The sequence below is a fragment of the Triplophysa dalaica genome, chromosome 4 (genome assembly GCF_015846415.1).
Source record: "Triplophysa dalaica isolate WHDGS20190420 chromosome 4, ASM1584641v1, whole genome shotgun sequence".
Lineage (NCBI taxonomy): Eukaryota > Metazoa > Chordata > Actinopteri > Cypriniformes > Nemacheilidae > Triplophysa > Triplophysa dalaica.
In genome coordinates, this window is record NC_079545.1 from 21052601 (window position 1) to 21124689 (window position 72089).

The window sequence follows — 72089 nt, forward strand, 5'->3', positions numbered from 1 at the left end:
ATAATAAATATAGTGAATCTTGTTTAAAATGTAAATAGGGATTGAGAAAACTTGTCTGGAGGAAGATATTGGAATTTATGGACTACTTGTTTTTGCCATCATTTATTTGCAGTTTATTACATTGGATATGTTTTTATTTTTCTATTTTGAGGAAGATACAAATACAAAACAAAATACAACAGACTTAAATTATGTATGATGTTCTTTGCCTGCAGATGATTAGGGATGTGCACAACATGCCTGCATGTATACAGTCATTTGTTGCTTATTTGGGAATCAAGTACACTGTGGTTTATTCAGCATGGGAAAGATTTTGTGTAACTTTAGGTACATTTCATGGATTGAACTAACTTTGTCAGCACATGCAAAATTACAAAGTTCAAACTAAGTACTCTAATATAAATTCTTTGACAAAGATGTAATTCAGTCATGCAGAGTTTTCAATGTCACATTACTGCCCCAAATGCGCACTTTTCTCAGATATCAAATATCCCTATTATATAGCATACAACTCATAATCATTGTGAACGTATTACACAATTCTTAAATGAAATGCACATTAAATGCAAAACGAAGACAAGCACAAGTATTTTTCTCAGCATGACATGACTCTACGCAGTCTCCACCATTAGGTCCCAAGGCAGGCGATAGGCCAAGGAGGGGTGTGACCTGCGCATCCCTCTCTCTCTTTCTCTTCCACAATGTGCCTGACACTGACACACAGGCACACTGCTTCCTGCATGTGTTTGTGTGTCTGGCATCGACGTTTTACCACTAATAAGGAACCTTTGCTAAGCTTTGGTGACCCTACTTTCATAACATGTCACTTTAACGAACATAAAAAGACCACATACTGTAGAAACCCCTGAGAATAGCCTTCTCCTATATTGTAGATATAAGAACAACGGGTCGATAGGTGTGCGAGATGCTGCAAACCCGTTTCTTCACTGTGTGTTTCTTTGAGAAAGTGCTGCGCATCCATAAGCCTTTTTTTATAAACTATCATCAAAGATGCAGCCCTCTGTGTGCATCTCCTTTTCATACAGAATACCAGGAGCCCCCTCTTGACTGATCATGGGGAATACCGATGGTAAAGTGGGTTAGTGCCGTTAGGAGGCTGATGGCTTTGCGCTTAATGGACCATGACGAGCGTTTGCGCTCTCACAAGGCACAAACCCCTCCGAAATATCCCCAGCGACAGCCTTAAGACCCACAATATGCCGCTGGTCCACATCAAATCCTTTTCAGTCTCATCCAAAAACAATCTGAGTAAAATGCACCGAAATCTTAGAAGCCAATGCTGTCATAATTTGCAACCCGACCATCCGGTAACCGGATGATGCGGTGTTCTCCAAATCCCCACTCCTCACATAAAACCCCTTCCCCCTTATTTCAACTCACCTCGTTATTTCGAAACTGCAGCCTTTCCTGAGTAAAAGGGCTCTTTTTCGCATGATCCCCGCGTTCTCTCGTCCCAAGTACATGTTAATATCCGAATTCATTGTGGTTGATAGCAGGGCGCACTTAAATCATCGGGTCCTGACTGCACGGGTAGACAGACTGAAGCAGCGCCACCGCTGACGAAGATGATGCGGCTCCGGACCGCGTTTGGCGAATGGAGAAACGGTAGAGAGCGCACAAAGAGAAATCAACAGCGGGTCCTCCTCCACGAGAAACGAAAAGTAAGCCTGCACACACTTTCTATGGCCAAAGACAAAAAAATGATTTCAGTTGATAAAACGTGCACAATGCTGGGGAAAGACTTCTCCAACTCCATCCAAACCGGCTGCGTTGGATTGAAAGTGCAACGACACGCCAAAAATAGTCGATATAATCTCCGGGTCGATCCCCCCGTTCTCAGTTCTTATGGGATGTGTATCGGATCTGTAAAGATCAGTAATAGGCTACACCACTCCAGCCGGAGAGTCTGCGCGGTCCTAATGTCTACCCAGAAGAATGGAAGAAAACACTTTTTACAGGGCGGCGACTAATGAACGAACCTTATGCACTGACATTTTTCTATGCAAGAACATTATTGAGGAGACGCTGTTATCTGTTCCTTTACTCATCTATGATAGACAAAGTTAAAGAAATAGTACATCCAAAACAAAAACTCATGTCATTCCAAACCTGGATGACATCCTTTCAGTGCATGAACACAAAATAAGTTATTTTGAAACATAACCATTATGGAGAACCACTTGAGACATTTCTCAAAATATCTTGTTTGTGTTACACGGAAGAAAGAGTCATATCATTTTTTTGGATGAACTATCCATTTTGTTGTAAGCATCCAAATCTAATAAAAACTGCACTGAAGTGATTAGGACATGTCTTAGTCTGTTTTAGTTGTGTCAGAGCAGATCTACAGAACAGTGCTTAATGTCACAATGGAAAGTACAAAACTCCATAAAATGTTTAGATGAAGAGCGAGAATAACCTTGAGAGAAGCCAGATGGGGGAGCCCAACCTCTTCTGGCAAAACAAAGTACAATAAATACCACACTGCCAAATAGTTACATAACGTGATAATAGTAAACCTAAATGTTCTTTGAATTAATCATTGAAATGAACTTCATTTATGTTTGCAACCAGGTATAAAGAGACAGGATAGATTCTACCCCTCTCTTTGCAATAATATGCCGGTGTGGAAATGTGTTTGTTGGTAAGCTACAGTATGATGAGATGGTATTTTAACTAATATTTTTCTCATATTTGTCTAGTGCTAATTAATAGGCATTGGTCCATTTTGACCATACACATCATTTTCTGAATAGATTAACAGCTATTGTCTGACATTGTTACACAGTAATTCTTCTAGCGTTACTGGAAGAATTGCATGAGCATGACTCATGTTTGTGTATGAGCAACAAGACTCATTTTTAAATTTTCAGATGATTTTAAATTGCTCTGTAGGTGTTTTTGTGTTCAGATGTCACTTTCTGAAGAGCGAATTACATAGATCTGCATGCCAGTACATAATATACAGTATTACCATCCCCGCATACTGTACTGTACAGTGCACTATATGCTTATATAAAGGGTATTTGTTCAGTTTTTGTAAACATGTATCCTTTCTTGTTCTTTGTTTACTTTTACATTGACCTGTTTTATTTTTTGCTAGAATAAAAGCACTTGAATGCCTCAGCTGTTTTGGAATGATTACAGTCATGTCAACAAAGCTCAACTGATTTTGACTCACACTGAACATGGATATAGACAGATAAACAAGAAACACAGTGAGAGAGAGAGAAAAGAGAGGAAGAGATTTTAAAGTGGCAAGCTGTAATTAACTTGGCATAGTGGTCTCAATACAGTAATGGAAAGGCATTTGAACAAATAGAAACGATACAAACACATGCAAAAGAACCTGGTGACAGTAACACCCAACAAACTATATAATACTTTGCATGTTTTTTATAATAAAGAGAGAAATGCGGTGACCAGTTTAGCCATGTATGGACACGTAGCTGTCCAGATGGTAATACTGTGTCGCTCACTGAAGGAGAACGTGTGGAGGAGAATGCGTCTGTTTGTAGGACTTGGCTGGGTAAAGGCATGTTGATTTCTCTGTTTCTCAATGTCAACAGGACTCATTTAGGTGCGCGTTGTGTGCTATAATGACAAAGAAGATATACTTTTAGTATTTTGTGAGCCAATATCATTGGTTCTTTATCTCAAAAAGGATGTCATAGAAATTCCATAATGTTTCTTTATCTGGTATAAAAATGACATTACTGCTTGGTGATCAATTTTAGTTTCACATGCTGTTTTCTGCTCCCAATCAGGGGTTTTCTTCTATAAGGGGCTGTCTAAATAGCACAAAGAGATGGGGGGGTTGCTAGCAAACAAAAATAATCACCATTCATGAATTTGACAGAGCGTTGCCCTGGATACATCAATGTGTAGGTCTTATCAGCAGATAATAAATGTGACTCTGATGAATCTTTGTATACACAAAGATTTTGCTCTGAGATCTTAATTAGCTGTAATGGGACCACCAGAACGCAGACGCTGAAAAAACTAGAGAACAGACCTAAAGAAAACATTTAATTCATAAAGCAGAACAAATGTCTGTGTAAATAAATTGTTACTGTGTCTGTGAATTGTTTTGATAATTATAATTTTTAAGGCATAGCTGAATGAGTCATGTAGATCCAGCTGGAATGCGGAATTGTGCTAAGCTCTCCGTATCCAACTATAAAAGAAGAAACTCACACACAGTCTTACATCTGCACACATACACTTAAAACGCGTATTCCAAATTACAATTTCCACTGGTATGTGGTGCGCATGTTTTGATGTTCTACCCAGGTTGCATTTTTTGCTCAGTCTTAAATTTAATCCTTGGACCATAACACACACACGCATGCATGTACAAGCACACACACACACACACACACACACACGCACGCACGCACACACACAGACACACACACACACACACACACACAGACACACACAGGGTACATTGTGTCCCTGGGGCATCTGGAGGAAAGATGAGAGCTACTAAGAGATTAATTAGACTCACTTCAATAAGTAATTTAGATTCGCGCACACACTCTCATCCCCTCTTTTCTCCCTCCCACTCTCCTCTTCACCTCCTACCCACTCCTGGCAATACCATTTACATTAGTTTCATCTTACCAGAACTTTCCTGTCTGTTATGCTTCCACTCCTTCCTTCACATCTAAAGTGATCACTGTAAGCATATCGCCATGGCAACCGTGTACACATTTGCCATCATTGACCCATGCAGCTGGTCACCTTGAGCAAACAAGAGTTTTACTTCATTGTGTGATTAGCCTTTGCTGGAGGGGCGTACGTAAAAATATTAATGAAACAGTCCCATTAAAATGAGAATATGTTTAATGAATTTTGGCAGTGGAGATGAAGCAGACACGCTCATGAATAAAGTGGGCCAGTGAACTATGGAAAAACCTACCGTCAACCCAGGGAATATCAGTGATGCATTTTAAATTTTTGTGACAATTAAACTGCAAACACCACAATAGATTATACAAGAGTGAAAAGAAATTGATATATATATAAACTAAAGAAGAAACATACAGGTGCACGTTTTTCTGTATCCATAAATTAATGGATGGATGGATGTTGCAGTTCCTTCAAATTTTATAGCATACAAAGATGAAAAGGCTAATATAGGAAAATTATTATTATTGATAATAATAATTAATAGTATTTGATCAATTATTAATGTTATTAGTAGGATTATTTCAGTAAATGAAATGGCTTAATGGCTTTTTCTCTTTCTCTTTTACACATGCATACACACACTCACACACACGCGAATACACTCGTACGCACACGCGCACACACAAAAACTGAGCCATGTTGAATACTGACGCCTTAATTTACTGATGCCTTAATTGCTTGGAGGCTTTGGTCAAAGTGCTGATAAATCAATCTCTTTAGCGTCTTTTAAGATGCAAGAAAACTGAATGAAGATTTTCTGTACAGTACTTCTTCAGGGAGCTATTTTTACTAGTGTGTCATGTGTTTAAGACCATGAGAATAACATGTCCTCAGGGTGAGATTTTATTCATGGAAAAAAATTAAGTTTAAAAATATAATTAATTTTATCTTATTAATCTATCTTTGCGATTACAAACACTTTACAATATGGTTTCATTTGTAAAAAACTTAAGAAGCTAATGTGAACTTAAACTGAACAATACTTGTGCGGCATTTATTAATGTTAATGATTAATTGGAAACTTTTGAAAATGTCTTCATCATTCAGTTTCTTTTGATACAAATGTTGTTTATCTCTAAATGTTTCTCTTTGGCCCTTTAGTCTTGATATGAAAGTTCATAACCAACTTTATAGTATCATGCAATGTAAGTCGCTTTGGATAAAATGTAAAAGCATTTTTAAGATTACACTCTAAAAACACACTAAAAAAGGATACGTTAAAGTGATACTTCACCCAAAACGGAAAATTCTATCATTATTTTCACACCTTCGAGTTTTCCAAATCTGTATAAATTTCTTTGTTCTGGTGGACACAGAGAAATATATTTGGAAGAATTCTTACAACCTGACAGATTTTGTACAGATACAATTGTACAGATTTGGAACAACTCGAAGGTGAGTAAATTATGACAGAAGGTTCATTTTTGGTCGAAGTATCTCTTTAATATTAACACACTGTTTGCATTATGCTATTTAACGCAATATATGTTGTTTTAACATATGTGTAAAAAAAATGTAAGGACAATGCTAGTCAGAGTACACTCTAAAAACCCAGCATTTGGACAACAAAGAACGAAGGCAACTGTTGGGTTGTAAGTTAACCCATGCTGCGTTGTTTCAACCCAAAATGTTATATAAACCATTTGCTGGGTTAATTCTAGCCCTTTTTGACCCAACACTTGGTTAATAATAACCCAGCAATTTTTAGATTGTAAAATTATAAAAACCCTTTTCAAGAAGTTCTCTTGTCAAGATTCTACAATTTTATTTCAAACAGAGTAAATGAACAATCTTGGTGGCATTTGTTCATGCTGGTTTCAGAAACATTTGCTTTATGCATAGGAAAAGTTGACCATGTTAAGCTTGAGAAGCCAGCACGTTTAATGCATGAAATAGCATGTTTCCTCCGCTTGAAGGTAAAAAGATGACAGTTAAAATACAGCTTTATCACATTTTATGTCTTTGTTTAAGATGATAACCAGATCTTAAAAGAAAGAGGGAGAGAGAAAGAGAAAACAAGAAGAGAAAGAGTGAAAGACATGATGCATTCAGTTATGCACCATCTGCTTCATTCAGACAGTCATGCTATGAGGTTAAATTAAGGTCACATCATACTCTGGCTGGCATTTTTGATCCCATACACACACATGAATGCAGGCCCTCATACATCTCATGCATTGTGTCATTTTGAAGTGTGCGTTATGAGTGTGTGCCGGAGGTTGAACTGTTGTCCTATGTGTATTAGTCTTCTAAGAAGCTACAATTTTCCCCATGGGGAGGTCACCATAGCAACATGAACACTGATAATGAAATATATGTGTGATTTTGACTTTTCATTTTGACTTCTCATATAGAGCAATACATTATGTGACGTGAATACTAGGAAGTCAGTTTGAACCATGTGGCAAGAAACTGAACCAAATGACAAACAATCTGGAGTTTTATGTTGACTGATTTCTTCTATTAAACACATATGCATTTCTAATTCCACTGTTTGTGTGAGATATATATAAGTATAGTGGCAAAAACAACGTTGGATTTTTCCTGTAACCCCCTGTTACTGTTTTCGACCACCGGGAGAATGCAAGTGCAGGGTCAGACTCACAGCCCGAATCCAAGAAATTCCAAGAGTGTTTGTAGTTGAATGTTTGTCGATGTTTATTGTAAAATAGATGGAGTAAAAGACTAAACAAAAAATGAGAACTGTTTTAAATGTCTTTAAGTATTCCTGTGTAGCGCTTTCTGGTATAAGCCAAGCCTTCCGATATTGCAGATCCGGGCCGAGGTCAAAGACTGTATCTGCTGGCACTTCTTCTCCCCAATCATGCGGTACCTGCTCCAACTTATAGGGTGGCGCGCCCCCTGCCTTTTTAGAAGGTGTACTACCAGAATGCTATAGAAAAGAAAACTAAGTAAATTATGGAACCAAAAAACAAACTCAAATGCGGCTCCTACACACCGGCCCCTAATTGGTCTCTATAGAACCAATTATTTAAAATAAATACAAAAAAGGAGCCAGAAATAAACAATCTCTTAATGTTTCAGAAAAATATGTATTTATACATTACATCCCTTATTGGTGATCTTTAGGAGGCACCGGACACTCTTCAGTCTCCAGAATTCGGCATAGCTTGGTAATGGGTCTATCAAGGATTGAAGTCTGTGTCTGGAGCTTCACGGATCGGACCAGCCCCTTTTGATCAGGCTTAGTCTCTAGAACTCTTCCTAGTGGCCATGATCCTCTAGGAGCAGTGGGGTCAACCACTAGAACAAGATCTCCAACATTCAGGTTCTTCTTCACTACAGTCCATTTTTGCCTTTCCTGGAGTAGAAGAAGATATTCTTTGGTCCATCTATGCCAGAAGAGATCCGCCATATACTGGACCTGTTTCCAGCGGCGTCTAGCATAAAGGTCTGATTTCAGGAAAATTCCTGGAGGCATAATGGGCTGGGTTTTCAGCAGGAGGATGTGGTTTGGGGTCAGTGGTTCCAGGTCATATGGGTCTGAGGACACTGTGGAGAGAGGACGGTTGTTTAAAATAGCCTCTACCTCACAGAATAGAGTTTGAAGACCCTCATCATCGATGGACTGTTGATGGAGTGTGGAGTTCAGCACGTAACGAACAGATCTTATAAGCCTTTCCCAGACTCCGCCATGGTGCGATGCTGCTGGTGGGTTGAAACTCCACTCGATTCCATAAGGAAGCAGGGCATCCTGGATCTTCAACTTATCCAGTGCTATCAGAGCTTTCTTGAGTTCCACCTGAGCACCCACCAGGTTCGTTCCATTGTCAGATCTGATGTGCTTAACCTGCCCCCTTCTGCAAACAAATCTCCTCAAAGCGTGAATGCATGAGTCAGTGTCTAATGAGAAAGCTACTTCCAAATGAATAGCTCTGCTGGACATACATGTAAACAGAACTCCATACCTTTTGATGGTGCTTCTTCCTCGCCTCACTTCAATCGGGCCAAAATAGTCCAATCCGACATTGGTAAAGGGAGGGAGGTCAGGTAGGATTCGTTCTAGCGGCAAATCTGCCATTTTCTGCTCACCTGCTTTGCCCCTCACTCGTCGACACATGACACATTTTGAGAGCACCTTTCTTGCTAAGGAGTTGGCCTTACTAATCCAATATTTCTTACGAAGCTCTGAGAGCATGTGGTTCCTACCACTGTGACCACAGCGTTCATGAATGTGTCTTAAAAGAAGAATTGAAATGTGTGCATCTTTGGGCAAGATACAGGGATGTTTAGTTTCATCAGGCATGGCTGATTTATGCATCCGGCCACCTACTCTTAAGATGCCTTCATCTAGCACAGGATCAAGCCTACAGATCCTGCTGCTCCTTTTCACTTTAGGTGGGGTGGCTTGTAGTGTTGTTATTTCAACTGGGAATGCTTGCCTCTGAACATAAGAGATAACTGACCTTTCTGCCTGTAAGAGATCTTCCACTGAGAGGAGCTGTCCACCGGGTTTGGACCTGAGAACCTCAAGTTCTGGGCTCACCTTTTGGCTGTGGGAGCGGGTAATAACTTGATACGATGGAAAGTCCTTTTGTTTTTTGATTCTCAGTATCAAGGCCTTTTTTAGTTTGATGTACCATGCCACTGCTTTAAGTAGCCTAATCCAATTTGAAAAGTATGAAATAAGCTGGTCTGTGGGTGTTTCAGTGTTCACCACTGTTGTAAAAACAGTAGTGTTTCTCCTGACCTCTGGATCATCCTGTAACACTGAGCCCAATGCCTCCACCTCTAACCAACTTTCCTCAGGTTTCCATAGGAACTCTGGGCCATGCATCCACCTCCTTTGCTCCATAAATTTGACTGCACTCAATCCTCTTGAGGAATCATCAGCTGGATTGTCTTTACTTCTTGCGTATCTCCATTGAGACAGCTCTGAGTTATCCCGAATCAGCGAGACCCTGTTTGCTACATACGTTTTAAATCTTGCAGTGTCACTTCTAATGTACTTAAGTACGGTTTGGCTGTCGGTCCAGAAAACGGAGGGCTTTAAAGTTAGATGTAGTTCTCTCCTTAGCATTTTGTCCACCTTTACAAACAATGCTGCAGCGGCTAGCTCCAGACGTGGTATTGTGATGTTCTTTAAAGGAAGGACTCTGGACTTTCCCATGAGAAAAGTGACATGTATAATGTCCTGTTCATTAGCGTGTCTTATGTAGCTCACTGAGCCATAACCATTCTCACTGGCATCAGAAAAGTGGTGTAGTTCTGCACACTTTGTTGTTCCATAGTCCTTTGGTTTCAAACAACGTGCAACACTGAAGCCTTTTATTCTTTCTAAACTGTTTGTCCATCCTTCCCACCGGTCTACTAAAGCTTGGGGCAAAGGTTCGTCCCATCCAAAACCTCTCTGACAGAGCTCCTGTAGCAATTGCTTGGCTGGGAGAATGAGAGGAGCAAGAAAACCGAGGGGATCAAAAATGGAACTTACAACAGAAAGTATGCCTCTGCGGGTATGTGGCTTCTGGTTTAAATTGATGTTAAACTGGAAATGGTCAGAGTCCACACACCACTGCAATCCCAGGGCTCTTTCTATTGGTAGGCTGTCTTTGTCAAGATCCAGTGTTTTAATTTCTTTTGCCCATTTTTCTTTTGGAATGGATGCTAGAACTGCCCGATTATTGCTAACCCATTGAGTCAGCTGGAATCCACCTTTGTAACATAGTGCGGTGAGGTCTTTTACTAGCTGGATGGCTTCAGACTCTTCAGCCACGGACTTAACACAATCGTCCACATAAAAGTTGTGCCGGATTGTTTCAGCTCCGTGAAGGGGAAAACAGCTTTCATTGTCATCAGCAGTTTTTTGTAATGCAAAACTTGCACAACTTGGGGAGGACACTGCACCAAATATGTGCACAAGCATACGGTATTCCTTTGGGGTTTGAAGGGTGTCACCCTGTGGCCACCACAGGAAGCGCAAGTAGTCCACACCTGATTTCTCTACTCCCACCTGATGGAACATTGACTTAACGTCAGCCAGAATTCCAATAGGTTCTTTGCGGAATCTCCAAATGACTCCAACAAGGGAATTGGTCAGATCAGGACCCTGTAGTAGCTCTGTGTTGAGGGATACACCTTTATAAGTAGCTGCACAATCAAACACCACTCTAAGTTTCCTTTTTTTTTGGGGGTGGTATACTCCGTGGTGTGGTATATACCACACCTTTCCAGGTACCTGCGTGAGTTCTTCCTCTGGGACCTCCTCTGCATAATGATTTTCAAAGATGTCATGGATAAAAGTAACATATTCTTGTTTGTATTGTCCATCCCTTTTCATTTACCTTTTTAGAGTTTGGAGGCGCTGTTCTGCTACTTGGCGATTGTTAGGCATACTGACATCAGTTTTCCTAAAGGGCAACTTCAGATAGTAATGTCCATCTTGTAAGAACGCCTCATTGGCTATCTCTAAAAACCTTCTGTCCTCAATTGACATTTCGGTCTTCTCCTCAGATGCTACCTCACTGAAATCCTGATTATACTGTGTGATCAGAAGCTGTTCTAGACTTGCAACCGATATCCTATTCACACTCACACTCTCTGCACTGCCATCAGCACTTCTCAGTGGCCCGTTTACAACCCATCCCAATAAGGTTCTAACTGCGTAGGGGCCCCCACCTTGACTTAACAACCTCCCACGGTTCTATACACTTTGGAGCATTTGTGCCAATCAACAGCTCCACCTTTGAATTAATATTGGGAAGTTTGACTCGACTTAGATACTTCCATTGTGCTAAGTCTTTCTGCTTTGGAATGCTGTTTGTGGTAACTGGCATTTCTTTTTGAGTGAAGAGATCAGGAAGAGGTAAGAAGTTATTGCTGTCCAGTGCTGCAACTTCAATTTCAGATACAACATGAGTTGGAACAGTTTTTTCTTGATTCATTGTGCGTAGAAGAATTTGAGTTTTTCTACCCTTCAGATTGAGCCGAAACATAAGATCCTCTGAGCAGAAGGTGGCGGAGGATCCAGGATCCAGGAGAGCATACACTTGTAAGACTTGGCTGCCCTTTGCTGCCTTAACCTGAACTGGGACAATGGACAGCACACTCTCTTTGGCTCCGGCCCCTATATGACCGCATAACCCTGCTGATGCACTGCCTGTAACATCGGCGGATCTTTCTGCCTTTTTGATGATACTATCTTTGGCCTCAATATGTAGGACACTAGGGTGAGCTTGCTTACATACTTGACAGCTGAGACGGCTTTTGCAGTCTTTGCTAATGTGGCCTTTGGAGAGACATCCAAAGCATATGCCTTTGGTCTTTATAAAACTGAGCTTGTCTCTATGTGTTATCTTTAAAAAATCTTCACACAAGTCCAATCTGTGTCTTGAGCTACAGAAGGGGCAAGAAAGATCAAACTTCTTCTGCTTTTGGGCAATAGCTATACTAGTGGCAAAAGTACTGCCAGATGACTTCGAGGCCTGTGATTTGACTGGGGATCTAGCCTTTCCTCTACTGGCCGACTGATCTTGAAGATCACCAAATATTGGATCAGCTGCTATGCGAGCTTGTCGTTCAATAAAGCAGACTAAATCTAAAATTCTTACCCTACCTCTTCGTTGTTCCTGTAGCTCATAGGCCTTGTTACGCCATCTTTCCCGAAGCTTGTATGGTAGCTTGAGCACAATGCTTCTCATATTGGATACTGTATCCAGCTCCTCCATATATTCCATTTCCTCCATAGCATTGCAGCAGCTCCTAAGAAACATAGCATAATCCTGTAGTGACTTAAAATCCTCAGATTTGATTTGGAACCAGGATAGGGCTTTTTCCAAGTAAGCACAAGAGATCTTGTATTCCTTTCCAAAATTTTCCTTTAGCAACTCCTGGTAGCCTCTATCTTGTGACAAGTACTCACAGCTCTTGACAAGCCTTTGTGCCGAGCCTCTAGTATATTGAATAAGAAACTGCAATCTATCCTTATTGTTATTAGTTTTGCTTTCAACCATATTTTCAAAGGAGTGAATGAATGACTTGTATTCAAGAACTTGTCCATCAAAGAGTGGAATGCTACCTTGCGGTAGTGTAGAGAGAAGTTGCTGTTTCATAAGAATCCTTGTTAATTCATTCTGCTTTTCCAGAATTTTGATCATATGGCTTTCCTGTGCTGAATTGGGTATATGAATTTGCTGTTGAGGTACAGTGGACTGAATTGCGGTGGCTGACCTTGCAAATGACTGGGGAATGACAGGGGGAATACTGTACGCGGAGGTCTGTTGTAGTTGTTGCCGGCTAGCCCTGGGCTGGAAGACAGATCTGCTGTGATGCCTATCTGGGCCTAAATTAAGAAGAGGAAATTGAACCTGAACACCTGGCTTGCTTTTAACTACTGGGGAAGTCCTGTCATGTAAATAAAGAGAGCTATCAAGCCTTTCATCCAATGGTAAAGGTGTCACTGTTGATTTTGTCTTCACTTCATCTGCTTCTGCTCCTAATGAGGGCATCTGAACCGTCACATCAGAATGAGCAGGTTTATACATTCCTTGTTCAGCTTCTTTCAGATAATTAATTTTTGCAGTAGTGGCTTCAATTTCAGAATGCAACTCTAAAGATTCTCTCCTTTTTCTTAAAATATGCTCCTGCTCCTCAATTGCATGCCTTTCTTGCAGCTTTGCAGCTTTAGCCATTAAAGCTACTCTCTCTGCCTCTGCACTAATGCGCAATGATACAGACGATGTCTGTGATCTAAATGATTGTGCATCGGTATCAGTATCTTCATCTTCTATTTGGGTGACAGAAGAGGAGACTTCAACTGTGGCTTGGGAACCTGGGTTTTCTATGCCTGAAATCCAATTTTCAACGTTATCCATAAAAGCCGTTATCTGTACACATCTAGGCTGATACCATGTCTCGAGGTCTTCTTGATTTGCTTCTTCATCCAACATTTCACTATAGGAGGCATGCAAGGCTTTGAACTCTTCAAGAAATTCATAAAACTTAATCATGTTTTGTTTAACTTCATCAAGAAATTCCGGATCAGTCATTAAATCTTTCACAATGTTCATTCTCCTTGTTACATGTGACATTTTTCCTCCTCTAGATGAGCGCAATTGCGCGACAACTTCACTCATGTCTTTAACAGGAGTTATTTCTTCTTCGTTGGAATCTGCCATTATTCTCATCAAAAAAAAAAAAAAAAAAAGAAAAAAAATTCCAAAAAATTCCAAAAATCACAGAGAGTATACCTTGCTTCAAAAAAGTAGAAAACAGTTCCTATTCTTTCCAAAGATCAACATATCGTTGCATTTCATTTGTTCCAATTAGGTTGTGCTTTCACCGCTCTTGATTGTGTCACAGTTCATCAACTCAAAAATCTGCAGTGAAATTCATTTCTATATCCTTCTAATAATATTCACTTTGAAAGCACATACCTCCGCTGAAGTGTTTCTTTGTTTGGCTTCCCACGCTTAGATCGACGTTTCCTTCATCTTCATATCGCGTAGTTTCAACATAAATCCGCCTTTGATGAATTCACAGGCAGTTTTAAACGAATCCACAGCGAGTCTTTGACGAAATATAGTGGCAAAAACAACGTTGGATTTTTCCTGTAACCCCCTGTTACTGTTTTCGACCACCGGGAGAATGCAAGTGCAGGGTCAGACTCACAGCCCGAATCCAAGAAATTCCAAGAGTGTTTGTAGTTGAATGTTTGTCGATGTTTATTGTAAAATAGATGGAGTAAAAGACTAAACAAAAAATGAGAACTGTTTTAAATGTCTTTAAGTATTCCTGTGTAGCGCTTTCTGGTATAAGCCAAGCCTTCCGATATTGCAGATCCGGGCCGAGGTCAAAGACTGTATCTGCTGGCACTTCTTCTCCCCAATCATGCGGTACCTGCTCCAACTTATAGGGTGGCGCGCCCCCTGCCTTTTTAGAAGGTGTACTACCAGAATGCTATAGAAAAGAAAACTAAGTAAATTATGGAACCAAAAAACAAACTCAAATGCGGCTCCTACAATAAGTGTAAATAAGTTGTTAAGAGAAATACAGTGTGATTCATTCATTTATAGAACAATGATGGTTCTTATTGTTGACTAAACCTCTGGAACAAATTACATTGAGAACAGCTCTTTCCTAGATTTTGTTACTAATAAAATAACGTGTACAGCAGCTTCACTCGCTTTTTCTGACACATAAATTTGCACAGACACAAATAAACAGGACTGTGCACCACATGCAGCGCTTTCTGAGTGCAGCATCGAACACCTTTTGTGGATGCGTTCTAAATAGAACATTGTACAGCAACTCCCTCCAAAATCATGGCCAGCGGGACAGTGTCGTGTAGCCCTGCAACTTCCCCATTAAATATCATTTAAAATAAAGTTTCTGTATTATATTATACAGCCTGATAAACTAAACATATAATTTACAGCGTTTACAGAGTCAACTGTAGACAAATGGTGTTTTGAAGCGTTTGTACTTTTGTGAATTGGTGTTATTGCACTTTGTGAACTCAAGGGGGAGTAGTATACATTTACCTATGCAGACGATGAGGCTATTACCCCTCCACTCCAATCTGTTTACATAGTTCTCAGTAATAAACTTAACTAACTATTGTACCCCATTAAAAGATGCAAAAGTGCTAAGGTGGCTTATTTTTCTGAGTGTTGTTTAGACCTGTGTACTTCTCTCAACCTCTTTCTTTGATGATTGTGTGTATGTGTGTAACACAATCACAACTGTTTGTATTTATTTGCAAACACACGCAAACACACATACAAAGGGAGAGAGATTACATAACATATACACATAGACTACACTGTAAAAAATGACACATATAATTACTTTTAAAAATGAAGGTAACAGTATTACACAAAATAGTTTTTAAGTACTTTAGAGCATACAGAAATAAATCAAGTAAAATTACCTACATAATTTAAGCACATCACATGATAAACTTTAAAAATTACGAGCACTGGAGTTAACTGATCTTTTTAAACTTTAGTTTAACAAATTTTAATTGTTTTTCAAAACTACATTTCTGAATAGAATGTACATTATCTTATTTGTTTGACACTTGTGATTTATGCAAGTTTATTATATTTGATAATGAAGTTAAAGGCTGGGTTCACCACCACAAACATGTTTGAAATTCATGATTTCAGATCAAGTTTCCTGGTTTTATTTTTAATTAGAACTTTTTGGGTCATTGTGTAGATCATATGAGTATCAGGATCCTGCACTAGATAAAAAAATTTGCCACTAGAGGTCACTACCGGGTACAGCACATGTGTCCTATATGGTTTGCCTATTTAAGAGGCTTTGTGACTCTTAGCTTTAGCTTGGTAATTGTGAATGTTATGTTAACTTAAGCAAGCTCTCTTGTATTAGTCTCTCTGCTTTTTGACTGTTTATGTTTTGAGGACCTTTTTGCCTCCTGCTTTTTGTGGTTTGGACGTTACCTTTTTAATTGGATTACTTTTTGTGTGTATTCACTTTGGATTATTTTTGACTCAGGATTGTTATTATTTAATGTTTTGGAAATAAACACATCCTTATTTCCTCCTCGTATCTTTGCTCGTTGGATTCTATCACCTCCTGTGGCTCAGGTGTACAACGCCTGAGAACACACCAATGACAACTATACTGTAGTCGGCTGTGAAATGCAATGTTTCACGTACATTGAAAAATTAGACTGTGCACCACAACCAGAATGTCAACTGATTTTTATCTCCCTATAAGCTATAAATATACATTACATGCAAAGGTAACACAAAACGTGCAATGTTTTCTTCAAGATGTGCATATTGCACATTTTCTGCAGCTTTTATTGAAAAAAAGGAGAAATAGACGCTTTATAGTACATGCATCTTATGAGAAGAGCCTTGTTTTTTTTTGTCAGAAATATAAGGGGCTCAGTTTTGTGCATGACAATAATAAGATAAGCCAGGGATCTTAAACACACTTTTGGTTCTTTTCAATCAATAGTTAAGTCATATATAAACATTTTCCAGTTAAATAATAATTTAACAGTTTGGTTTGTCTCTCAACCATGGGTTGAAAAGAACCCAGCATTTTTTAGACTGCAGCACTTCTCCAGCAAACATATATGACTTATGTAAGAGATAATGTACAGGCAGCTGGTTGTTATCGCAGAAATAAGCCCCGACAGTGTGACCAGGACCCGACGCAAAGCGAAGTGACCAATCAGAATCAAGCATTACAAGGAGCTGTGTAATAATTCTAAATACATTTAAATTCAACTAAGGTTGCCTTTGGCTACGGTTCAAGTACTTTTGCAGAGTTGACAAATCTCTCCACAGTTTCGACCACAAGCAACAGCCATTAAAAGGAAATATGAGGCAACCACAGCATGTTCTTGTAAACTGTCATTTACCTGACTGATCTGAAAAAAAGACATTCTGCTGTAGTGGCTTTTAACATGCTAAAGCATTTCATCTTGTCAAAGAGAGGTTATTCACCTACTTTTATATTTAATGTCAGATACTTTGACCCATTATGGCATTGAAATATAATGCAATAACCCCATTTTTAATTAAACTATTATTAAGGCTACTATACATTTAAAGTAAAAAAACCGTGTCAGTGCATAACAAAAAGTTTGATGGTATTCTCCCTACCTCCTACCCTTTAGTACCCTGGAGCCCATCCCTGTACAAACACCCTTGAGAGGTGAAGAAGTACCTAACACGGAAAAACATTCACACTGGCCAACGTAGAGGGAATTAGCATCTCCAAATTAACCTGGGCTGCATTTCCCAAAAGCATTGTAACCCATTGATCGTAGATCCATTGGTGACAATGGTTCAAAGAGAAACTTAAAGTGATAGTTCACCCAAAAATAAAAAAATGTCATCATTTACTCACTCTTGTGTAATTTCATACCTTTATACATTTCTTTGTTCTGATGAACACAGAGAAAAGAATGTTAGCAATTTTCAGTTGAGGGACATCATTGACAACCATAGTATAGGGAAAATTAAGTGGTCATCAAAGGTGTCACAGAACTGTTTCTTTTCAACAGAACAAAAAATATATAAAATTTTATTTTCCTACTATGGTAGTAGAAGATGTCCCAGGACTAAAAATTGCTAACATTCTTCCAAATATCTTTCTTTGTATTCAACAGAACAACGACATTGTTCGATAAAGCGAGAAACCTAAAGGAATAACACTTGGAATAACCACTTTTTAGCCAGCACAGTAGAATTTGCTTAAAACATATGTTTTGGTTAACGACATGTGTTTTTTTATAAATCTAAGATATAAAAAAAGACATTGGTAAAAAAATGAAGATTTCAACAGTCTCATCTATTTTACCAATCCTTCATCTTACTGATCCTTAGTCTAACATAAGCAATTGGAGGCAATGCACCACATACATGGCGTTAGGCTATGATCCTGGATTCTTTCTGAACCAATGTCAGAGCGTAATAGTTGCTGCATGTGTTCTGCCCACAGCAAAGAGGAAATTATCTTTGGTGCGTCTATATTGTGCTAAAAATTAGGATTATAACACCTTATTATATGGATACTTTTGGAAGTGGTTTAATTAATTTAAGGAAAATAGCATCACATCGCTGTCAACTGCCATAATTGAATAACAGTTTTTATATGTATTTAAAGCACATAAACAGAAACTTCCTGTAAATAATTTCTAAGCACCTCCTGTTTTTCACCATACACCTATTCTAAACGATAGCTATCGACAGGCAACATCGATAACTGTTCATGTCAGGTAAAATATTTTTTACACCAATTACATTTACTTTTTTTCAAAACGGTCACCTGTATTCATTATGTTGTAAATGTCATGTGTAAATGTCATCTGTATGTTGCATTTATTGTAAAGATCTGTCATTTTGACATGAATTATTATGACTTTTCGCATTGGATATTGTTTGAAGTTGTTAGTAGGCTACCACAAAGGAAGTGGAGTTTTGGATACTAGATAATTATTTCGCTATTTTTATATATAAATGTAAAGTTTCTTATGAGAAAATGTTTTCATGATCATTGAACTAAGCAAATGTTTAAAATATTTCTGATTCTCAATGTTTATTGCGTGTGTGTTTCTTGTTTAAGATTAACATAAACAATTAATGAGACATTTCCCCAAATAAATACTCAATTACAATTTTTTTATTTTTCTAGAATGTCCTCCCAGGTCGTCTCAACGGACAACGCTACAGTTATTATTCAGATAAATCCACAGGTGGTTCAAGACAGCGCTGAAGGACAAGAAAAATCAGGACAGTATCAAAATGCTGTTCTGAAAAATTTTCTAAAAGTACAGCCAAAGTCTTTGGGGGTAAATTTTTCTCGACAGTATTTTTTTTTCTTATTCAGTCACTTAATGTACTCCTTTCAATTGGGTTAACATTTACATTTACTTAAGCAGAAGCTTTTATCCAAAAGCGATTTAAAAATAAGGGATAAAATGGTTATAATGGGAATAGCAAACAAAAAAGGTGCGTGTTTGTTGTATTTAAATGTAAAGAGATTAATTTAAATGCAAAGAGAAAAAGATAATTACTGTTAAATATATTATTTTTATAAGTAATAATTTAAATGAAACAAAAATGAACAGCCTGATCTTATACTTAGGCTACATTTATGTACGTTTTCATTGATGCTGAAACGTCAAATTTGTTAAATATTTATAAAGCTTGTATGTATCTCATTAGATATTTGTTAGACATGGTGTAATCTGGATTCTGTAGGTATTAATAATTTTTATGGTATCAGCTGGAACTTTTGTGTATTGAGGAGCGCGTCAGCACCGGTAACGATGGCAGCTCACGATGGAGATGAAGATCGCCAAATAAAGGCTTTGATTTAGTTCTGTTACTCGAAGTCGAATGGGTTCTGAAGATATAGATTACATTTTCTCGAATAAAATCATTTTTATTTTGTAATTATTGTGCGTTTTTGATGTATTTCATGGTTCTTCTGTCAGTCACAGCATGTTGGAAAAGACATATTTGCGTATCCATTTTCATGAGATCAGGTTGCAATGATCTATAAATTAAAGCGGAGGTATCATGCAATGTCAAGCATTCGGACTTCTTTACGCTGTAGAACATGCTGGCTTCTCATGCTTAACATGTTCATCTTGATACAAAACGAGTTGGACGTATGAGTTTATATTTCTGTGCTTGATACACTCCCCCAGCTCTCCAACTTGTTTCGGATAGTTTTTATAAGTCTGGATCCGGATTCCGAAACAAGTTGCTTTTACTTTTATTGGGTAACTCTCCTGGAAAAGCATGGCAAGGAAAGCGACATAAATTGGCCGCCCATTCGCCAACCGACAGTAAGACCAGCATACCATAAAGATTGGCTTCACTACGTCAAGCTTGGCTGGGCTGTGTGGTCCTGCAGCTCGTTACACTTGCAATAAGAAGCAAAGTTTGAGGTGTGTTTGTTTAAGTTCAGTGATGGATGTTATATCAACGGTGGGTATAATGCCGGATTTGGATATCGTTAGAAACCAATTGATGGTGCGGTCACAATGTTAAGAGATTTCTAAATCATATGTCCATATGTCTGTGTTTCGAAGGCAATCGCCGTTTACGTGCATAATGTAAAAACACAAAGGGATTACATTTACATTAAAAAACTTAGCAGACGCTTTTATCCAAAGCGACTTACAGAGAGTTCAGGGAGCAATAAAGCGATATGTCATACAAGAGCAATAATACCATAAGTGCCATTATAAAGTAACTAGTTTCAACAAAAGCTATACCACTACCTGTTGAGAGAAAGGGAGGGTTAGTTTTTTTTTCCCTCATTTATCTGTCAAGTATTCACAGAAGAATGTAGGTTTTAAGTAAGTTTTTGAATGTTGTAAGAGATATGTTTGACCGGACTGAGTTAGGAAGAATATTCCACCAGGAAGGAGTTGTGAAGGAGAATGAGTGGGAAAGCGATTTACTGCCCTTTTTAAAAGGCAATACAAGAGAAAGCTGGTTTTGACAGTATGCCGTTGCAGATCCAGTGATACTTCCTGTAGACAAGCATTAGTGACTTGAATCTGATACGGCTTCAACCGGTATGAAGTGGAGACAGATTAAAAGGGTAATTACATGAGCCCTTTTGTGATTTTGTAAGACGAGGCGCTCTGCTACGTTCTGAACCAGCTGGAGTGGTTTGTAGGAAGACCGGCAAGGAGAGCATTGCAGTAGTCCAACCTTGAGAATACCAGGGCCTGGACAAGGAGTTGTGCTGCTTGCTTCGTGAGATAGGGTCCAACCTTTCTAATGTTGAATAAGGCATATCTGCATGACCGCGTTGTCTTTGCAATGTGATCGCTGAAGGACAGCTGTTTATCAAATGTGACTCTATGAGAGTAGTTCTGTCTTGGCAGTGTTCAGCTGGAGGTGATTTATCCAAGCTGAGATGTCTTCTAGGAGCGCGGGTGCAGAATCGCACACATGTCTCAGATGACAGGGTTTTATGGCGTCGGCAATTCAAGTTTTGCCCCTGGGCCTTCTGAGAATGAGGGCTTATATGAAGTGGGTTCTATCTCTCCACCTCAGCCCCTTGTACGATCTGCATATTTTGTCCCGTCAGGGACATCATGTGCTGATACGCTGCGACAACACCACTGCAGTAGCGTGTATAAATCGCCAGGGGGGCATGCATTCCCCCAAGCCCCATGCTCTGGCTCACAATCTGTTGGTATGGAGCAGGAAACATTTTCTGTCCGTAGAAGCCACACCTCAGGTAGTGAAAGATCCCGTTATGGAAATATCGCCCGTGATCCGTTGGCTGAACGTGTGATGTGTTTGGCACACTTTTTTGCATACCGCATCGTATCGTGATGAACTGTTCCAATTTACACCCCTACTTGTAAACTAGCGTAACTGTTTAGCGTGTTGACAAAATGTTATGACGCTCTCCTTCTTGTAAGTCGCTTTGGATAAAAGCGTCAGCCAAGTGTTTTAATGTAATAAATGTATAGGTACTCAAGATTTATATGAGATTGTGTGATTAACTGTGTGTGATACGCGATCCTAAATATGAATTGAGAAATCATTGCACATAAAAGTTAAAAAAGTGTTTATACTCAGTTAACTCTTGCAGAGGCAATCGCAAAGTATTTATACAGAATTACACTTGAACAAACCAAATGTGCTGACTAACATGATAGCATATGATTTCAGTTTACCAGTCAATCTGATTTCTTTGAAAATGTGTTCTCTAAAAAGTTATATTGTTATTTACTTTTATAATAAAACAAGCCTAATAAAATCTTTGACCTATATATGCCTCTTTTAGACTGTGCAGATTCTGACTGGAATTATGATTTTCCTGTTTGGTATATCTCTCTCCATCGATGACAGATATCATGACATAACTATCAACAGTGGCATAACCTATTGGGGATCCCTCATTGTAAGTTTTTTTTATTGCTTCTCTTTTGCTTTATCACTTCTTTTTTATTGCTCTCATAATCATTTCCATAATTATTGTTTATTATTTCCTGTATTTTTTCTAGTACATCAGTGCTGGATCTTTGTCTGTTGCTGCAGAAAATAAACTTCATTCCTGTGTGGTGTGTACTGTACTTTTTTAGGTTGTTCTCCGATGCTTTAAATTATATTGTCTAGTATCCCTGCTTCGTTTAAATCAAGTTCCTGGTTTGCCTAATGGTATTGAATGTATTACCTGTGTTTTTGAGTTTATTTTTGTCACATGTACTTCCTTGTTTGCGTCCCCCCTCGTGGGTAGTTTTCTATTTGCCCTTGTCTTTTTGTAGCTGCGTGTAAACAAATTCACTGACAACAGTGTAGAACTGAGGTCTGGCTTTATTCCTGCTTCGCCATCACACAGCTCTCATTTCCTTGTTTACATCACACACATTCTCCGGGGTATCCTACGTCATTTCCTACGACAGCCATAGGATCACAATAGACTATTAACATAATCAACATCCCTCTTCTTAATGATGGGAATATCTGAAAAGGTCTGACATGAATATAAAGAATTCAAAACCGATATAAAAGATTTAAACAGCTAAGATATAGATATATTTATATATATATAGCCATATCTATACAAGCTTTATCAATGCACATGAACAGTGAAACCAACAAACAGTGTACAACCTGACAAAGATACCAAAACATTATGCAACATTGTTCTTTACCAATGAACAGGTACAAAAAGTCCGTGCTTATGCAGTTGTAACAAAGTTCAAAGTAGGGAAGGAAGGAGGCAGGAACCGGCGAACGTTTAAACCAATTTAATAAAAATAATCAAACAATAACACGGACGTAAACGACCGGCAGCCACCTCACAGTCGACTGCCAGCCACAACAATAAAAATATAAACTTAACTTAAACTCTCCTCAGCAATCCCGTTGCTTGTCCTCTTATGCTCCCGATTTCCTGCGTGAGATATGCGGGACCAGTGTGAGCACAGCTAATTCCAACTATTACTCACGCCACCGGTCCTGCCTCCTGTCTCCCGTCCCGCCCTCCTCACCACAGCAGTGTAGCCTTTACACAGAGAGTTAGGCTTCGATATCCTAGGCTGTATTCTGGCAGAGGCTCACTGTTGTTATTAAGTGGGACCTTTATTGTTGTAGGTAGGGTATATTGTTCAGGTGTATGTAGGAGGTTGCGTCTGTCTCTTATATATGTGGTATCTCCGGCCTGGACCTGGAAGCTGTTTGGCTGTGGTGCTCTTCCTGTAACCTTTGCCACTCTGTCATATCCCCTGTCTGCATCCTCACCGTATTCCCTACTTGCAATGGGGGTCAAGGGTCTGGCTTACCTGTCATAATGTCCTTTTCCTCTTCTTCTGATACGTGTCTTTTGCACATACATGGCTTTGGTCATGGGAATATGGGTCTTGGTGCACCGAGAAAGTAGGCATTGCGCTGTTGAGGACAGCCCATTCCTTGGTATGTTACATAGATTGAGTAGTGTCACATATACATCTGTTCCATCACATGCACATTTTTGTAGCAGGTGTTTGGCTGAGTGTACAGTGCTCACAGCTAGCCCATTTGACTGGGGGTAGTGGGGGCTGCTGGTGACATGGCAGAAGTCCTATATGCGGGCAAATTGTTGGAACTCCCTGCTTGTGAAACATGGTGCATTGTATGTCATTAGCTGCTGAGGAGCTCCATGGGTGGCAAAGTGGCACTTTAGCATGGTTATAATGGTCGCAGTGGTCATGTTTAGGAGCTGGTTCATTTCAAACCAGCCGGAGTACGAATTGATGAGCACCAGGTGTTCTTCCCCCGACTCAAAAACATCGCTGCTGTAAGTCTGGCAAGATTGTTACATCATTGTGGCAAGGGGGGCGTGGTTTAGTGACGTCTGCACCGGACCTGGGAGAGACACGGGAAAAACGGTAAGCAAATGGGTCGATCGCAGATTAAGATCACCTGCCTCTTGTTTCAGTGATTGGCGAGGAGACTGCTTAAAGGCTGGCAGTCTCAGAAGAGAATTTGAGAGAGACGCGGACTGAGGGACGTGAAACGAGTGAGGAGAAACCGGAACCCGGAAGTGAATCTCGGGAGAATTGATAAGAACTTTATTTATTGTTGTGAATGTTTTGAGAGAGCGCTGTTGCGCCAAGTTGTGTTAGAGTCCTGAAATAAAAGTGACTCTGTCCCTCAAGTCACGCCGACCCTGCCTCCTTCCTTCCTTACACACAAGAACCTTCTTACACTGGTGCCGAAACCCGGGAAGGAAGGACCAGTGCCGCCGCCATGTCCGTGCCAGGTTCGCCATTTGCGGAGGTGATCCAATCCCTCGCCGGTCTTCACAGCGAACACCATCAAGCGCTGCTGAGCCTCCGGGAAGACCAGGAACGGCGCTTCCAAGCCCTGGTCCAGGCCCAGCAGGAAGACCGCGAGATGTTCCGGGGCTGGCTGGACCAGGAAGTCAGCAACAGGGGACTATCGACCAGCTCACCAGCCGCAGGTCTGTCGCTACACAAAATGGGGCCTCAGGACGACCCGGAGGCGTTTTTGGATCTTTTTGAGAGGTCCGCGGAGATTTCGGCCTGGCCGCGGGATGTTTGGTCGGCCCGGCTAATCCCGCTGCTAACGGGGGAGGCACAGCTAGCCGCCCAGCAGTTACCAGTCCAGAATCTCCTGATCTACGCGGACCTCAAGAAAGCCATCCTCCAGCGGGTCGGCCTGAGCCCCGAGCAACAGCGGGAGCGATTCCGATCTTTGGACCTGGGGGAAGCTGGCCAACCCTTCGCCCTGGCTCAGCAGCTCCGGGATGCATGCCGCAAGTGGCTGATGGCCGACGGAGGCGACGTCGAGAAGATCCTGGACCGAGTGACACTGGAGCAGTTCGTGGTGCGTTTTCCGCCGAAGACCGCCCAGTGGGTCCAGTGCCACCGGCCAGCGTCGCTGACGGAGGCCATCCAGCTGGCTGAGGATCAGATGGTGGCGTGCCCTGGGGTCGTTGTACCCCGAACATCTCTCCCTCCTCCACCTATTGTTTCTCCCCCTCTCTCTCCCCGACCTTTACCTCTTCCCAGGTCTCCAGTGTCCTTTGGCCCCAGACCCGCCCCAAGGACCAGAGACGCAGGGGGAAACAGGCGACAGTTCTTCCGGGGAACCGGCCGATACAACCAACCTACGTCCTCTCCTTCACCACAAGCCTCTCCTCGCCAATCCTTCGGCCCATTTCCTGCCGCTAGGGCGGCGGAAAAGTCTGGGCCGACCTGTTGGCGGTGTGGGGAGCCGGGTCACACGATCGACCGTTGTCCAGTGATGGAGGTCGGGACAGTGATCCGGGTCCCCGACGACCCCCAGGTTGCCCTCGATCCGGCCGGCCTGTATCAAATACCTGTGAGTATTAAGGGGATTACATATCAGGCCTTGGTTGATTCGGGTTGTAACCAAACCTCCATCCACCAACGCCTGATTCGGTCCGTGGCAAAGGATAAGAGCCGTATGGTTAAGGTACGGTGTGTACACGGGGACGTGGTGAATTATCCTATAGTGGCGATGCCCATAAAATTTAGGGGTCAAAAGCATAGAGTAGAGGTGGCGGTTAATCCTCATCTCAAACATCCGCTGATTTTGGGGACGAATTGGCCGATGTTTTCTGTATTGTTGGGGAAATTGTGTGCGGATGTTTCCTCGGGAAGTCAAGGGCGACGGAAGAATGCGGTTGTGCAGGCAGGGGAAGCTGAGCCGGAACCTCGGGCGACTGACCCAGGGGAGCGGAGTGCTGTGGAGAGACAACATCTCTCCCGGTGCGATGATTTTGCCCTGGAGCAGTCTCACGATGACACGCTCAAAAATGCCTTCAACCAGGTTCGTACCATCGACGGACAGCGTCTCCATCCTGCACAACCGCTGGTCTATCCGTATTTTGCCATTTTAAAGGACAGGTTGTATCGAGTGACCCGAGACACTCAATCAAATGATACAACGCAGTTAGTTGTCCCAAAGAGCCGCCGGGAAATGCTTTTCCAGACGGCTCACCGTAATCCAATGGCTGGTCACTTAGGACAAATAGCAACACTAAACCGCCTAATGGCCCGCTTCTTTTGGCCGGGCATTCATGAGAACGTGCGCAGATGGTGCGCGTCTTGTCCTGAATGTCAGTTGGTAAACCCACCGGCCACTCCTAAAGCACCATTGTGCCCCCTTCCGTTGGTTCAGGTCCCCTTCGAGAGAATTGGTATGGACCTGATCGGGCCATTAGAGCGGTCGGCACGAGGACATCGTTTCGCATTGGTCATAGTAGACTATTCGACACGGTATCCCGAGGCGGTGGCTCTCCGCAGCATTTCGGCTAAAAGTGTTGCGGACGCCCTGTTTCGTATTATCTCCCGTGTGGGAATCCCTAAAGAGGTTCTCACAGATCAAGGCACGGCGTTTATGTCACGGACCCTCCGCGAACTATACGGGTTATTGGGCATTAAGGCAGTTCGTACCAGCGTCTACCATCCACAGACGGACGGGTTGGTCGAACGCTTTAATCGCACCTTGAAGTCAATGATCCGGAAGTTCGTACACGAAGACGCCAAAAATTGGGATTGGTGGCTAGAACCCCTGTTATTTGCGGTACGAGAGGTCCCCCAAGCCTCCACGGGGTTTTCCCCCTTCGAGCTACTCTATGGACGTCAGCCCCGTGGGGTGTTGGACGTCCTAAGGGAAGCTTGGGAGGACGGACCCTCGGATAGCAAAAACCAAATTCAATATGTCCTGGACCTGAGAGCAAAACTCGATGCACTGGGGCGGCTCTCCATGGAGAATTTGCTACAGGCCCAGGATAGGCAAAGCCGACAGTATAACAGGGGTACTAACTTGCGTAAATTTGCACCGGGAGATAAAGTGCTTGTATTGCTCCCCACCTCGAGTTCCAAGTTACTCGCAAAGTGGCAAGGGCCCTTTGAGGTCACACGGCGAATAAGCGATCTCAATTATGAGGTAGTGCGGTCGGATAGGAGCGGAGCACATCAGATATATCACCTCAATCTCCTAAAAAAATGGAATGAGGTGAGCCCGGTGATGCTGGCGACGGTAGTGAGTAGAGAGGATGATCTCGGACCAGAAGCGAGCTTCCCAGTTCAATCCCTTGCTCTGGCCCCGGGGGGGATCACCTCTCACCCTCCCAGCTCACCGAGGTAGCCAAGTTGCAAGCAGATTTTGTGGACGTGTTCTCGCCCCTACCCGGCCGCACCAACCTCATCGAGCACCATATTGAGACTAAACCGGACGTGGTGATTCGCAGCCGGCCCTATAGATTACCTGAACACAAGAAAAAAGTAGTTCAGGAAGAATTAAAGGCAATGCTCGAGATGGGGGTAATAGAAGAGTCCCATAGTGATTGGGCGAGCCCGATAGTTTTGGTCCCTAAAACCGACGGCTCGGTCCGTTTCTGTGTGGATTATAGAAGGGTGAATGCTGTGTCGAAGTTCGATGCATATCCGATGCCACGGATTGACGAGTTGCTGGATCGACTTGGCTCGGCTCGTTTTTTTTCGACACTGGATTTAACTAAAGGATACTGGCAGATCCCCTTATCTCCCCTATCCAAAGAGAAAACCGCCTTCACCACGCCGTTTGGATTACACCAATTTGTAACACTTCCGTTTGGCTTATTCGGAGCTCCGGCCACCTTCCAGCGCCTCATGGACCGCCTGCTGCGACCACATGCGGGGTATGCGGCGGCATACCTAGACGATATCGTAATCTACAGCAACGACTGGGAGCGGCATATGCAACATCTGAGGGCGGTCCTGGGATCGCTGAGAGGGGCCGGACTGACGGCTAACCCGAAGAAGTGTGCAATTGGGCCGGTGGAAGTAAGGTATCTGGGCTTCCACTTGGGTCATGGTCAGGTGCGTCCCCAAATTAATAAGACTGCAGCAGTTGCAACCGCACCGAGACCCAAGACCAAAAAGGAGGTGAGGCAGTTCCTGGGGCTGGCGGGGTATTATAGAAGGTTTGTACCTAATTATTCGGAGCTCACCAGCCCGCTGACTGACCTCACTAGAAAGGAGGCACCGGATACCGTCCAGTGGACGGAGCTATGCCAGCAGGCTTTTACCAAAGTGAAGGCTGCTCTCTGTGGCGGACCGTTATTGCACTCCCCTGATTTTTCTCTTCCTTTTTCGTTGCAGACGGACGCGTCGGATCGGGGCGTGGGGGCGGTTTTGTCCCAGGAGACGGGGGGTGAAGAACGGCCGGTGCTGTACCTCAGTCGGAAGTTCTCGAGGAGAGAGACGAAGTACAGCACCATCGAAAAAGAGTGCCTGGCAATCAGGTGGGCCATACTCACCCTCCGCTATTATCTCCTGGGGCGCGAATTCACGCTCCATTCGGACCACGCTCCGCTCCAGTGGCTCCACCGCATGAAAGATACCAACGCGCGGATCACCCGGTGGTATCTGGCATTACAACCATTTAAGTTTAAGGTGATCCACAGACCGGGGCCTCAGATGGTCGTGGCCGACTTCCTCTCCAGGAGGAGGGGGGAGGCTGCAGGCCGGATGGGGCCTCGGCCTGAGTCGGGCGGTGGGGGTATGTGGTAAGGGGGGCGTGGTTTAGTGACGTCTGCACCGGACCTGGGAGAGACACAGGAAAAACGGTAAGCAAATGGGTCGATCGCAGATTAAGATCACCTGCCTCTTGTTTCAGTGATTGGCGAGGAGACTGCTTAAAGGCTGGCAGTCTCAGAAGAGAATTTGAGAGGGACGCGGACTGAGGGACGTGAAACGAGTGAGGAGAAACCGGAACCCGGAAGTGAATCTCGGGAGAATTGATAAGAACTTTATTTATTGTTGTGAATGTTTTGAGAGAGCGCTGTTGCGCCAAGTTGTGTTAGAGTCCTGAAATAAAAGTGACTCTGTCCCTCAAGTCACGCCGACCCTGCCTCCTTCCTTCCTTACACACAAGAACCTTCTTACAATCATGTAATTGAAGGGGCTCCTTAATTTGTTGCGGTTTGAGGACATTACAAGGAGCGCATCTGGAGACTATGGGGCAAAAACATGGATTCTCTGGCCCTGCGCTTTGTTGCTTCTAGGCCCAGATGACATTGATGCAGCTATTTGACACATTAGTGTTGCAGCGAGTGGGGAGGAATGAAATGCTGTCCACGGAGCAACAGCCCTTTGTCAACTGTAAATTAATCTCTTTTGGCATAGAATTGCCTAAGGTCATGTGGCAGCTTGTTTGATGAGTCAGGCCAGTCCACGGTAATGACCTACCGGCTGGTGCACAAGGAAATACTGGATTACAGGAGGACTTCTTAGGAGATCTTGTTAGTCTGGTGAACGCTACCATGTGGTTCTCCTGCCAGCTCCATTCCACATCCTGAAGGAGGAGTTGACGTAGGGGTGCTGTGATTTCACTATGGAAAGGGATGAATTTAGGAAGGCATATCTGCCAACCGCGGTCATAAGGTGGTCAGTTTTGATGACTCCTCACTGAGTGGCACCTGCCATAATCTACACTTTGCATCAAGGATGCTGAACACCTTTGCTCCTGGCATGTCAGCAATCAGCTGTTCTAGTGGTTTCATAGGATGATGTGGCCTGAGGAGGGCTTTGTTGAGGTGCACAGGGTCAATACACAGTCAAACGGCACCAGGTATTTTGTCTTTCATTGCTAATTGGACTCGCCTGGGAGCACATATTGCAGGGTGCACAGAAGAGTCCAGGGACATGTGATGTACTACAGGCAGTTTGCCCTATAGAGCAAGTAGATGCTTACTTTCATGTCTTGATTCTTCCTCTTCATCCCCCGTTCCTTCGGTTCGCTTTCGAGGGTCGGGCATATGAGTACAGAGTCCTCCCTTTTGGTCTGTCCCTGTCCCCACGAGTCTTCATGAAGATTGTGGAAGCCATTGTTGAGCTGCCTGGGACATTTTAAGCAGTCAGCGGCCCCTGTCATATATCCCAGGGAACCTTAACCAAACAGCTGACACGCTCTCTCTTGTCAATCGACGCCTTAACAAATGATCTGATAACCGTGTAGAACTGAGGTCTAGCTTTCTTCCTTCTTCGCCATCACACACGTCTCACTTCCGTATTTACATCACACACATCCTCCAGGGGGTCCTACGTTATTTCTTACGACAGCCACAGGAAGGATCACTAAAGACTATTTACATAATCTACATGTTTGCCCCCTCTTGGTCTTATTATTTAGCAAAGCCATTGTTTGAGGTCCACGCTGTCTGCACTTGTGTCCCATCCTTGACCCACCAAGTCAGAAATGTTTACATTAATTGTTAAGTGTATGGAAGCAATTTTCTTGAAAGTCTCTAAAAACATTTCTCTCTGTAGGTGAAAGCCTCACTTGGAATGAATGTGTTCAGTTCCATAACAGCAGGGATAGCCATTATTATAATGTCAATACAATTAGGATTAAGATATCCAGACTACAGCTATCAATACAGCCGTGTGAAAGACTCTTCAAATATAATGGTATTGATTTTGCTTTTAATATTTTGTACATTTTGTAAGGATTCATATAAATTGACCCCAAAAATTTCATTATTTGCATTTTTTATAAAAATGGATTGTGGATTTTATGAAAGAAGCAAATTAAGTTTGAAATGACAAAATTATTGATATTTTGTTCACACTTATATTATACAATTTGTACAACTCATAATTTATGAACATGCCATGTCAGATGTATAAACTATCTCAGTTGAACACAAAATATGCTCACAAGTAAAGCTGAATCTTTTCTTGGTTAGGGGATCATTGGAATATTGCTGTTGTTCTCCATCCTTCAGTTCATCGTCTCTGTTTGCATCTCGGCTTTTGCATGCAAAGCCACGTGCGACACATTCTCTTCAATGGTCAATATTTCACTAAACCAGGTAGATAATTTGGTAGTGTAATACAGCATATGCAATAGGCAGTTTAATCATAACAAGCAATAGTCTAATACTTTTCTCATTTCTGTGGAAGTCAAGGGTTACAGAAGAAGAAATCTCTAATCTAAACAAACCACAACTGCCAAAGAGAAACTAGCAGAAGGTAATTAACTCCAGGTAACATAGTGTGAAGCGGGAACAGAGGACTTTTCCGAAACAGGATTTAAAAATTTCATGACATGTTCTTGTCTTTAATGGAATTAAAAGTTCTAATGCTGATTTTTGTGAATTAACTCATGATTTATATCTGTCACTCCACAGACACCCAGAGTCACAGTGATGGGACTTCATGGTCCAGAAGTTACAAAGATTTCAGTATATAAAGTATATTCCCATATTTTATGTTTTGGTAGAGCAGAGAACTGAAAACTGAAAAATAATCATTATGTTAAGTTATATGGAGGTAAAAGTATACTTTTACTGAATCTTAATTTTGCCAAATCTATTTTTCTTACATACATTTTAAACCCTGAAATTATTTTGTCTCTATTAATGCTCTATTATAGACCTACTTTTCATTAAAACAAGTATTTAGAATGTTTAAATAAGATGTTTTCCTATTTCATACCAGTGTTTTTTGTGACTGACCACTATAAATGTGCAGGTTTCCTTTCCATTAAAGTGAAGCATGTGTCAATTTAGCTATTGTCAAGTCTTTATTATTTGCATTACATTTGATATTGTTATTTTGGTGATACTCAGCACTTAAACAACTCTCATTACTGTGTTATAGTTACATCTTATGCCTTGTAAATATTTTGAAGTCCTCACATCCTTTAAACAATGAAACCATGTTGATGCTTTGTAAGCTCTTCGTGGCCCATGGCTTTAACGATCGATGATATTTCATAGCTTGTAGCTTTTTTGTTACATAGCTTTTACAGAGAGCTGTAGAAACTTGTCTTAAATATTCCTGTGTAACATATACTTGCCAGTTGCCACCAACAGAATCCACCGACTACATCAAATACATGCCCGCCACCAATGGGACATTCCATTTACAAGCCCATGGACAATGTTCTCATCTGCAGGGACACAAGGGACCCAACTCAAGAACCAGACTATAGCCTGACTTCATAGACACACAAGTGAGTAAATATTTTGACCTGAATTCATAACAGATTTTCCTATTTCCACAGACTATGACTGATGAAGACTGAAAAAGCCATGACATGATCAACATGGACTACAACAGGACATAACACCACAAAAACATTCAAAGTAAAAGACAGGGCTAAACAAAAATACTTAAGCGCAACACTGTTTAAATAGGTCATTGGTTGCAAGGTTCTACCCACAAAAGCACACGAACAGCTGTTACTTAGAAAATGAAATGTTCCAAACCACAGGATGTTCCATTAGAAACTGTCATTTACATGAGCGATCTGAAACAAAGATATGTGGTGGTTTTAACATATGCCATTCAAAAGACTGCTGTTTAAATAATATTTAGTTTAGCATTTGAAAAACTTAAAGCTTATTTACAATTGAACAATCACTTTGCTCCATTTGATTCATTTTGTATGAATTGTAGAACTATCTTGTTTATTAACACTTTCATTTCGGATTATAATTTTGTATTATATTCTGCAACATTGAACACCTCTCCAGATCCATGGCCATTGTAGATCATTAGCATGACTGTAAAAGTAGTTTATATTGCTAAATGCAATTGTGAATAGGAGCGATGGTCATTCACTCCTCCAACCTACAATACATGCTGATACTGAGGCCAAACCAAAATAAAAAGTAAAATAAAAAGTAAAATATAAAAAAAAAAGGTTTGGGTTACAAGTTCGAGTCTCTAACCATTAGGCCACGACTGCCCATTGACTGGAAAAATTACAAAGGTAGTCAAAAGTGCCCCACAATGGTTTGCTGTCCTACTTTTTTCAAAATACCTTCTTTTTTCCTCAACAGAACAAAACATATATTTAAATAATTTTTTTTCTACTATGGGAGTCAATGGTGTCAAAGAACTGTTTGGTTACGAGCATTCTTCCAAATATCTTTCTCTGTGTCCATTAGAATAAAGAAATGTTTGGAACACCTCGAAGGTGAGTAAATGAAGACATTTTTATTTTTGGTTAAACTATCCCGAAGTATAACATTCAACGAGACATTTTACCTCAAATACTTAATTAGAGTTAATATCCAAAACCTTGAACAGAATGTCCAGTCACTTCATCCCAGTTGACAACACTCCAGTTGCCATCTAACTAAATCCACAGATGGTCAAAGATAGTGCTGAAGGACAAGAGAAAAAATGAACATATCACAATGTTGTTCTCAAAGAAAACCAATGAAATCAAGATCTTTGGGGGTACTTTTTAGCAAGCACAGTAGAATTTGCTTAAAACATTTGTTTTGGTTAACGTCATGATTGTTAATAAATCTGAGAGCTCACAAAAATGATATGGTTATTCAGTGAAGAGTTGAACAGTCTCATATCCGGTATAAAAGGAAGCCGGCGTGCATCATTCACTTACCTCTTGTTCTGAAGAGCCTGAGAGCCTCTCACGACTGCAGCAGAATACGATACGTGTTTGTGGCATAAGGGACACAACGTCTCGTTCCCTCCATCAGGGAACTGAGGTTACATACGTAACCAAGACGTTCCCTTTCTGTCGGTCTCTCGACGTTGTGTCGAGAACGACAGATGGGGTTGCCTATGGAAAACGCCACAACGCTGTATCGCGTCACAATCTCTAGCGAAGCGACAGTAACAAGCCTGGGCGTGTCAGCTCGATGCTTTTGCAAAACTGTAACCTTCCAGTATGGTGGTCGGGGGGTTCCAGAGCTTTCTTGGAGAAAGATGGGTACAGCCCTGACCGGTAACCTTTCACGGACGGGGCCTTAGCTCTCTACTGGCGAGAGGCCATCCGGCTCGGGTTTACACCGGGTGAGCGCAACTCTTAATCAGAGAAGCGCTGCAGAGGCCACCTCCTACCCGTGGGGAGGAATATGGTGGATAAGGTATGGTCTCGTCCTTGGAGGAGAACGCATGGAACGTGCGGACTGGGTAGTTAACCGCGGGGTGGAGGTCCACCCGGGGAAGTTCATGGGTTACCAGGAGTGGGAACCATTCTCATGAGGATACATCAGACGGAACAGCCCACGGAGGGGGTGTTACAGACGTCCGGTAGCACTAGGTCCGGTTAGAGCTATCTGTGATAGCTCACATGGTATCCCGGCCTAAGGGGGAAGGCTGCTCTGCCAAGCCAGCCGCCAGGGTGTGCTCGTTTAGTGATGGATGGAATACCTGTTCTTAACTAGTGTTTGGGTAAGAAGGGAGGTTGGTGAGATACCTATTCTTAGCCATATGTTTGGGTAAGAAGAGAGGTAGATAGCACACTGACCCAACCTGTTAGAGGGTGGAAATGTGCTTTCGCAGGCATACGCCCCCCCGGATGCCAGTCCTACATGTCGCCACGCAGGACGTGGGCTGACACCGGGTTTACGCGAAGGATGCTAACCCTTGCGAAGGTGTTTGGACGTAGCCCAACCCGCAGCTCTACAGATGTCTGCTAGAGAGGCGCTTCTGCCATTGGCCAGGAGGTGGCTAAAACTCCGTGTGGAGTGAGCCCTCACTGCCAATGGGCATGGGAGATTCTGAGATCGGAATGCCGTCGTAACGGCGTCCATGACCCAGTGCGCCAGCATCTGTTTGGAGACAGCCTTCCCCTTCTGCTGTCCTCCAACAGACACGGAGCTGGTCAGAGCTTCAGAGATCTGCGTGCGGTCCAGCACGTACTGGACACAACACTGATCGGGTTGGGTCTTCCTCCCCTATGGGGAGCGGCTGCAAGTTCACCACTTGGCCCCGGAGGGAGTAGTGGGAACTTCTTGGGCACGCATCCGGGCCTGGGTCTCAAGATAACGTGAGAGTTTCCAGGGCCGAATTTAAGGCAATCCGGGGACACGGAGGATGCTCGGTGGTCCCATACCCTCTTGAAGGAGTGAGCGCCGTCAGGAGGACCGTCTTACTCTGTGAGGAAGATCAGAACCTCCGAGGGGCTCTTGGGGGGCACTGAGGCTCCCCTGGACCACTTAGGGTCCCAAGAGGGTATGGAGCGGAGATGAGGCGGATTCCGCCCTCTCGCGCCACTTAGGAACCTGGTGACCAGGTCGTGTTGCCCTAGAAACCTTCCACCGACTGCATTGTGATGAGTGGCAATAGCGACTACATACACATACAGTGTGGAGGGGAGATGTTAGTCTCCAGTCTCGTAAGAAGGAAAACACAATCCTGATCGAGCACCTCAGTGGGTCTTTCTCATTGAGAGAGACACCAGGACGAGAAGAGGCGCCGTCTAGAGGCGTGTGACCGCCTAGTAGATGGGGCCCTAGCCTGGGTGATGGTCTCTGCCATAGAGGGGGAGTAGCCATCTCAGGATCCTCTCGTCCTGTCTAGAGACCAGACATGGGTGATCCAGAGGTCTGATCTGGGATTCCAGAACGTGTCCCTCCCCTGATAGAGCAGGTCCTCTGCCAGGGGAATGGTTCAGGGGGAGTCGCTGTCCAGAGCATCAGCTCTGAAGCCAAGTGCGGTTAGACCGGTGTGTTGTAACCAATAACGATTGGTGCTCCTGCTCCCTGACCTTGCACAGCGTCTGTGCAAGAAGGCTCCTGGGGGGGAAGGTTTGCTTCCGCCCATCCCGCGGTCAGCTGTGCGCCAGGATATCCGTGCCGAGGGCAGGGAATACCAAGCGGGCAAACGGTGGTGTGACGGGAGGCGAACAGGTTTACCTGGGCCTACCCGAACAGCCTCCAAATGAGCTGGACTGCGCGGGGGTGGAGTCGCCACTCTCCACAAGGCATAAACTGGCGAGAAAGCACGTCGGCTGTCTATTTCAGTTTGCCCGGGTGTGTGTGGCCCGCAGGGAGCACCTGTTGACTCCACCGGAGGAGGCGTCGAGCAAATTGTGTTAGCTGCTGTGAGCGAACGCCACCCTGACGATCTGTGTACGCTACAGCTGTAGTGCTGTCCTCGGACCAGCACGTGCTTGTCTCGCACGAGAGGCCGTAGCCTGCTCAGTGCAAGTAGCACAGCCCACATCCATCCATCCATCCATTTTAGCACAGCCCACAACTCTTGGCAATTGATATGCCAGCGCAGACGGGGTTCGTCCAACGCCCCGCCTGCGTGCCCGTTACACACTGCACCGCACCCCTGCAGGGAGACGTCAGTCGTCACCACGACCTGTCTCATAACCTGCCCAGAGGGACCTGAGTCCGTCGAAAAAGTCATGGAAGACTAGGGGTTATGGTGCGTCGGAAGCAGGGCTTCATCCCCATGCGCCTGCTGCCGGTGTGCCACGCTCTCCTCGGAACTCGACTCTGAAACCAGTGTTGGAGCGGTCTCATGTGCATCAACCCGAGGGGTATTAACCCGCGAGGACGCCATGTGTGCCAGGAGCCTCTGAATTATTTCAGGGGGACCGCTGTCTGCCTAAAATGTTCATTTCAGACAGTTCAACACTGGTTGGGCGCAACCTGCGGACAGGTGCGCCGACATGGTGACAGAGCTGAGTTCCATACCGAGAAAGAGGATGCTCTGCACTGGGGAGAGCTTGCCCCTCTCTTGGTTGACCTGGAGTTCCAATCGATCTAGGTGCCGGAGCACCAGGTCCCTTTGTGTACATAACAGATCTCACGAGTGTACCAAGATAGGCCAGTCGCTGAGATAGTTTAGTACCCGCTCGCCTTCCTCCCCTCAGGGAGAAAGGGCGGTTTCCACGATCTTCGTGAAGACCGTGGAGACAGGGACAGACCAAAGGGAGGACTCTGTACTGATATGCCCGCCTCTCGCACACGAACCGTGGGAACGGCCGGTGTCGAGGAGGATCGAGACATGAAAGTAAGCGTCCTTCAGGTCGATTGCCACGAACAAAATCTTGACACCTGATAGATGTCAGGACACCCTCTGTGTGAGCACCCTGAACGGCAGCTTGTGAAGGTGCTCTGTTCAGGGTACGCAGACCTCTGGGGGCAACCCGCCGTCTTGGGAACGGTGAAGTGCGGGTCGTGACCCACTGAACATCTTGGTTTTGAGGGACGAACTCGATGTCTGTTTTGCCAGAAGGGTGGTGACCTCTACCCGAAGTACGGAGGCGTCCCTGCCTCTGACAGAGGGAGAGATGATGCCCCAAAGCTTGGGAGAGTCTCTGGCAAACTGGATCGAGTAACCAAGACGGACCGCCCTCATTAGCCAGCGAGACAGTGTGGAAAGCTCTCGAGCTCCCAGGGACTGTGACAGGGTGACCAAGGGGACGGTCTGCTTCATCATTCCCACGGGGGGGTTCGTCGGCTGGCGGAGCTAACTATGTCGCAGGGGTACCCGGAGGGAAGGTTGGCTCCGCCTTTTTACCTGCCTGGCGGACCGGTGGCACGCACTGTCGGTTTGAGAGTGGTGACAGCTGTCGTATGTGTACGACCTCACGCCTCGCCAGGGTGTGAGGTCGGTTCGCCAAGCACAGTCCAGTGGAGTGTGCGATAGGCTGTAAGTACACCCGGGGAGAACAGAAAACTCTGAGTAAGCCCTGAAAAGGGCCCGGCTTTGGTGACGAGGCAGGAGTCGTCCCGTACCGACCGATCAGAGCCGTGGCTGTGAAGGTTCGGGCCCGATGTTTTTCTCCCTTGGGTCTTCCCGTCAGTGCCCCTGGGGGCACAGGAACCGGAGCCGATGTCGAAGGGGTCCTGGGTTGCAGGGAAGCAGACGTCACGTGAGATCTCGGAGGCCTGTAGGCGGCCGAGTCGCGGCGTGAAAAAATTTGGCTAATTGCCACTGTCTGCTTCACCGTCAAAAACTGCTGCGCGCAGTCCTCGACGGTGTTACCAACAACCCACCCTGCGAGATGAGTGCATCAGGAAAGCGGACTTCCTTCGAGTCACTCTTCTTCACAAGGTACAGGCGGGGGTGTCTCTCCTGGACCACTACCGTGGACATTGTCCGACCCAGGGCCCGCGCCACCACCTTAGTCGCCCGTAGAGCGCTGTCAGTGGCGGCACAGAGATCCTGCATTATACCCGGGTCGGCCTTACCCTCGTGGAGCTCTCTCCACGCCCTGGCCTGGCGGACCTGCAGGATGGCCATGGCGTAGAGAGAGGAGGCAGCCTGGCCGCGGCAGTGTAAGGCCTCGACACCAGTGATGCCGAAGTCCCACACGCTTTGGACGGTAGGCGTGGCCGATTCCCCCAAGGAGGTAGCCGCCCACGGCACAGGTGCACCGCAGGTGCCCAATCCACCCGGGGGATCTCGACGTAGCCTTTGGCTGCCCCACCAACGAGGGAAGTAAGGGAGCCAGAGCTGGTTTAACTGGAACGGTCCGTGAGTGGAGCGTTGCAAGTTTTTCACAGCTCCTCATGCACCTCCGGGAAAAACATGGCACCCGGGGTGGGCGCGGTTTGCACCGCGCTCCGACCTCGGGAGCCACGCATCCCCGCGTTAGCATGAATGACATCACTTCTGCTTCCTCCTGAACTCGACTGCTGGGGGTGGAGCTCGGATTCGGCAGAGTCGGATGCCAGTCTCCCTCCGATGCTGCGAGCGACATCTCATCTACGTCACACATCGTTTCCGAGTGTGTGCGTGAGGATCCGGACGGTATGCCACCGCCGGTTGGGGAACGTTTAGAAGAGCGAATCGGGGTGCGATCGGCCCGTGAGCACTTGGCTGGCGGGTTTACGTTCGCAGAGTTCCCCATATCACTAACGCTGCTACGTGGGTGGTCATCTGGGCCGTAGCCACAGATGTCACAGCCCAGGTAGCAGACGAAATGGTGGCTGGTTCCCGTAGGAAGACAGCCACCCGTGACCGCAACTTCTGAATGACAATCTACCCGCAGTGCGGGCAGATGTGTCAACGAACGCTGCTTCAGCGTGCTGGACGCCCAGACGCCTAACGCAGCGATCGTGTCCTTCCCCCTCCTCGATGAGGGTGCCGCACCCAAGAGAACAGCGGTACATGCCGCGCTGGAGATTGCTCAGTCAGTCCTGAAAAGGACTTTTTAGAAAAAATCTCTAACACCTCCGGAACCGCCGAGACGCCCAGGGGAAGGTCGCTGCAGGTAGGGACGATCCGCTGCAACACGTCGTAGATCCGGCAATGTAGAAGAAGATGAATTCATTGAATTCGTTCTGTTCGTAGTCATGAGCGAAGGCTCTGAAGAACAAAAAAGTGAATGATGCACGCCGGCTTCCTTTTATACCGGATATCCGGGGGCGGAGCCCGGCATGCAAATTTAATTCGCCAAATTTCATTGGCCTTTTCTATAGTAGTCAGAGTTGATTGGTTCTCAAGGGCGAACCCCATCTGTCGTTCTCGACACAACGTCGAGAGACCGACAGAAAGGGAAATAGAACTTAATCGCTCTCAACTGCCATAATTTATTGACAATTTTTTTATGTAACGCACATAAACAGAAACTCCTCCTACATCTCAGCACATTGAAATAACCACAGACACGTGTTTCTTTTATCTACGACCACTTATTTGAAATGCAAAAACGTTGAAGATTACATACACTCTCCAGTTTCTGCTTTGCAGATACAATGTAAAATCCGCAACTGGTCCGAGCGGTCCTCGAACCAGTCAAAGACACAGCATGTGGCTGCAAGCCAATCGAGCTGACCTCTAGATTAGCAATGATTTACATTGAAAGTTGCATAAGCATAGTCAGAATTCTGTAATCACCCTCTTTCCTTTCAAACCGGTCTGACTGTATAATGTTGTAAACTGTATAAACAAAAAAGATATTTGAAAGAAAGTTAGTAACAGAAAACCGTTCGTCCATATTGACTTTTCTTCATACAATAGAAGTCAATCGGGACCATTGGTAGATGATGACAGAAATTTCGTTTTGGGGGGAACTACAGTAGGCCTACCTTTAATAATGACTTGACTTAATGTGACATATTACACATTTTACACATAGCTTCCTGGAACATACAGCATTAGTTATATGATTTTCTTTTCAGCGGGTTTTTCTTTAATTTCTTTTTTTTTGCACAAGGTTAAGCTGGATATGGATTTGAGATGACACGGGCCTCCGACTTGCCGTAGAGCGCCCAAACACAGAAGAGGAGGGGCTATGTATATTAGCTAATACGTTTGCATTTTGAGTGACGTGTGACGGCAGGCGTAAAATAAGTGCAGCCTGATGCTAAATTAAGGTCATACGCCGCCACGCTTTTAAATAACGCCGCGCCGAACGACGTTAAGTTAACGCCACACGTCACTCAAAATGCAAACGTATTAGCTAATATACATAGTCCCTGCTCTTCTGGGTTTGCGCGCTCTACGGCAAGTCGGAGGCTCGTCTCATCTCAAACCCATTAACTTTGTGGGAAACAAAAAATGAAAGGATCATGAAAGAAAAACACGCTGAAAAGAAAAATATTGAACTAATGCAGTGTGTTCCAGGAAGCAATGTGTAATATGTAAAATCAAGTCAAGGCATGATTAAAGGTAGTTCAACCCCAAAACGAAAATTTTGTCATCATTTACCATTGGCCCCCATGGGGACGAACGCTTTTCTGTTACAAACTTTCTTTAAAGCATTCTCTTTTGTGTTTATACAAATTACACAGTCATACAGGTTTGAAAAGTCAAGAGGGTGGGTAAATGATTACAGAATTTTCAGTATTCTTATGCAACTTACAATGCAAGTAGTTGCTGTTAGTGGCTCGCAGTCGCATGTTGCCTCTTTGGCTGGTTCGAGTCCGGCTCGGTTCACTTGCAGATTTTTACATTGTTGGTCTTGTTATGTTTATCTGTGTCACAGGGATTTTTTTATTAATATTTCAGCATTTAATGGGTTGTTAAGAAATAAAGAAAGTCAGGAATAAGTGCTCTTTTTTCACAACAGACTTAAAGTATTTTCTTAATTTCTTAATCACTCCCGACACCGTCTGGACAGCCTCGGCAACAGCCTTTAAATAATCACGCTATACCGTGTGCGGAACTGATGTTCAGCAGAGTATTTAGATATAATTGATTTTACTCGACAATAGAGGAAATGACTAGGCATTTGGCATTGAAGGGTGAGACAAAGCGAAGTAGGGAGGGGGAACAACAAAGTTCATGGGGGGATGTCCAATGGGCTTGGGATAGAGTGGAACAGTCTTAGTCCGGGGTGGCGCTCGAGAGTGCGAAGCCCCAGGGGCCTTGACATGGGAAGTCCTGAGGGGAACAGGGGTATGCTTGACTTCCGGCTGGACAGGACTTGACGCTGGCTGGAAGGCCGCCTCGGCAGGGTTTGACGCCGGCTGGAAGGCCGGCATAACAGGGCTCGACGCCCGCTGGCACACGGACTAGATTGCCGGCTGGCACACGGACTGGATTGCCGGCTGGAACACGGACTGGATTACTGCTACCGCTCTTTGGCGCCTGGGCAGCGATCTCTGGCACCAAGGCAACGCTCTCTGGCGCCTGGGTAGCGCTCTCTGGCTCCTGGGCAGTGCTCTCTGGCGGCTCGGCCGGACTGTGTACCCGACTCGGGACCACCGGACTCGGGACCACCAGACTTGGAACCACCTGACTCGGGACCACCGGACCTGGGACCACCGTGTAGGGGGTGAATCACTAATGGGAAGGTGACAAGGAAACAAGATGGCGGGAACAAAGACGCGGACCGGAGAGAGAATATAGCAAGCTGATAGGATCACTATCTCTCCCTCCACACACAACCTAAGGCTATGCCATGACTCCGCCCCAAGATCAAGAATAGACATGACATGATGGCGGAATCATGACACATCCATATAAATCCTGCATACATACACATCTATAAAACACTCGCACATACATCAAAAAATATGACACGCTTTTGTTTGCATTTAGTGATTTCAAATGTTGATGTGCGTGAACTTTTCCGTGTAAACAGAAGGCATTTCAGTGTAAACGTAAGTCTTCTTAATTTAGATTAGCATGAATCTGAGAGCGATAATAGCCTAAACGTTTATAAGTACTTTGCTTGTGCAAGTTCCAACACAGCTAATCATTTTTGGTTCCTAACGTTCCCCTAACGCTAGTTTTCGGTTCCAAGAACGTTATTTTCCAAGGGTTGTTTTTGATTTCCATAAACGTTTTCTTTAGGCTAAAAGAACGTTAATTTCTGGTTCCCATAATGGAAACAAAAACTAACGTTAGGGGAACGTTACTCTAACGTTATAGAAACCATGAAACTAACGTTTTATTTTCGAAAAGATAACCAAAAACAAACCTAATATAACTTTGTTGGAAAGAAACGTTCACAGAACGTTAGCCTAAAACATTTTTCTCGGTTCCGTTTGGCCTCACATGTCAGTAATGAATACATCCATGCCGTGTTTTTATCCATCTCTTGTCTAATCTAATTAAAATAAATCATCACACATAATATTGCGGATGAAATCAATGCATTATATTATTCTTTTAGCCTATTAATTCCGATTTCATTACTGAAGTAGCTGATTTAAACAGCGCAGTATAACATTTCTAAAAAAACACACTGTGTGTAGGGCTACCTCAACATCATACATTTTAGATGACTTCAACACAATATTTAAAGCAGATTTTTATTGACAGAAGAAAAAACATTTAATTTTCTTCAGGCTAACAATATTTTTGTCTCACCAGAGAAGTATAGCGCGGCTCCGTCTTTAGATATAACAACCAAAAGCCCTGAGTTTCAGTCCTTACATAACGGTCTGTTGATTTAGATGTCAAATAAATCGGAAATCACGAAAATATAAGTTTACTCTCAAATAGTGATTTTCTTTTTAATAAATAGACCGTGCTCGAGCAAACACATACAGTAACATACAACCACACTTAAGACATACACATGGATTTACATGATTGTATTTTCATTAAGCTTAACTAGTTTGATATTTTCATTAATTAAAGGGCACATTTATTAATTTAATTTGGTCAGTGTAACATGTGTTAAAGGAGAGGTTGTTCGAATGGTTTCACTAGATGTTAAATAAGTCTCTGGTGTCCCCAGAGTGTGTTTGTGAAGTTTTAGCTTAAAAAAAAAACACCACGGATCTTTTAATATAACATGCGCTACATGCCCACTTTTGCATGTGAGGAGAAACGCGCTGTTTTGGTGTGTGTCTCTTTAAATGCAGGAGAGCTGCTAGTCTCCGCCCCCTTTTCAGCAGAAAACGTTCTGTGTGAGCCTGTGAGTTTGTGTGAGCCCGTGCTTCCAGCGACAAAACAATAAAGTATGGTCACTGTAACAAGGTTCAATAAAAGTAAGTAAGGAGACGGGAACCGGAAAACATTTAAACAAACATGTTCGGGCCCGGTCCTCTCTCTTCGACGGTCTGGTCGCTCGTTCTCTTATATGCTCCCTATTATGAGGCGCGGAAGTTGACAAAAGTGAAGCGAATGCCGAGAGAGGGGTTGAGTGTGCGCGAGATGGGTTGAGTGTGCGCGAGAGGGGTTGAGTGTGCGCGAGATGATGTGAATACGCGCGAGAGGGTGCGAATACGCGCGAGAGGGTGCATACCATAAACGTGCGCAAGAGGGAGTCGAGAGTAAATTATTCTGAAAAAGTAATTAATTACTAGTTACTCATTACATATTCAATAGTGTAATTAGATTGCTGTCCAAATTATTCTGTCCAAAAAGTATTTAGTTACTCACTACTGATTACTTTCTATATCCTACATCAACCTTGATAAGTTAAGTGATTCAAGGATATACATGAAACGGCTTATTTAATTCATTCAAAATAATAATATTATTAACTGACCAAAGTTTTACAAATATGAGCACAGATTTTAAAGTAAGACTTTGAATTTTGATGTCAATTACACCATTGCACACGCATATATTTAACAAAGTATTTAGTTTAATTACATCAAAAGAAACTGTAATTAAATTGCAGAAAACATATGAGTAATCCCTTAATTTACTTTTCAAGGGGAAAGTAATTAAATTACAGTAACTAATTACATTAACAATTACTCACCGGTCTCGAACCACGGTCTCGCCCCGCCTACTCCACTACGTCACATAAAGCGATTGAGAGACAAGTTCTCGTCTTTGAACACCAAACACATTGTTTTCAGGGTCCCTCCGGTCCCTGTTGGGAGAGAGAACCGCGTCGCGTGTTTACAAGCCACACACATTGCTTTCTAATAGTAAACGGACAAACGTGTCACAGTGACATTTGATCTACTTTTAAGTTACCGCAGTTCCCTGGGGTTTTACTTAAAAAAAAGGTACTTACAATGTCTTTATTTGCAGCTTTGCCTCGTTCAGTGTGGATGATTTCCATCGAAAACTAGATAAATCCATTGCTCTCTTGTTTTACGTAAGGTTTGTAACATTGTTCTGTGCAACCAAAAACACAACAGTTCGTAAGCGTCGCTACTTTTGCCATGGTGTTGGAACTTCACACATGTGAAAACAACAATGGTGGTGGGGCAATGGGTGGACACATTCATAACATGGGGCGGAAATATTATAATAAGAACGACTACTTACGTGAGTAAGAGCGCGATTTCTGAAGGGCACGTTTTCTCAAACGCTTGCAGAGATAGGCTCACAAGTTAATGATTTGTCTTTTTTCACGTTTTCTGAGATGGCAGGTGCACTAGAGACCCAATGTTAGCATTTAAACATGGAAAAAGTCGTTATTTCATGAAATTACCCCTTTAATGTGATCTTATAATTTCTGTATTGCACATATCACTCACGTTTACCATCTTTGATTATTTTTTACATTAAAAAAGAACCATCAGGGAACATTATTTTCTGGTTGCAAAATAATAACCAAAAAAGAACAATCAGGGAACGTTATTTTCTGGTTATTTAAACCCCCCAGCATGCAACGTTCTTGGAACGTTATTTTCTTTTTGTCCACGCTGGATGCGGTGCGGTTCGACGCCAGAAACCCTTTAAGCACTTGCTGGTTGTCATGTTGCATCGCGCCTGTCGGGTCCGGTGTGGAAACGGTGTTCGGAACTTTAAACGCTATTAAAGAAATATGTATGTTCGAGTGTTTTAAAGAGTTTGCATCCTATGCTTGAGTGTTTAATAGATGTGTGTGTACGCAGAGTTTGTATGTATGGGCGAGTGTTTCATGTGTGTGTACGCAGATTTTGTATGTATGTGCGAGTGTTTCATAGATGTGTGTGTACGCAGAATTTGTATGTGCGAGAGTTTTATAGACGTGTATGTACAAAGAGTTTATATGTATTATTGTATAGGTGTGTTTGCATGCATTTAGTTTATATGAATGAGCGAAAAAGTGTATAGGCATGCATTAGCAACATAATATGTATTGGTATGGATTACACATTAGTGCGCACATGTTTTTCATATGTGTTTGTTTGAATATCCAAAAGTATACGTTTACATGTGAGCAATTTATGTGTGACCGGAATGCTCCGCACCGCTCTTGGCTGGCTTCGAACCGGTTCGATCTGGCATGGGAGTCGGGCACTCTAGTGAGGAGGCTAAAGACCGCAATGAGGCCGGACAGTGAGGTTTACATACTGCAGAGCACTTCACCAGCTTGCATCCGTTACATATATATGTGTATGCACTCTTTTATATATGTATTACACGCAGTTAGATTTAAACCCTATACGGCGCCTCATGTTGTGGTTGGCGTAATAATATATATATATTTTTGAAAATCATTAAATGCATTATTTAATAATCATTCATTTAAATAGAGAAACCCTTAATCATTATTTGTTTGTTCTTTATTCCTTTAGTTTTATCTTTTTGTGAAGATTTTCAAAGTTTACAAAATGAAAACTCCACGTCTGTCTGTGCTCAAAATGTCTTAAAGGGACTGTACATCTTAAATTGGAATCGCCCTTTATTTTTTGAATCACGTTGTATCTATGCCTTAATCATGTTGTAGTTGGAATAGTATAAATAAATTATATTTATAAGCTTCATTCCGTTATAATGTTTTAGCTGGCTTTCAATGGTGTCCCACATAAACGGATTACCTGTCCCACATTTGGTTTGTTGGGTGGTGGTCAGTCACCCTATGTGCTCTTTTGTGTTGTCATTATGCGCCTTTGGCTGAGGTGCATGCGACCATTTGCGGGCAACGTTTGTATTCTTTAACCACTTCTGAGGATAGTTGGGGTCTCGAGTCAGTGGCACTGTTATTTTGGGGGTCGCGGGCAGCAAAGTTTGGGAACCCCTGCGGTTTAATAATTTAATATTACGTTGGCATTTTTATACCAACTTGTATATAAAGAAGGTTAACGAACTCCGTTGGTCACCAGTTATTAAAACATTTTGATGTGAGCTGAATAGAACACGCGATCCGTCAAGCCGCTGTGTATGATCTTAAAATATTTAAATTAGCTTGCGACATGACTAAACAAAGATTTAAGAACACATAATTAATCATATTTTCCTCTTTATTATATAGTCATTACAGATGAAGTGAAGAGCCGTTAAATAAGACGAGACAATGCTATCCCTGTGGTGACGCAGTATTTTATTATGAAAATTATGAATATTCGAACATTCGTGCACAGAATTATTTAACAGCCTGTGATTAATGCTGAAAAAATGGCATTTGCACTTTTTGAAGGAGCATTTAAAAACTTGAAGCGTATTTATTACTAACAATTACTTAAACAGTAACTTTGCTACATTTGGTATATTAATTGCAGAACTACCTTTTTTTACACTTTCATTGTAGATGGTTATTTATTATAATAATATGGAACATTTAAAATCTCATTAGCATGACAGTGGAAGTGGCTACTGTGGTTTAATTATTTTGTATGTGTGCATTAGAATGAGAAAAAGCTCAACGACATACTATAAACAAAGCTCCTCCTCAGTAGTTCTTCACAAAGTCTACACGTGCAAAGACACATCATAACTGCAAACAGGCAAGTCAATTTAATTTCAGTTTAAATTTATGCATCAATTAACGTTTTTTTCCTGCAAACAATTGCCTCTTTTTAAATAAATTCAGCCATAATTTTGTAAAAAAAATTATACAGATGTTCACATAATCCCAGGCTACCAAGGGGGCATATATGGATGTTTGTCATTCACCTCTGTAAAATTAATATGGTTTTTTTTTAAAAACGCAACTAAAAGAAAGTTTTGTCTAAAAAATATACACATTTCTAGGGTTAATTTTTTTTCATTATTTCCTTGTTAAAAAATGAAAACTAGTCCAACAGACCGGAAAACTTTAAAAATGGTCTTCCGTGTATTCTCATTGTTTGATCGGTCTATGTTTCTTGATAATGATTAACAGGAACATTTAATGTGACATTTGTAACACAATTACAGTTAAATCCCAAACCTTGATCAGAATGTCCAGCAAGTTCATCTCAGCTGACAACACTCCAGTTGTCATCCAACAAAATCAAGAGATGCTCCGAGACAGGACAAGACAAGCTAACAGAGGACCATATAACAATGCGGTTCTGAAACGTTTTCTTCAAGTACAACCTAAATCATTAGGGGTAAGAATTTTTTAGAAACATTTTCAGCTCGGTCAAACATCTCAAACTATAGTTGATACTAAATACATCTCAGATTATGTTCATGTGTTAAACTATTTTAAACAAAATATATAATTCTTGATAAAGTATAATTATGTTACATGTCCACATATAACAAATAAATATGCAATTTCGAAAATCTTGGTTTTAGTCAAATCTTAAAAAACAACCACAGCTATTCACGGATTACATCACCTGAATTTACTCACAGTTCTTTAACACAATCGCGGACGATTCTTTTAATAATTAAATAAACGGTGAACCACTAGTCTAAAATTCAACAATAACTCAGAATTCACTCTTAAATGTTCGGTCTCTCGTCCCGCTGAGTTGTCCTGGCGTTCTCAGCCTTTCTCTCTCTCAGCCTTGTGCCGAATTTTAACCGTCTCCTCACCAATCACTGGAACGAGACGCAGGGGCGCCGCCAGGATTTTTGGGCCCCATGACAAAATAAGACTCTGCGCAGCTGATTGTTTCTAGGACCTAACCATAAAAAGCTTTACATAACTCTAACTAAAGGCTTGCAACTCTCTTGCTTCTTGTAGTTCAACACAGTACAAGCACAATATTTACTGCTGGTGATTTGTACACGCATTCAAGTATATTATGCAGTTCACTATTTGATGCAAGATTACAAGCAAACATAAATTGCTGTCTCAATGTATTTTTATTGTAAAATTTGACAAAATGTAAAATTATCTTAACAAAATTATTATTATTTATTGTTATTAATTATAAATGAAAGATTTAAAAAAAAGAAAAACGAACAAACTTAAAATTAACATCATCCTCTCAAAACAATGAAAACGGCAGATTTTTATACTTAGCTGCACATATATGCCAACAAGAAAATAAAATTGGACATGAAAAACGGAATTTCCAAACCAGGGTTATATAGTAAATGGTGATTAAATGTTGGCTAACACTAGACATGCCGCGTCTTAGTGGTAAGAGCATTGCGTTAACAAGGTTGTGGGTTCGAATCCAGGGGATTGCACAATCTTGGGAATAAATGTATAGGTTAATGAAATGTAAGTCGCTTTGAATAAAAGATAATTTTGTATTTCACTATGGACATTAAGCCAACAAGTTAATACCTCTCAGAGACTGCCAGTGGTTCTCAACTCTGGCCCGCGAGATCCATTTTCCTGCAGAGTTTATCCCCAACTCTGATATAAAAACATGAACAAGCTAATCGACGTCTTTAGAATAGATGCGTTCAACGTAATGCGGCGCTGGGCAAATCTATCATCGTATGACATTTAAGTACCGCGAGATTCGATTGCAGATTGTGCGGTATTGCATTTGAATCGCTCTCGCGGATCTTTTTTAATGCATTATGCCAAACAATCTGCGCCACCCAATCTAAACGCGTCCTGAAGTCACTGATTAGCCTCTTCAGGTGTTTTATCAGAGTTGGTGCTGAACTCAGCAGGAAAGTGGATCTTGCGTAGTAGAGAACCACTGCTATAGGCTACCCACCTTTCTCGGTGAAAAACTGGGTTACAGTTTGACACCCTTTCCTTTGTCTTTCCTCTCTCTCTTTTCTCTCTTTCCTTTTTTGAAAACGAGATTTTGATTAGGGAACACTATCGTCACTGTAGTTCTGGCGCATCTACTGACTGCAATTAAACACCGTGACTGAAAGCGCTAAGGCAGGACCAAACCATTTCATTCAGATACAGGGGGGTGATCGGCCAATATGGATGTTTACCATTTGGTCAATGGGAATTTTTAATTTTACTTCCAAAACCAAAGAGATTATTTATTGTATTATTATATAAATATATATAATGAATGATAATGGTTTGATAATTTTATATTAGTTTTAAACTATTTTTGGGCCCCTGTCAGTGATGGGTCATTGTAATTCGCACCTGATGTAATTAGCCACTGTTCTTCTCCTTCCGAGCAGACCTTGCTAAACCACGTACCCTTGCCACAGTATGGTCCTTGTTTAATGGATCATGTCTCATAAGAATGAGAACTGTCAAAAATGCAGCTTGATGTGTGCTTCTGTGGAGAATGGAGTTTATTCAATAAATGATAATCATGAATTTTTCTCATTACTCTTCGATGATTTAATAAATGTAAGTACAGCTTAAGTCAGGGGTGTCCAATGTCGGTCCTGAAGGGCCACTGTCCTGCAGAGTTTAGCTCCAACTTTGTTTAACACACCTGTTTTGAAGTTTCTAGTCTGCTTTGTGAGACCTTGATTAGCTGTTCAGGTGTTTTTGATTAGGGTTGAAGCTAAACTTTGCAGGACACAGGCCATCCAGGACTGACTTTGGACACCCCTGGCTTAAGTGATCACAACCCAGCAAGCAATAGCCGTCAACGTCATGTTGTTTTTGCTTAAAAAAAACTTGTATGATGTATGATATTCAATCATGTAAACAAAACCAACAATGTTCTCTTCGCTCGATCTCAAAAATGCTTATTACCAGTTAACGCTACATGATGAGAGCAGAAAACTTACTGCTTTCATCACTCACATGGGCCTATACCAGTTCAGTAGAGTTCCATATGGGCTGTGTTCAGCACCATCTGCTTTTCAGCGTATGATGTCAATGATCCTAAAAGGGCTTGAAGGTGTCCAATGTTACTTGGATGACGTAATTGTACATGGTGCTTCTAAAGCCACTCACAATGCAAACCTCAAAGCTGTTATGCATAGGATCAGTGAAGCTGGCTTGAAACTAAATCCAGACAAATGTAAATTAAATTTTGAGTTCTTAAAGCTTTCTCGGAGACAGACAGGTGCTGGCCTGCACCCCGATGACACCCACACCACTGCAATTACAAATGCATCGCGCCCTACAGATGCAGCTACACTAAGGTCCTTTTTGGGCCTCACTGCCTGGTACAACAAGTTTCTTCCTGCCTACGCTACTCTGGTCGAATCTATGAGAGGTGAGCTTTACTTTGCAAGGACTGTGATTTTCAGTGGACTGTCGCAGCACAAGAAAGCTTTGATCAGTGAACAGCCCTGCGCTTTCCTTATTTAACCCCAATCTCGACACAATACTTTCCAGTGATGCTTCAGATTATGGTGTCGGTGCTGCCTTGACTCAGCTTGATGACCAGGGAATAGAGAGAACCATTGCTTTTGCTTTGCGCTCCTTATCTGATGCAGAACGAAAATACTCCATCGTAGAAAAGGAGGCTCTTGTTTGCGTCTGGTTCCAGAGAAATGGTGTACATGGCTGTGGGGAAGGAAATTCATGTTACGCACAGACCATCAAGCTCTTACTACTCTACTCAGCAGCAAAGGTAATAGCCGTGCTGGTTTACGTGTAGCCAGATGGTCCGCAGGTTTCCTGGAATTTAATTATGAAGTTGAGTACAGACCTGGCCCCCTGAACAGTGTTGCTGATTGTTTGTCAAGAATGCCACTCCCTAACACTGAGCATAATTATGCTGAAACAATTGAATCAGTTGCTTTGATCTCATTTGCTTCTAGTGCAATCTCCAAAGGTGATTTCCAGACGGCATGCAACAACTACCCAGTGTTGACTAAACTCTCTACGTATCAGCAGACTGGCTGGCCAAAATACAAGAAGGATCTCGACCTGGATGTACAACCCTACTTTCTAATCCGTCATGAGCTTGCTGTAGTGGAGGGATGTGTAGTCAGAGGTACACATCGTCTTCTGGTCCTTGAGTCACTACAGAAAAAAACTCATAGACCTTGCGCATGAATCACACCAAGGCATGGTTCCTACCAAGCAGCGGCTTGGGCAACTGTACTGGTAGCCGAAAATGGATAGCCAGGCTGAAACTATGTCACGCGAAGTTATTTTACACCATGTTTTCGTGAGTTGACAGAGCTCCCAGTCTGCAGCACCGGGCAGTCGGACCGCGATTGCAAAACATACAAGAGATGATCAAAAGTCCAGACACTGCACATGATAAACAACTTAAAGCTTGCTTTACTGCTTATTATTTGTTGTCCGTTATGTTTGTTAGTTTCCTAGTGTAGTGATAATGGCAGAGCTCTCATTCTTTAAGTGTGCTGCACCATTTTCCTTACTTTCGTTTTATTCAAACGGTTTTGTACAGTATTTTAGACTTCAAGACTAGGACACTAGGAGAGTAAGTCTCTCACCACTGTAAAGTGACTTTTATTTGTGATACTGGACTGTTGTGCTTTTCATTTCATCACTGAAATTTAAACACGATTTACTCCAAATTCCGTTCCTGAAAATCACAGCGCTTCAGTCGACCTCAGCCATAACTTTTGTTACATACACAAGATATGAGCAAAATAAAAAGTGATTTGGAAAGGGCTTGAATATGCTATCAAAAACTGTAACGGCTTTATTGGGCATTCGATTGTATCACAAAACAAAAAGTTCCGAGACTCCAGTACAGCGTGATGACGTCACGAAGATACAAATTACCACCTAACGCCACCTTGAACCATAATGACAGGAAATAACAGATTTTGATGGATTTTTTACGAGCATGTCAGTCAAAATGACGGACAAAAAAAACTAGCGCAACCTCTTGGTGTACGTTTGAAAATGTGTGTGCTGCAGACAGAGAGGTGAGGAGACTAATGCTGTTAGTTAAACAGAGTGGATCTAGCAGCGGATGATGAGAGAAGATGAAAAGAACAATTCACAACTTTTTCGTGAATAATGTTAAAGTTAACATTTGATACGTTTGATACAATACCAACACCAAAAGAGGAAATTTTTCGTATGTATCTGTGTTTTCGATTTCACATATAATTTCATACTTGCATCACAGAAATAAATTACACTTTACTATGTATATTCAAAAAGAAAACAGCATTTTTATATTGTGGTTATTTAACATTATTTGTGTTTATATCGTATTTTTTGCCAAATAAATAGCTACATAAATAACAATAGCTAGCAAGATAGACATAAAAATAAAAATATATATAAACTACTGTTAAAAAACGTTGAAGGTTATAACTTTAAGATTTCGGTTACTAGTCATTGGATTCATACTTGTAGCACCTTGGAGATGTTTTCTGACAGGAGATCTACTCCACCTTTACTGCACAGACTTAAGCATGGAAATCTACACACATATCATTGAATGTTGAAGAATGAAAATACAGTTCATTGGGTTTACAGGTATACAAGCGACTGTCAGAGAAGATTCATTACATATAATAACTTAACTCTCCTAAAAGAAGTTTAAAATTGGCTAATGCTAATCAGTCAGTCAACAAGGCTCATTTTATGTAGGCCTGACTAAAGTAACTACCTGGGACATTATTACTGTAATACAGTAAAACTGTAGAAAGACAAAAATCATCTCATCCACACCAATTTAATAAATTTAGCTCAGACAAAATATCAATAAAACAAGCGCAGGACCACTAATACATTTTCTGTTTAGACATCCTATATAAATAATATATAAGTAGTAATATATAAAAGTAACATATGATTTTTAATGTCATACTTTGGTTTATGGAGTGTCCAACAACAAGTTTATGTACATAGAAGGTGTAAAAACACTATTATGTCGTGATAACAGGCAGTTATTCTAACCCTACTTCTTGTCTGACTCTCAAATGATTCGTTCCGCGATTCATCCGTCTAATTCCCTCCTATCATTAGCCTAGTGTCATGTGATTGGTCATATAATGTAACGCAAAGAGAACGTCTAGGTGTCTAGGTGTCCAGGTCTACAGGTGGTTGGATATTACATACAGTGTATTGATAGAGATTGTGGGGATTTTACCTTACCAGTTTGAGCCCGAGACTGATAAAGAAATGATAAAGCTGCATCATTCTCTAACTCATCTCCAGGCTTTTGTTCAGAAATCTGCAAACAGCAATTGAAAAATGAAAAAGAATTGCGCTCTATATCTGGCCCCCTCTTTATAATTTGTGGCCCCAATGTGGCCCCTGCTTTTAAAAAATCTTAGATCCCCCACTGATTAAATATAAGTTATAAACAAAAGAGGTATAAAATATAAAATAAAAATAAGCTCAAAGCATTTATAGCGCTGAAGCGCTCATAGGATAGCATGCAGTTTTTCAACTAAAAAAAGAGAAAGATGAAATAGCTATTCTTAATAGTTCATTGAATGTATTTTATGTCCCCCTTAAATTTAAATAAATGCAATTCTTGTTCCACATCTGTTCTCCATAGATTGTCCAGATAATGATTGCAGTGGTCATCTCTATGTTTGGTATTGTGTTCAATGCCGCAACTGTGTACACTGGCTTAACTGTCAGAAGTGGTGTTACCTACTGGGGATCCCTCATTGTAAGTTTCATTTAATTGTTTTTGATGTATTACTACTTAATCACACTCATTATATGTTCTATTATTAACATTTATTATTTCTTAGTACATCAGTGCTGGATCTCTGTCTGTTGCTGCGAAACGTAAACTCCATCCTCGTGTGGTGTGTACTGTTTATGATAAAACATTTTAATTGTGCTTTTGTTGTTTTTGATGTATTCACACATTCAAATGACTGCGTGTACAGACACGTTGGAATCAACATCATATAAAATAACCACAGTATGTTCCATGGTAAAACCATTCACCTCAGTGGCCTGAATTTTGTTACACTGAATGCTTTGACTTGCTTTGGATGCTCCATATGAGTGCAGTGTGTTAAACGTTTTACCACATGATGCTATTTAATCAAATACTTTAACAAAATGAGCTTAAATTGTGTAGCAGGTGCTTTTAATCGACTTAATGAGATATTTACCCCATTAACCAATCAATACATCTGACTATGCAATTAACTGCAGTCACAAATATCTTTACGACTTTGTTTGCATATATCTTGGTTGCATTTCCCAGGTGAAAGCCTCTCTTGGAATGAATGTGATCTGTGCCATAACTGCAGGGATAACCACTATTGTGCTGTCAACACAATTGTATTTAATAAATTATGAGCAATACATAATTACCTGTCAAGAAATCCTCTGTTTAGAACATAAGGTAATAATTTTGCAATCATTTTCTTCGCTTCATTTATTTTAAGCTGCAAGGACTTTAAATATATTAAAGATTTCTACTTGTATGTATTTATACATTTATTGCAAAAGTTTGTAGTGAGTCAAGGTGTCATTTAAACATTTTCAAGTGTCACATAAGACATGTAAACAGTTGTTAGATACCTTGTATATCCTGACTATTTAGGACCCCAAAGTTGTGGCTCACAGTAGGCTAATGCCCGTATTAAAACTTGCCAATGCTAATCTTTTGTAGAGTCTTATACTGGGGATCATTGGAATACTGCTTGTGCTATCCATCTTTCAGTTGGTCATCTCTATCTGCATCTCAGCTTTTGCCTGCAAAGCTACATGTGACCCCTGTGACTTTTCACTCATCGATGTTTCAATACACCAGGTAAATAATTTCACAGTTGTGATAAAATGGCTACAGTTTATCCATATTGGCAGGCAGTTTGATCCTAACTAGCAACAGTTTTAAAAACATGAAACAATTCTGTTGAAGGTTACTGAGGAAGACATCTCTTCGCTAAATAAACTGCAACAGCCAAGGAGAAACTAGAAGAATGAAAAGAAAATACAATTCAGGTATAATAAAGTGATAAAGTGAGGGAGTTTTTTGTCAACAAATTAAAAATGTACATGAATCAGTAATAATGTAACGTGAATTCTCTGTATGTCTGTGTGTATTTGTTCATTAAACTAGTCGCTTTTTGTTTCCGTGGCAACCAGTAAGTGTAGCCTGTGTCTGCTGTGTGGATTATACCTGTTTTTGTTCATTCTCAGTTCTTGTTTTTCGAGTTAGTTTTGGTTTGTTTGTTTCATCACATAATACACAAGAACCAAAGTTAATCAGTGCAAAGTTGAGGCTTGGCGTTCATCAAGATGTTCAAATGTTCCTGACATATAATTAATTTGATCAGTTTATGGTTGTTTGAATAACCCAATCATTACATGTAAGATAGATAATATCACCTTGTTCCTATTGATTTCCTACGAGACAATTTTTTGATCTGAATGACCAAACTGCCGCAGACAGAAAGAAAAAGGTCAAACCTTATGGCAAAAAAATAAAGTTGAATGCATGACCTGGATATTAAACAGTTAAACAATAGATAAATTGATGGAAATAATCAAATAACGTGCTATTTACACCCAGATGCAGAACCAGATATCTGGAGACCATACAGCAAGCTGTATCTACAAGATAATACTCTCTTTTACAACCCAAAGGAATGTAGAAAGATTCACACTCCCTTCATTCACTTTAGGATATACAAATTTACAAACATATCTATTCTTTCTATGGAAAAAGCTTTGATTGTGTTATGCCTTAATTTATCTATAGGTTTCTATAAAATGTGATAAGAATTGCTCCAATTACTGAGGTTCATAAAGATTACATGTAGACCATGTTTGGTAGAAATGAAGTGTATTTTTGATTTCCATAATATGCAATATAAAATGCATTAAATTTTAAAAACGCTTATTCGTAATAGTATTATTAAACTCTTAGAAGTTTCCTATTGATCGTCCTTTCGGGTTCCATCTAACACAGCATGTTGAAAGACAACGAGAGTTAACCTTCCCTTGGAAAGTCATCTTTTCTTTACTCGTCTTAAATAATGTGGGTCATTGGGTAGATCATTGAACACTAATGTAGTGAGAAAATTAAATGTTTCATCAAAGCACCAGAGAAAATGGTTAAAATAATGGTGGTAATGTGACACTGTAAGAAGGGGGTTGATTTTACCTCCCCACGCAGTTTTTGCCTATACTTATGCGATGGCAAAACACCACTGTATGCTGTACACTGTACACATAGTGCAGTGTTTTCTGTGAGATGTTCAAATTTCACGTTTTGTAGAAAATGGCCTCTCAAAATGATTTTTTGAACAAGAATATAATTAAAGTAAAATTTATCCCTAATGCTATCCCTTAGGTACCCCTAATTTATCCCTAATGAAACTACTTAAAACATATTTTACGAGAATACTTGACTGGTAAATGTTGACACTAACACTCTCTCTTTCACATTTCTGTCTCTCAGTATGTGTTGTTCCGATTTGTAAAAACTAGTATCTTGGTATAAAGTATGAACACTTATTGTATTAATGCCTCCTATTGACAAATCGCTTTATTGCTTCCTTATCTTCTCTGTAATTCTCTTTGGATGAAAACGTCTACAAAATACCTAAATTTAAAAAAGTTTCATTTGTGAGTAAAACACTTTGAATGAGAAGGAACACATACATTTCCATGAAGTGAAAAGCCCCTCCTCTGTGGTTCCTCGCTAGAGCCCGCACACTCACTCAACAACATACACCAACCATTAACAAGCAACATTAAAGAATCTTACTTCATCTCAGGTAAATCATTTTATGCTCCAATTACATTTTCTTTTCTAAACATTTTTTTGATGTATTCATAATTCCTACTCAAATTATTTGTTTCATTTTATGTATAAAATATTTATAAAAAGAGCATTGTGTGCTCTGTCTGTGTTTTCAGTTGAAGATTACTAGGAACAATAAGTGAGACATTTTATCAACTGAATGCCTAGAAAGTTTTTTTAGTAAGAACATATTATTATTTATATATATATATATGCATTTAACTACAGTACTTTCTTAGAATGTCCAGTCCGGGCGTCTCAGCAGACAAGGCTACACTTGTCATCCAGATAAATCCACAGGTGGTCCGAGCCAGTGCTGGAGGACAAGAAAAAAGAGGACAACATCATCATGTTGTTTTCAAAGATTTTTTTAAGTAAAACCAAAATCATTGGGGGTACTGGTTTGTATTTATTTATTGTTTACTGAGTTATACAAATCTCTTATTTAGTCACATACAACTGACAACAATACGGATAGCCACCCGATAAGAAAATGTGCCAATTTATGACATTTAAACAACTATTTAAACAAAATATTTACTATTGCACAAAATGTATGTTGACTGACATCGTATCAAATGCCATGTGTTGGCACACTATACTATATTTCTTGAAAATTGCGTGTTCAGAACTTTTATAATTATATTTTTACTTTCTCTAGCAGTAAAATTAATAAAATATTGTACCTTTATCTGCCTCTTTTAGACTGTCCAGATAATGATAGGAGTTACGATTTTGCTGTGTGCGTGTGGTATTGTGCTCTCCAGCAATGATGATTATAGGGGAATAACTTTCTACAGTTGCTTAACCTACTGGGGATCCTTTATTGTACGTTTAATTGCATTTCATCTTTATCACTCCCATTGTATTTTCCATAATTTATATGCAAAATTTCCTCTTGTTCTTTCTCAGTACATCACTCCTGGATCTTTGTCTGTTGCTGCAGAAAATAAACATCATTCCTGTGTTGTGTGTATTTGTTAAAACATTTCAACTCTAAGTTTTTAAGGATTTTTAAGTTTTTTCCTGGTGTATTTACTTGTTCATCTTTAAGTTACTCAGTTCTTAAAATATAAACTTTTAGCAAAAAGTTTATCTTTTACTACATTCACACCCAGTTATTGGGATTAGAAACCTTATTTACAAACAGGTGTCAGTTTGGAAATGTCATGTTCACATTTTATAAACGAACAATTTCACTCATTTTCTATTCGCATAATACACCTGAAGTTGTTCATGCCAAATATTGCCTCTTCTTTGTCAAAAGAAAGTGCTGTGGTGTCAGAACTTGTCCGTGTTAAATGCCTTTACAACATATCAATGCAGATATTTAGTATCGAAAGATCACGTGTGCATTTTGTAACATTGCAATGCAATTCTCCAGTGCGGTTTCACATAGTCTGCACTGTACCTTAAAAGTGCTGTGTGTATTTTTTTGGAGTATCTATTGACAGAAATGTAATTCAATCTACATTCAATTGTCTACAGAGGTGTATAAAACCCTTACAAACTGAGGAGGTATATTGTTTTTACCATAAAATGAGCTTATTCTATACACTGCAGGTCCCCATGCATGGAATTCACTATGTTGTTTCTACAGTAGCCCTAAACGGCTCTCCTGTTCTTGCCTAGTGGTTGATGTACTTAGGGTAACATCATGTTGACCCTGGGACAACATTTAAATCAACCAATAAGATTTCAGAAACAAGTTTACAGTTTATTATAAAACTTTAATCTTTAAACCACGATTAGGTACTCCTAGCCCATTATTTTTCACTTAACATTTCCCTCTGATTTAAGGGATAAGTTATGGTTAGGGTTGGGTCTGGTGTGAGTTTAGGTTTTATTTATAATAATGTTTTCCTTAGGTCAACAAATTATGTTGCCCTGAGGACATCAACCACTTGGCATAATCAGGTCTAGCAGATGAGCAGATGTGATGACAACTTTGTCCTGTGTCAGCCCTCAAAGTGCTTCCGAAGAAATGGGAAATGGGAAGTAAATGTGGGTTGCAATTCACAACCTCACCGCTAGATTCCACCAAATTCATACACTTGACCTTTAACGCAGTGACAGAGGCCTGCGTTCACACAGCGGCAGAATATGGTTGTCAGTCGTGTATTTGAGTTCCCACATATTTGGAAGTGGCAACCGCATTCCGGCCCATTTTCATTGTTGCATTCGTACTAAGGACCAGTTTTAGGACATCTTAAGTAATATAATATATATATTTCCTTTACTGCAATGTTTATGTCACATTAAATGTGCTTTCCTGCAACTCAGTGGTAAGAGCATTGCGTTGACAAATCAAAGTTGTGAGCTCGATCCCAGGGGATTGCACATACCTATGTATAAATGTATAGGATACTGTAATGTAATTCTCTTTGAGTAAAAACGTCTGCTAATTGTAAATTAAATGTAATTTAATGTTTAATGTCAGTGTATGGCACACATTTTTAGGTCTATTAAATACATATCTTTCTGTAGGTGAAAGCCTCGCTTGGAATGAATGTGTTCAGTACCATAAATGCAATGATTGCCATTAATCTTATTTCCATACAAATAGGAGAATTATTTTGCACCTATACCGTTACTGTTTTAAATCAAAGGTACTTTGATCTTTCTCTTTTAATTCTGTTTATTTTTTTCACCCATTTTTTTAATTGTCTTTAACTTTGTGATTTACAGAAAACTATTTTAAAAGATTATGCATTCCAGTGCATTATACAAACTTAAATTAATTGATTCATTGAATGTTTTTTTAAGGAAGCACATAAATCAATAAATATATCGTTCACACAATAATTAGCTCATAATTTATGCACTGTGGTGCCAATTCCTTTTCTCAGTTAAACACACACAAATGATGTCATATCCTCACGATCAATGCTGAATCTTTTGTTCAAGGTTAGGGGACCATTGGAATATGTCTGGTATTCTCCATCCTTCAGTTCATCATCTCTATCTGCATCTCAGCTTTTGCCTGCAAAGCCACATGTGACTCAGATTCTCCAATGGTCAATGTTTCACATAACCAGGTAAAAACATTAATAGTGTATTACAAAATATGCACAGTGGCAGGTAGTTTAATTCAAACAACCAATGGTTAAAAATATTATTTTGCACATTTCTGTTGAAGTCAATGGTTACAGAAGAAGAAACCTCTCTGCTAAACAAACCACAACTGGAAAAGAGAAACTAGCAGAATACAACAAAATTATTAAGGTAGGCTACAAAGTTGTATAAGGAGAACTTTTCCTTAAACAGCATTCATAATTAAACCTTTAATACCATGTGTTGGTTAAATGGAATTAAAAGTGGTATTTTGTGGATATATGCTAATGTATCATGTTTGCCGCTCCGCAGAGTCACAGTGATAGGAACCCATGGTCCAAAAATATCAAAGATTTGCAAATATGTTATTTCTCATGTATTGGGTGTATTCCAATATATTTTTATTGTTTTGGTACTGTAGTTAACACAGAATCTCTGATGTAGACAAAAAGCAATTTCAAAGGAAAGAATGTATGTAGTTTTAAAGAACTGAAAAAAGGCGAAGGGTGTGCATTTACTGAATCTTTGTTCGGCAGAGTCAAATGTTTTGACATGTTGTTTTTACTATGAGCTTATTAATCTTTAATGATGCTACATCAATGCCATACTAGGCATAAATATTTTGTACTTTATATACTTCTCATAACACAACTATCTATAGTTTGTTTAATCTCAATTCATCCTGTTGTCTTTACATGTAATCACTATAAATGTGCAGATTTCTCATCCATATGCAGCAAATGTCAGTTTTGCTATTGTCAAGTGTCTATTACATTTACATTCAATATGATTATACATGTTCTATTTTCTTCACTGTTTCTTATGGCATATCTAATGCCTTGAAAATATATTTTTAAGAATAAATGAATGTGATAGACAGTAGTGTTTGTATTACAAATGAGCATACAACAAATGAGAGAGCACATAACATTTTATCAATGAGCTATGAACAATAATTGTACATTACCGAGCCATGTTTACAAGTAAGTAATGGATGAGGCAAGGGAAAAATGAACAAAGAAACTGATACATTTTAAACATGGCTAAAATGTTTAAACGGCTACTAAGTTAGGGTTAGTCAGGTGGATTTTAAACAGGTAAGTTTTTAGTTGTTTTTTAGATGCACACATACTCAAAACATCTTTCCATATCTCCAACATCTATATCATGTCATCTGTTTGGTTGTGTCCTCAGTTTACAAGCATGATGCACATTGGTGAGCCTACATTTCCAGTCCACTTTTACTGCTCAGAGTAAAACTTGATATTTTTTGTTAAAATGTCTGCTGATTTCCAGGAGGGGTTTTACAGAAGCTTAAAAGACTAAAGTTGAGGAAAAATATATAATTATGCAATAAGAGCATCATGCCAACAATAAACAAATTTGCCAAAGATAGCCCAAATTACCAGAAAGCAAGATGTATATCAGTTACACTGAAACCTGCCGATTACAGCGTACTGCTCTACAGTAAAGTCCACTCTCACCCCTGCACACACCAGCTCTGAATAAGAAACCTTTAAACTTAAAATCCTAGAATGTCCAGCCAGGTCATCTCAGCTGACAACACTTCAGTTGTCATCCAAGTGAATCCACTGGTGGTACAAGACAGTGCTGACGGACAAGAAAAGAAAGGACAGAATCTCAGTGAGCTTCTCAAAGGATTCCTTAAAGGACAACCAAGGACATTGGGGGTATTTATTTTACCTATTTTACTTTGAAACAAAACAGTCTATGATCTTAAAAAACATATTATGCCTAAAGGTTTAAAATATTTTTTGTAGACAGGGTAATTATTGTACCAATATTTTTTTATTTTATTTGAAAAAATACTTTTTTTTAATTGGCTTGACTTGGACTGATCAAATGAAGAAAAAGCAACAGTATACAGTATAGGCCACAATAGATAGGAGCTCCTTTAACACTATTTAAAAAGCATCTCAGGTATAGACCATGCTGTACAAATAAAATGTCACGACAACATTTTTACAAATTCTAGACAAAGTGTGACAACATTGATTATCCCGAAGTGTTTTATTGGAATTTTCTTTAATCACAACACAACTTGTATACGTACTGTTAGATTAGTGTTATTTTATAGTTTTCATTACTGTGATATGTTGTTGTATAAAATACAATATAGTAGTTGATCAATATTTGCCCTCCTCAGACTGTCCAGATAATGAATGGAGTGATTATCTTCCTGTTTGGCATTCTGCTCTCCATCCGTTGCCACTATATTAGTCTAACTGTCTGTAGTGGCATAACCTTGTGGGGACCCCTTATTGTAAGTTTAATTTTTTATTGTTTTGTTTTATTGAGTCTATCTTTATCGCTTATTTTTTTAATTCATATTTAACATTTCCTCTTGTTCTTTCTCAGTACATTAGTGCTGGATGTCTGTCTGTTGCTGGAGAAAATAAACTTCATCCCTGTGTGGTTTGTACTGCTAAAACATTTTAATTCTGCTTTTGTGAGGTTTTTTATGATATATTCCCCATGAGTGATTCCTGATTCCTGTTATCCTGCACAACGGCTATATCTTTATTTGCTACATACTCTCCTTTTATGAATCGTGGCCCCTCCCCCTTTATTTTCTCATGTTTTAATCCTTATTATTCGATTCCGGGCAGGTTTGTTGTCTTCAATGGCTCATTGTTTTGGAATTCAGTCAAGTTCACTCCTAATTTTCTGTGTTCATTGGTTTTGATTCTCCCCTCTCATGGGTTTGTAACTGCGCTGCAGGTATTGTTTTAAGATATTTTCATTGTTAGTTTATTTTTCTGATTTTGACAAAACTGCATAAAAGTTTGAATGTTTTCATTTTATCTGCACCATATATGACCAATCTACTGTAAGGATAGCCATGGCAGTTGCTAGTGGGCTGAAAGTAGTGACTTTCCGGGGGCCCCACAAAATCCACCAAAAAGTCACCTGTTTTATAAAGAATGTGAACGCATTAATTTTATATATGAGATTTAAATCAAATCTACAAAAGCACGCAATTTGACTCAAAGGTCTTTGCTGCAGCCAGCCAAAATAAATCTGGTTAATTTCAACAAATTATCACTCACCCACGCACACAGTACACAGTATTAGAATACTTTAGTATATCATAGTTATATATAATATGCAGTGGTGTGAAAAAGTATTTGCCCCCTTCCGAATGTTTTTGCATTTTTGCTTAAATGATTAAGATCATCAAACAAATTTGATCATTAATCAAAGAAAACCAGAGTAAATACAAAATACAGTTTTTAAATGATGGTTTTATTTATAAATCGGAAAAAACGTGCTGTGCAGCTTCAGGACCTGAACGACTGGCCAAAATTGATGGATCCAAGAATTCTGGCTCTACCAGAAAATCCTAAAAGAGAATTTACGGTCATCGGTTTTTGACCTCAAGCTTAAACGCACTTGAGTTATGCAGCAGGACAATGATCCAAAACACACAAGCAATTCCACCTTTCAATGGCTAAAAGTCCAGACTTAAATTCAATTACCAAATGAAATGCTGTGGCATGACCTTAAAAAGGATGTTCATGCTCGAAGAGCCTCCAATGTGGCTGAATTAAAACAATTCTGCAAAGAAGAGTGGCCCTACTAGTAATTAGGTTTAGGGGGCAATTACTTTTGCACATAGAGTCAGAAATATTTGGATTGTTATTTCCCTTAATAAATAAAACCATCATTTAAAAACTGCATTTTGTGTTTACTCTGGATTTATTTGTGTAATAACTAAAATATGTTTGATGATCTGGATCATCAAAGGATAAAAATATTCAAAAAAGCAAAAACTCTGAAACGGGCAAATACATTTTAACACCACTGTAGTATACAGTAAGTATAATTGTATTCTAGAAAACATCCAGAACATGTAAATGGAATTTAAGAGGGGTTTGCACATTTCATTTTGTGGGGCTTTTGTATAGATACATTTATTAGCTTTATTTAATTATATATTATGCAGTACCATATTATTTTCATCAAACATTAAGAGTCTATTAATTTATTTATTTACATTACTGCATGACTTATTTGATGACAGAAGGATTGGAAAGACTAATATACAGTACTGCTGGTCCTTTTTACATCTGTTATACTTATTATTATTAAAAAAAATAATTATGAGAGAGTTAGTTGGGGCCCACATCAATTGAACAACATTACCATCTTCTGTTACATGTAAATAGACTACTTCAAAGTGATATGATGTAAAACCTGATATAAAATGTCCCTCTATTTGCTGAAGGGGGCCCGGAATTCTCTAGCTTTATACGGCCTTGCTGATAGCCAACTTATGAGTAACCGCAATATATTCCGTGGTAAATACTTGACCTCAGTGGTTTGAATCTTTAGCGCACTTGTTGCATATCAGTATTTTCAATCAGAACTCTACTTTGGGTGCTCTGCTACCAGTGCAGTTAGTAATACAATTAAATTTGTTTATTTTTCACATACACTTACAAGTGCTGGGTTGTTTTTGACCCATGTTGACTAAATATTTGACAGAACACACTGCTAGGTTAAAAATTACCCAATGCTTTGTTATTTCAACCCAGCAGCCGGGTTGTTTCCACAAATGGTTGGTTAAAAACAACCCAGCAATTGGTTTAAAAATAACCCAGCGATTGGTAATTTTAACCTAGTAGAGTGTTCTGTCCAATATTTACCCAGCATGAGTCAATAACAACCCAGCACTTTTCAGTGTCATGGTCCTGCCTCTTATTATTATGATTTTCAAGTCTTGTGGCAGGATCATGACATACCCATGTGTTTAATGTGGAGAAAGGGCAAGGCATTGTTTTGGTTCTATAATGCAATTCTCTCTCTCCGTTGTCACCTCTTTTAGCCCCTCCCCCTTGTTGCTCCGTCAGCTCCCCATTACTGTTAATCCCTCTTACTCGTCCCATAATCTTTCCGCCAGTTCCTATTACGTGGAGACTTGTCACCTGCCCGTCACCCTCTCAGTGTCATTATCCCTAGTTAGTGTTTCCTTTATAATGTCTCAGTTCCCTTTTTCCCTCGTGGTTGCATTGTTCCTTGTATGTTTACCTCGCCTTACTTTGCCCTCGTGTTCCGGTTGCTGTGGACTTATTGTAAAGATCTTGTTTTGTCCCCATTAGGGAAAGTTTTTGATTTAGTTTTATTGTTAAGAGTCCCTGTTTTGCCCCATTGTGGGTTTTTGATTAAAGATTCGCTAATTAAAGTTTTGTGTTAACACTGCCTGCGTCTGGGTTCTGCCTCACACAGCGGGACATTTAAGAGTGACATGGGATTAAACGTTGTTTAGACCTAAAGTAATAATCATAATAGAAAACTAGTTTATTAAAGACAAAATAACAATGAGTAGAGTAAAAGTAGGTAAAATAGGTAAAATATAAAACAACAGTGTTCAGTCAACTGAGGAGTACACATGCAGAATAAGGGCAAGTAGAAACATGCATAATATATGAAATGGTCAAAACAAGACATCTGACTCAATTTATATACAGTAGTTCCAAAACCATGTCAGAGTACATCTTTATTTTCTTGCAAGTCTGATTAATCTATTTCTCTCTGTAGGTGAAGGCCTCTTTTGGAATGAATGGCCTCAGTGCTATGACCACAGGAGCTGCCATTATTCTAATGTCCTGTGAATTATCTGTTGTGGTATTCATTTTTCTATCAATAATTTGTTACAAGAAATTATTTGAATTTGCTCTTTTAAAAAAATCCTCTCTTTATTTTCATTACATTTTTGCAGGTTTTTAAGTTATTGCAAAAATAACCAGACAGACAGATCTAAAGGATATATCCCCCAAAGAACCAACTTATTATAATATTTGATCTAATGCAAAAAGAGACCGGTTTTGTGGCTGTTTAGAAACGGATGTTTAGAAACTCACTGAATATGTAATGGATCTGGTTTTATTAATGAAATAACTGTAATGTGTGGCAATGTAGAATTTTTTGTAGTTGCATGATTGGAGTGACATTGAAGTATTCCTGCAATGGTTTTTGGGCTGTTTAGAAACTGACATTTAGAAACTCACTGAATATATATAGTGGATCTGGTGTTATTTATGAAAGAACTGTAATGTATAGCAATGTTGAATTTTTGTAGATTCTTGATTGGAGTGACATTGCAGTACTCCTGGTGTTCACCATCCTTCAGTTCATCATCTCCATCGGCATCTTAATTGTTGTTTGCACAGCCACTTTTGACACTTCAATGGTCAATGTCGAGTTAAACCAGGTAAATAATGTACTAGTTGTGATGTTATGGCAATAGTATTTCCAAAGTTGCAGTTTAATCCTTATAAGCAATACCTTCATAAATTCAAACACATTTTTTGTTTAAGTCAAGCGTTACAGAAGAAAAAATCTCTATGCTGAACATACCACAACTGCCAAGGGGAGAATAGCATAATGGATAAATGAAGGTATAAATCGCTTTTAGGTCATGTGTTTGTCTTTAATTGAAATAAAAGGGCCAATGTTTTGTTTCTGTCACTTCACAGAGACCCTGAGTCACACTAATGGAATCCCATGGTCCCAGAGATGTGAATATTTACTTCCATTTATTGTTTTGTTATACATATTATTGTCTTGGTGTTATATGATAATATCTGTGCTATGAGAAAACACAGCAGTAACAATAGAGCACAGACATGTTAAAGAGCAATGACTTTTTTATGAATAGGTTATTATTAAAAAAAGAAAAGAAAATGGCCATATGTGAATTTTAAATGTAGGTTAATGTCATGCTTCTACTGAATCTTCTTCCAAGATGTGAAGTTAGAAATCTTGGAATTGTTTAGTTCCTAATGACACTGCTGTAATGGCCGACCTGAGGACTTTTAGCATTTTTTATATATTATTTTTAGAATTATTTAGGATGTTTCATTCAGCCTTTCGGGTCATTTATTTTTGGTTGTTTTTAAGCATTGGGTTGTTTTTTGTAAAACTACCAAATGGGTCATTGTGATAACCCTGAATGCAATTGTTAAATATCCATTTGACATATAACCATTTATCATCACCTCTAATCTAAATATTAACTTTTAATTGTCAAAGCATGTAATGGTAGCACAGCATGTAAAGTGAATTTTAGATAAATGTCAGTTTATTGCAGTAATTAAGTGCCAGCCCAGATGAAAAATGTAGTATATTTCTTAATCTTACAATAGTAAAATAGCATAATTCCTAGACGCTTTAGTGTTTTTTCAACCATATCATATAAATATTTAAGTAAATACAAAACAGACAGTTTACTTCAGCAAACATTCAATTACATAACAGTATTATTCATATGGCTGCACGTAGGTCACAGTTTACCAGACTTCAACATTGGAATACATCGAAATGCAAAACTTTTCACACAAGTTTGCAATCCCAGTCTTGTGCTTTCGCATGCATATGACTAAAAGTCAATGGAGTAAAAATTCTAGTGTGACAGTGCCTTGATGGCGAAGATTATTATGCAGATTATTGACAATAGCAAATCCAATTGTGCAGACTGAATCTCAACCACTTCACACATGCCATCAAAGTATATACATTTTTAATTGAATTCTTTTTGTTTAATCTCATGTGATGCATAATGTTTTCAGTGAAAAATAAATTTCTCATGGGATAATACAGGGCTTGGTTTGGTTGTACTACTTTGACTCTTTACGTTTTAGTGAGCACCCCTACTAATCTTTTTACCACACTTGATAGTTTATCTTTCCTCAGTGGTAATATTTTATCATATGTAAAGCAGTTACATTGCATGAGAGGGAGCACTTCAACATACACTTGTGACACTTGAACTCTCACACATGAAGAGATAAACATTAGAGACTTCAAATCAACCCTCAACAAAACGTACTTAATTCCAGGTAAAATATAACATTTTAAGCATCGAGTAGCCATTTAAAATTTTTTTATCTGTACTATAATTATTTAAGCTTAAAGCGTTCATTATGAAGATTTCTCCATTTTTTTCTTGATTATTACAGTCATTCACACCAACTTAAACTTTACTTATAAGCATTTTAAATAAACCCTGAACATGTTCTTGTGTATGGCTGTTTAAGCACATGCTGATAATGTTTCCTATGTTCATCCTCTGTGTTTGCTCTGTATGTTTCTTGTTAAAGAAGATATTTTCTCAAATTCTTATTGACAGGTCAAATTAATTTACTAGAATGTCCAGCCAGGTCCTCTCAACTGACAGTGGTACGGTTGTTGTCTATATAAATCCACAAGTGGTTCAAGACAGTGGAGAAGGACAAGATAAGAGAGGACCGTTTCACAATAATCTTCTCCAAAGTTTTCTTAAAGTACAACCAAAGGCATTGGGGGTAATGTATTTTTAAGCATGTTTTAGGACTTTCTTATATATATATACACATCGGGGTGTGCATTGTTTTCAAAGAATAATGCTTAATAGTTCGAAAGTGACATTTCAGACTAGTTATGGTGATATAAGGAAAGCATAAAGACAAAAATCTTAACAGGTTTTCTATGCTTCACAGTGGCATAGAAAGCTGCTGTGTATTTAAAACCCTGTTCACCTCTATCAAAGACATGTATTTCACTTTAAGCCAAAACAATTTAAGCTGTTGTTTTTGTTATATTTGTGTTTTTGTTTTTTTGTGTAATTTATCATGCAACCCGCTATCATATATATATATCCTGCGTCTCATTCTTTTGCTAGCTCCCAATGTTGTGAATCAATATATTATATACATGGATTCGGTCACTTGTAAGGACCCTAGCTCACTTAATTAGTCTTGTTTCGTTTGTCTTTTCTGTTGCTATTTAGGTTAGACAGCTTCAAAGAATGTGACCCTGCCTGTGTAATCCAGGCCAAAGTCTTAGCATCTAATTATGAGATAACAAGCATCAAAGTTTGATTTCAACCATTAACTTTTTTATTTCTGTCCTTTACATGGCACTGCTCAGCAAATCTTTAGCTCAAGTTTTGACAGGCAGGGTCACAAGGGAACATAGGGGGGAAGCATCAATGCTTCCTTGTTTTTGCATTGTAGGAGTTTTTAGGAAAGAACATCAAAGCACTCTTAATGGATTTTACTAATGAGACAAGCAGTAAAATGGCTGACTCCCCGATCAGTGCTCTAACCATAAGGGAGCTTATTCAGACATATGCGCTGCATCCAAAATCGCCTACTTCCATATTATATAGTAGGAGAAAATGAGCTATGAATGGTAGTCCGCAACCTTAGTATGCAAAAAACAGTAGGCGAGAAATACCAGGATGGTCATCTACTTCAGCCAAGATTCGTGAGATGGACACTTTTCTATCCCATGATGCCACTGGAGCTGAGCAACTCTCAACTTTAAGGGGGATTTCCGTTTTTAATCTAATTGCCAATACATTAATTTCTCGTGACTAAATAAGGTTTATCAACACTCACGTTTAGGTTTTGTTAATACGTCATAGGTCAGAACATACGGGTCACATGACCGTATAACATGGTGGACGCAGCACTTACAGTACTGCCATTGTTTCCTCTCATGGGAAGCACAACAACAAGTATACAGTGTATATATATATATTGCAAACAATTATTTAATTCAAAGAAATCAATCACTCACTTTTAACCAGGCGGACAGTGGCAGATAGTGTTCCCTTATATGTGTGATGTCACATGAAAACTATAGATAGGTCACAATAAGCTGCTAGCACAAATAATCTATCGGGTCATCAGTTTTTAAGGATAGGCTCAGGCATTTATGACCATGTTTTGATTGTTTTTTATGTACCCTTGTGATAAAATGTATAAAGTACTTCACCCACATTTGTCCCCGATAGACTGTCCAGATTATGTCTGGAGTGGTGATGTTCTTGTTTGGCATTTTCTTCCCCTCTCCTGACCATTGGGGCCTTACCTTCTGGGAACCCCTCATTGTGAGTAAAATTTCATTGTTTTGTTTTTTTGCTTCTGTCTTTATCACTCTCATTATATTTTCCATAATTAATATTTAACATTTCCTCTTTTTCTTTCTCAGTACATCAGTGCTGGATCTCTGTCTGTTGCTGGAGAAAATAAACTCCTTCTGTGTGTGTGTACTGTCCATTTTAAAATATTTCAATTATGTGATTGTGAAGTTGTAACTTATGCATTCACACATTATTTTTCAGGTCACTCAAGTTATTGTTTTGCAATATAAATCATCACCAAGATATCAAACTGTTTTATCCAACAGAATCAAAGTTTATAGTAGGCTTAGAGAGATGAAACAATTGGGCTGTTCAAGAAACAGAATGTTCCCTGTTTTCCTTTTTATGCTCCTCAGTTGTTACCTTCCTAAATTTTTGCAATCAACTTTTTATTGCTAAAGAGTGTCGATATACAAAGTAAGAAACATAAAAATACATTGTAGACATCACTCTGAACATTCCCCCCCAAAATACCCTCCCACATTCCCAATGCATTGGCAAATTTTCTTTGCAAGAGGTTTAAGATAAAGTGAAAACAAGAGGGGACATCCCTGACGAGTCTTGAGCAATATAATAAACTTTGGGGAGGTGATGCCTCCTGTTGTAACCACGGCAGAAGGGTTGGCATATAAAAATTATTTCTTTCTAACGTTTCCTTCAAAAATAATTTTCTTTCTAAAATGTTCATTGAGAGTTTAAGCTTTACCATCATCAAAGTTTCTTTGTGTTGCCCAGTTTTATGTTATTTAGTGAATTCTTATTCATAAAAGATAATGAAAATTGTTATTCATAAAGGTGAATGAAATGTTGCCTTTAAAATTGCTTTCTACACCATACCTGACAAAAACTTTGTGTACCAAAAGGTTTAAAGTAATATCACACACAACCACAATATGTTCCATCTTCAATTTATTTTAACACAGTTATACAAACACTCTTAAAAAAGGTGCTTAAAAGGTTTTTCACAATGATCCCTAGAATAACCAATTTTGGTTCCACAAAGAACCATTCAGCCAAAGGTTCTTTAAAGAACCATCTCTTTCTTAATTTTTTATAATCTGAAGAACCTTTCTTCACCACAAAGAACCTTTTGTGAAACAGAAAGGTTCTTCAGATGTTAAAGGTTCTTAAAGGTTCTTCTATGGCATCGAAGAAACTTTTGAAGCACCTTTTTTAAGAGTGTAGGATACAGCCTGAATTGAAATATAGACTTGCAATTAATAAAAAACATAAAAATAGCTAATAATAACCACATACAAAATAGCAATATTAAAATTAGTATAGTAATCTAGAAAGTTGAGTGTAGAAGGTGTGTACAAAATAAAGGAAGTACAACTATGCATATGTTACATGGTTGTAAAAATACAACATGATTTGTGTGTAGTGACAATAAATATTACCAAGTAAAAATTTCATTAAAAAGAGACTTTGAGATATTTACATATACACACATTCAATTGACATCTGACTCATTTTATGGGGTCATTTTATGTCAGTTTACATCTGTAGTTTCTTGCAAATCTCTTAAATGGATTTCTCTCTGTAGGTGAAAGCTTCTCTTGGAATGAATGTCATCTGTGCCATGACTGCAGGAGCTACCATTGTTCTTCTGTTCAGTCCATTAAATCATTTTGAGGTACTCATGTTGCCATCAATTACGTGTTGCAAGGGTTTATATATATATATATATTTTCGTATTATTCTTTACATGTAAAGTTAGTATAGGGAGCCTATACTTTCATATTTGATCTAATACAATTAGAGCTTATTTCAAAGTGTAAATTTAAGCATCTAAACATTGTATAGCTTGACGTTTAAAATCTTTAATGGATCTGATATTATTTATTTTAAGTACATGCACAGGAACTTTTTGATGGTGTTCTTCATACTTCAGCTGATCATCTCTACCTGCATCTCGGCTTTTGCCTGCAAAGGTACCTGCGAGACAGACTCCACAGTGGTCAATGTTTCACTAAACCAGGTAAATAATGTAATAGAGATATATTACCTATACAGTAGGCCTACTGTATGCATGGATGGTGGTAGGCAGTTTAATTCTAACAAGTAACAGTTTTTTTAACTTGAACATGTCAGTTAAGGTCAAGGGTTACAGAAGAAGAAAACTCTCCACTGAACATACCACAACTGCCAAACGGAAACT

General features: G+C 40.3%; 3 protein-coding genes across 4 annotated transcripts in view; 1 reads left to right on the plus strand and 2 right to left on the minus strand.

The window, feature by feature from the left end:
* Positions 1-1913, minus strand: part of garnl3 (GTPase activating Rap/RanGAP domain like 3) — a 54026-nt gene extending 52113 nt beyond the window's left edge. Inside the window, exon 1 of one of the 2 annotated variants that reach the window (XM_056746630.1) lies at positions 1402-1913. In XM_056746630.1, the coding sequence (XP_056602608.1) occupies positions 1402-1502 (101 nt within the window). In that variant the 5' untranslated portion in view covers positions 1503-1913. The remainder of the gene's footprint in view (positions 1-1401) is intronic. The other variant, XM_056746629.1, reaches the window with a different exon arrangement.
* Positions 1914-6669: 4756 nt separating this feature from the next.
* On the minus strand, positions 6670-11026 carry LOC130418801 (uncharacterized). The gene has a single exon (XM_056744903.1). The coding sequence runs from the start codon at positions 11012-11014 to the stop codon at positions 7790-7792; it is 3225 nt and encodes a 1074-aa protein (XP_056600881.1). The 5' UTR covers positions 11015-11026; the 3' UTR covers positions 6670-7789.
* A 7293-nt stretch (positions 11027-18319) lies between these two features.
* ms4a17c.1 (membrane-spanning 4-domains, subfamily A, member 17C.1) lies at positions 18320-31727 on the plus strand. Its single transcript, XM_056746904.1, has 8 exons — positions 18320-18436; positions 18853-19009; positions 21982-22098; positions 22202-22258; positions 30485-30625; positions 30904-31029; positions 31121-31189; positions 31348-31727. The coding sequence occupies exons 2-7, from the start codon at positions 18854-18856 to the stop codon at positions 31181-31183; spliced, it is 660 nt and encodes a 219-aa protein (XP_056602882.1). The 5' UTR covers positions 18320-18436; position 18853; the 3' UTR covers positions 31184-31189; positions 31348-31727.
* Positions 31728-72089: the final 40362 nt, after the last annotated feature.

What these genes read in the sequence shown, in the direction of transcription:
- LOC130418801 (XM_056744903.1), bottom strand. Translation starts at nt 11,014, where the DNA reads ATGAAAAGGGATGGACAATACAAACAAGAATATGTTACTTTTATCCAT.
- ms4a17c.1 (XM_056746904.1), top strand. Translation starts at nt 18,854, where the DNA reads ATGTCCTCCCAGGTCGTCTCAACGGACAACGCTACAGTTATTATTCAG. An exon ending in TACAGCCAAAGTCTTTGGGG is followed by an intron (nt 19,010 to 21,981) that starts GTAAATTTTTCT and finishes TGCCTCTTTTAG; the next exon opens with ACTGTGCAGATTCTGACTGG. An exon ending in ATAAACTTCATTCCTGTGTG is followed by an intron (nt 22,259 to 30,484) that starts GTGTGTACTGTA and finishes TTCTCTCTGTAG; the next exon opens with GTGAAAGCCTCACTTGGAAT.